This window comes from Ipomoea nil, unplaced genomic scaffold (genome assembly GCF_001879475.1).
Source record: "Ipomoea nil cultivar Tokyo-kokei standard unplaced genomic scaffold, Asagao_1.1 scaffold3056, whole genome shotgun sequence".
Lineage (NCBI taxonomy): Eukaryota > Viridiplantae > Streptophyta > Magnoliopsida > Solanales > Convolvulaceae > Ipomoea > Ipomoea nil.
The window spans coordinates 2,340,082-2,412,170 of record NW_017619484.1 but is presented as its reverse complement, the minus strand read 5'-3'; the positions used below and the strand labels follow the sequence as shown (position 1 = coordinate 2,412,170).

Genomic DNA, 72,089 nt, shown 5'->3' with positions numbered 1-72,089 from the left:
TTGTTGCTGACTTTCTTCTCATTTACCAATGCATGCCATCCACACATTTAGATATCATATGGTCCAAAATAGAATTAATTCTAACAACTCTAATTAATTCTAATAACAACACTAATTAATTCTAATAACACACTACTAAATAAAATAGCCAATAAGGTTTAACGTGTAGAATAATTTTACACTTACAATCTCCCCCTTTGGCATTTTATTTGGTAAAACTCAAGTATCAGATACCTTGGCTAAAAGATTGAGAATCAATTTAATTTTTATTAATAGCCCTTAGTATAAGTACTGAACATGACAAGATAAAGCAAAAAATAGACTTAATTTTTTTGGACCATCTGTGAATAGTGTACCTGATTAAACAGAACTTCAAGCCGTGGATTGCACACAGTGGGATCGAATTCACCAAGCTTCCAATATGGGATAAAAACTTCCAATAATATATCACTTCATAATGATCTAAAATATACCACTCCATAATAATCCCAATTATTTCTAAAAATAATCCCAAAGATAACACGAAACTTCCAAAGGAACCATTAACAAAAAATTCGAATATACTCCCCCTTACTCCAAAAACTCCCCCTTTTTGCCAAATAAATGACAAAGGAAGGTGAACATCATAATAGTGGATTAAATTTACCGTGCAGACGGGGTACCCGAGTCTGAAGCATCATCAGTTTCATTTGGAGTAGTGCCAGTATCAGCCCTCATATTTACTTGCTTGTTTACACCCATGTATACTTTTTTTTTTCATATCCAATCTTGCATCATATTGATCAGAATCGAATATCAAACACCAAGAAGATAAAGCCTTGTAAGCAATCCTATCCAAAATAATCTCATCAAGTAGATAATCCAAGAATAATCCAAATAAGGTGATGATTATAAAATGAGACCCCAGAGTTTATGATGAGCCAAATAAAACTACAACCAAACGAGATAATCCAAAATCTGAGAAATTCCAGTAAGAGAATCCAATGCATCATATAGCCAAATAAAGGCTTTATATTTGGCGAGAGATTAATAACCATAAACTTCATAATCGGAGACTGATATAAAAGCAAGAGATTTACCAAAAGAAGATTACCATAAGAGTAGTAGTACCAAAAAGAATACCATATGCAGCAGTCATAGTCAAGCCAATACCTAAACCATATTAACTACTACTCCCCCTTTCTTACTTACCCCTTTATTCCAACAAAAGCAACCAGAACATACCAAACAAAAATTCTAACAATTAGCTCAAAGCAATTTTAACAAATAACATATACGCACAAGTCAAGTTGGAGCAGATTAAGTAGATAAAACATACCAGGTAACAAACGTATTCAAGCACAAATTCGTAACAAATAACACAAAAAGCACATAATTGGGTCACTCAAAATGACAGATTGGTAAATAAGACAGTAAGCACATTCAGGTAAAGCACATTTACGCACAGATTCATATAAAGCAAAGTCAAGCACAAATTCATACCAGATAGCACGGTAAAACACACAAACAAAACAAGCACGGTTATGAAAAGCATATTCAACCAGGGATTCAAATAGATCAAAATCAGGCACAGATTCATATAAATCAACTTCAGGCAAGAATTCATAACAGTTAGCACAATTAAGTACACAAGAAAACACAGATACGGTCATGACCGGACCAACAAAACATGTTGACTCAAAGTGTTTTGTCAAAGTTATGTGCAAAAGGAATTCCAAATCTATAAAGGAATACCAAGCCTAAGAGGAGTAGTTATTGAAGAGTACTAGTTCTAAAGGGAATTGTTATTGAAGTTTTAGTTCTAGTCTGATTAGGAATAGCTTTATTATTCACGAATCTGTTAGGAATAGCTACTATAAATAGGGGTTGTCCTTTCTTGTAGAATTCAAGCATTCAACATTAATCTTGTGAGGTACAAGAGTCTTTGAGAATAGGATACTAAATTTCCCTAGAAAGTAGTACATGTGTTTAGGTTTCAATAGTTTGATAGGAAAGATCATTCTATTGTGTAATCTCAGGTTCCAAACAGTGTACTTTAAATATTGAGCTTTTAGTGGATTTAGGCAAGTTCTCAAATTGAGAAGTGCCTCGCAGATTAGGGTTGTTTGCCCGAACTGCGTTACATATCGTTTGTGTTACAACGTCAGTTTCAACATCACTGTGTGCTGCGCTTCTACAAATTTTCAATTGGTATCAGAGCCAAACTGCTTAAGTTATTAGCAGGATCCTAATGGAGTTTCCCAGAGAAGGACTGTCAAGCACTAGGCCACCTGCCCTCATTGGCACGAATTTTTCCTACTGGAAAGCCAGAATGCAAATATACATCTTGGCATAAGGAGAAGGTGTCTGGAATGCTATAGAAAACGAATGGAAAACTCCAGTTGATGATAAAGGAAACATAAAACCTAAAATTGACTGGAGTGAAGAAGAAAAAACAGAATATAACTTCAACTCGAAGGCAATGAATGCAATCTATGGAGCTGTGAGCGAAGATACCTTCAAACTGATTGCCTCCACTCGCATAGCCAAAACTGCGTGAGTATATTATGTGATCATCATGAAGGGAACACGTCTGTAAGACAATCCAAATTACAGATGATACAGACAGAGTTTGAAAACTTGAAAATGGAAGAAGAAGAAAATATCACACAATTTAGTGCCAGAGTTTTAAGCATCTCTGGAGATGCGTTTAACCTAGGCGAACCTATTCCTGAACCTAGGCTTGTCAAAAAGGTCTTACGTTCCCTACCTGAGAGATTTATGATAAAGGTTACAACCATCCAAGAAAACAAAGATCTAAACACCTACAAACTGAGTGATCTAATGGGAAATCTTCAAATATATGAGCTTGAGATACTGCAAAAAGGGAAAAATAATGACAAAGGAATTGCTTTCCAATCAAAGCAGAAAGGAACTCCAGAAATTGATACTGAAACCATGGAACAATCAATTGCTCTCCTAACAAAGAATTTCAACAGAGTTCTCAAATAATTCAACAAATTTAGAAACAAAAGTTCTTCAATCAATCAAGGGGACTTCCCAACTGGACAAAATCAATCTATTTCAAAAAGAAGAGACAGTTCAAATACAGAAGGAATACAGTGCTATGAATGCAAAGGTTTTGGACACATCCAATCAGAATGTGCCACATACTTGAAAAGGAAAAATAAAACATATATATCAACCCTAAGCGATGACTCAGATAGTGAAGAAGATGACAGCAGCGCAAATTTCGTAGCCTTCACCGCTAGCCATGAAAGCAACAATAGCGATGACATACAAGAGTTACTAGAGGCATACACTCAACTAAATGCCAAGTGGGAGCAAATCATCAAGGTAAATTTAGAACTCATGGAAGATAATCATTATTTAAAAAATGAAAAAGAACGAGTAGAAAAACAATACAAAGAAGCTCAAAACGAACCATTAGACTTCAAAAACAGAGAAGCTAAACTACTACAAGAAATCAAGGAGCTTACCGAAAGACCCAGGACTCCAAGCACAGACACCAGTGAGAATCACCAAACCGAGATACAGGAAGTGTCACAACAACACTTCCGACACCGAAGAAGAATAAGGTGCTACTATTGCCACAAACTGGGACACATCAAAGCACACTGTTACAAGAGACAGAATGATCTTTACTACAGACAAACAACAGAGTGTGGCCAACACAGAACAGAAATAATAGTAAGAAAATCTGGGTAAGAAAAGACCAAAATGTTGCATATACCTCCAAAACAAACAAAGAACAAGATATATGGTACTTTGACAGCGGATGTTCAAGACATATGACTGGAAATTCAGAAAATCTTGAGAACATCCAGTACAAAAATGAAGGGCATGTCACTTTTGGAGACGGTGGAAAAGGACAAATTATTGCAAATAGTACCTTGAATGTCCATGGGCTGCCTAAGTTGCCAAAAGTTCTTTTAGTACAAAGCCTAAAAGCAAATCTAATCAGCATAAGTCAGCTTTGTAAAGATGAACTCAAAGTAGAGTTCTCTAGAGACAGTTGCAATGTGTTTAATCAAAATCACGAGTGTGTCATGGTGGGAAAAAGATCCACAAACAAATGCTACACATGGGATAGTGATCTATCCTGTTTACAGACAACCATCAGTCAAACACAATTATGGCACCAACGTATGGGACACATAAATTTTCATGACCAAGGAGCATCCCCAGGCTATTCATCAAACAGTGTGATCATTGATGATGTAACTCCAGCAATAAACACTCATGATGACGAAAGTTCAAGAGTTGTTGAAAAAACTGTTCCAACACCTCTGACTAATGATATGCAGAATTGCAGAACAGAAACAGAGCCAAATGAAGAAAATGATAAAAGTCATTATACTGTCTTAAAAAATCAGAAAAATCATCCTTTGGAAAATAGCATGGGAGATCTCAATCAAGGAATAAAGACTAAAGGAAAGAAACAAGATTACTGCAAAATATAAGAAGGATACTACTACTACACCTCCAAGTTTGAACCCAAATTTTCAATTGAAGCTCTACAGATATACAAGATTGGGATCTAAATTTGGGCTATGGCATATGTGAACAAAATATGAAGTTTGGGCTGCACTTACAATGACTAAAAAAAAGAAGACCAAAGCCCGGCCCCAAAACCTTGGCCATAACCACGATCAAAATCAAAAAGAAAGGGATCTCGATCGTCTTCCTCAAGAACTCGCTCATCTATTATTGCTGCACTCTCTAACATCTCAAAAAGGGCATCAATGGTGAAAACATGACAATAGTTGAATTCAAAATTACCTCGTAGGGGGACATCCCAGCACAACGGCTTAGGGATTTTCTCAAACCCAGTCCGCATCAACGATGGCGACCCAATAACAATCATCATGAATCCGGCTCCCGTGTCTCTGGTCCCGTTTCACGATGTTCAAGAAAACAGAGTCTCCTCTCCAGCGTTCACCCTAAACCATGGATGGGCTCCCGACCATCACCAGACATTTCTGAGCAAGAACCCCAAAAATCTCATAAAAGGAAAAAGAAGCAAAAAACAAAAAAAAAAAAAAAAAAACACAGGAATCACACAAAACTGGGATATTAGTGAAAAATTGGATGGTGTAAGACGAAGAGCCCGTGCCAAGAATCGCACCAAGAATAAAAAAAAAAAAGGAAATTTTTTTTAAAAACAAAATACTTAAATTCTAAGATGTGATTTCAAAATCTGACTGCACTAGATTCCGGGGAAGTTGTATTCTCAAGTAACGATTCTTCAACTTCGACTGGACCATTTAATGGAGGAGGGTTGTTTCTGGAAGATTCAGTTCCGACATTGTTCGTATCGTCTATCACTAATCTGCAATATTCCGCGTCATCCTTGAATATTGTTTGGTGTGCTGCTCGGAATGATCGATACAGTTCTTCTTTTTGTAGTTGTCAAGAAAAGAAGCAGTGTGCTCTTTGTTTATGTAACTTGAATAAATGATATTCAATGTTATATGGCAGTCAACACATTTAGCTCATGAACAGTGATGAAGTCACAAACAGAAATGCAAGACAGCACTCATCAGATGAAAGAGATACATGGAATCAATTAAGGGGGAGAAGAATAGGAAATCAAGCCACTATGAGATCAAGGTTTTTGCCAAAAATTTGACAAAGGGGGAGATTGTTGACTCAAAGTGTTTTGTCAAAGTTATGTGCAAAAGGAATTCCAAATCTATAAAGGAATACCAAGTCTAAGAGGAGTAGTTATTGAAGAGTACTAGTTCTAAAGGGAATTGTTATTGAAGTTTTAGTTCTAGTCTGATTAGGAATAGCTTTATTATTCACGAATCTGTTAGGAATAGCTACTATAAATAGGGGTTGTCCTTTCTTGTAGAATTCAAGCATTCAACATTAATCTTGTGAGGTACGAGAGTCTTTGAGAATAGGATACTAAATTCCCCTAGAAAGTAGTACATGTGTTTAGGTTTCAATAGTTTGATAGGAAAGATCATTCTATTGTGTAATCTCAGGTTCCAAACAGTGTACTTTAAATATTGAGCTTTTAGTGGATTTAGACAAGTTCTCAAATTGAGAAGTGCCTCGCGGATTAGGGTTGTTTGCCCGAACTGCGTTACAGATTGTTTGTGTTACAACGTCAGTTTCAACATCACTGTGTGCTGCGCTTCTACAAATTTTCAAAACACATTCACATATTGTGCAAATATTAAACAAAATGCATCAAATTTTCATTCAAATAACCATAGAGAATTCAAAAGATGCAACACAAGAAACACCAATAAAGTAATCTCAGTAAAAATAGGTTTAAAATCACTCACAACAACACAAGTAGAACATTTAGTAACACATAGAAAATAGTCAAGAACAAAACGAAAAGAATCAATCTGCAATTTTGAGTAGTAGGTAATGAAAAGAACTACTAATTGCAAGAAAATTAAAAAAGATAAAATATAAGGAAAATCAATCATAGACACACTCCAAATAAAACATATATGCAGTGTGAGAGCATGTAGGAACTGAACCATTAATTCAAAAGGTAAATTCTCTTATCCTGAAACAGATTCTATCACAGATGCAGAATATTACACTGGCAAAGATGAAGAATTTCAAGATTTTGATGAATGCAAGGATATTGAAGTAGAGGGCACCAAATTAGATAAAAGAACACATAAAAACTCAGCTTTAGATATAGGAAAATTTGCAGGTAATTCACAAGACACATTAGACAAAGACACCCTAAAAACATTCAAGGAATTAACAAAAGGAATTAGAGAGTGATCAACCTGTAAACTTTATCAGCAACGATGATGGCAAAATTAATTTTGAAGATGGGTGATCTATTGTGGATGCGTGTTGGAATGTCAATGTCATCTCGATCGCTGTCTGATTCTGACTTTGGTTCAGGTTCTGGTTGATTATATATGGGCGATGAGGTAGATGACTCAGGAACTGGTTCCGGAGTACCAGCGTCAGGGGATTTAGGGCGGTTAGCTTCAGGATCTGCCACTGAGTCAGGTTGAGTAACTTCGATAATCTCATGTGGTTGATCATCGATTTCGACATTTGTGGACACCATGATGGTTTTGATCACCTTATTGTATACTCTGTAGGCTCTGCTATTTGTTGAATAGCCGAAAAGATTCCTTCGTCGCTTTTTGGTTCAAATTTTGAGACTGGATTACTATCTTTCAATATAAAACATAGTGAGCCGAAAATGTGAAAATATGAAATGTTCGGCTTCTTACCTTTCCATAATTCGTATGGTGTTTGTGTTGTGCCTGGACGAAGGTAGACTCGGTTGATGATGTGACATGCTGTGTTTACAGCCTCTGCCCAGAACTTCTGTGGTAATCCTTTGGCGTTTAATAAAAACCTTCCCATTTGCTGAGGAGTCTTTGGAGCTGAATACTCATGAGTGATTCCTGATTGGTTATAGAAGTCATCGAACAACTTGTTTTCGAAATCTCTGCCGTGATCACTTCGGATTCGAACAATGGATTCATTCCTTTCTTTTTGGAGTTTTAATCCCAGTGTTTTGAATGCTTCAGGTGCTTCGGATTTTTCCCTGAGAAAGATTACCCACGAAAAACGTGAAAAGTCATCGACACATACCAGTATGTATTTCTTACCTTCGAAGCTTTCTGTTTGAGTTGGACTAACGAGATCCATGTGGATCAATTCTAGGCACCGACTTGTGTTTATGGTATGTTAGGCTGGATGAGATTATTTGGTTTGCTTCCCAGCTTGACAGGCACCGCAGATAGTTGACTCGACTTTCATCTTGGGTAAACCACGAACACCTTCTACTTTTACAAGTTTATCAAGGAGTCTATAACTTAGATGACCCTTTTTTTTCTTTTTTCTTTTTTTTTTTTAATTTATTTATTATTATTATTATTTTTTTTTTGATGCCATAGCTCGGCTTCATTCATGTTGGTCCTGCAACAGAAGATATGTTAGTTAGAATATAGCAATTGTCAGTTAACCTTTTACCTTCCATAACGCATTGATTTGTTTTGTCCATCACACTACAGCTATTTTTAGCGAAGCATACGTTCCAGTTTTGGTCGCATAATTGACTTATGCTGATAAGATTAGCATGAAGACCACGGACAAGCAACACTTTGTCCAGTTTTGGCAAACCAGCTACATTCAGAGTGCCTACGCCAGTCATCTGACCTTTGACACCGTCACCAAAGGTAACTTCACCTTTACTGGTATTTACGTTGTTAAGGAATTTGACATTTCCTGTCATGTGACGGGAACATCCGCTGTCAAAGTACCATTTCTCTTCTCTTCCTGCACTTTTAGAGTGAAACGAAACAAACGAAATATAATAAGTCTTTTTAACCCAAATTTGTTTTGTGAACGGTTGTATGTTCTTGTGCCTGAACTTCTCGATCCTTTGATCCTTGTAGAAATAGTAGCATTCAAGTCTGGTATGACCGCGTAACTTGCAATAGTGGCAAACGGGATTATATAGTTTATAATGTATCTTATTTGCGCTTACTGTACCATTGGAGCGTTTCATTGTGCTGGACTCAGGGATGTCTTCTGGATCAGGTCCAGATGCTTTGACAAATACTGTCTTATCTTTGGAGTTACTTCCAGTGAAGCCCAAACCAAATTTTGCAGAAGATTTCCTGCCGGAATCAAGAATCTTATCAAGTGTTGAAGTGGTATCCATCATTTGGATTTGTCGTTTGTAGGTGCTGAGCTCCTGTTTCAATGTCTGTACTTCTTGCTGGAGTTTTTCTTCTCGGTCGGCTGCCTCCTTCAGTAATACATTGCCAGTTTGTACTTTGTTTTGTAGTTTTTCTTCTCGATCAGCTGCTTCTTTAAGTAAGACATTCCTATCAGCTACTTGAGTTTGATATACTTTATTGGCATTGGTTACAATCTCTATCCCACTAGCTAGTTTGCAGTTCATTTTTCGTAAGGCTTCCCATTTGGGATACAACTTATTAAACTCAGCTTCAAAAGATAAAGTATTTAGTTCCACATCTTCTGCAGAGACATATTCACCACCTTCTGAGTCTTCAATGGGTTCTGAACAGCCAGTGACTCGTGCCGTAAATGCAACAAAGTTACCCGAGATTTCTTCGACATCCGATCCAGTTGTATCAACGTCGGGCTCGTCATCACTCCAGATAATGGCTGACATAGATTTTTTGCGTCGAAGATAGGTAGCACACTCAGCTTGTACATGTCCAAAGCCCTCGAACTCATAACACTGGATTTCTTTATTGTTGGGTCTTTCTTTGGACTGTCCTGGACGTGAGACAGACTGTTTGAAGTTTGATGCCCCTGTCCTAGGCGCAGTTTTGGACGACGTTGCTCCCCTTTGTGAATTTCTGTTGTGTGTGTTCTTGGATACCTGTTTCAAAATTTTGGAAAACTGTTTAGTCAGGAATACAACTGTATCATCACTAGTTTCATCTGAATCGGATACAATATTATTTTCTTCAGCGGCAAATGCAACATTTTTTTGTTTTTTCGTATGATCAGTTAAGATTTTCATTTCATATGTTTTAAGATTTTCCATTAACTGAGTGACCGATTTATTCTCCCAGCCATCATGCTCTTGGATGGCTGTGACTTTCATTCGAAACCTGGGAGGTAGAGATCTCAGTATTTTCTTAACAATCTTTGCTTGCGAGAATGGTTCACCAAGGACCATTGCACGATTCGCCAGATCCTGTACGCGTGTGTGAAAGTCGATGATTGACTCATCCTCATTCATGTGAAGCTCTTCGAATTCTGACTGGACCAGTTGCAGTTTTGACTGTTTTACCGATGTCGTTCCTACGTAAGTAGACTCAAGAGCCTCCCAAGCACCTTTAGCTTAAGGAATACCTGCAACAATTGAGAATTGGCTTTCATGCATAAGAGAATAAATTGTGTCTAAAGCCTTATCATTGTTTCCAACGTTGGTTATTTCTGTTTGGGTCCACTCAGTCTCAGGCTTAGCTATTTCTGTTTCGTCGGTGCTGGAACTGGGTTTGGTGGGATGTGTCCAACCTGCCACCACAAACCGTCACACGGCTTCACCTTGAGCTTTTAGATGCGTACGGGTGTGAGCCTTCCAATATGCGTAGTTGTCGTCGGTCAACTGGGGAATGACTTTAGTACGATCCATTCTGTAACACTTAACACCCCGTGAGATCAAACAAATAAGCAATAAAAAGATAAATAAAAATAGCCGCTGAAGAAATGAGTTCAAGATGCACGGATTCGCCATATCGATAGACTAATAGATTAAGTCTACAGGCTCTGATACCAATTGAAATTGCACCGTGACACTTGAAAAATAAAAGCAATGTGTTTTTACTCGTTAATTAAGTTATTCACCAGTTTCGTTAATCAATTAGACTCGTTTATGCAAGTGTAAATAATGAAAGCAGAAAGCATAAAAGAATGTAAAAACACAAAGGAATTGTTACGCAGTTCGTAGCTCCTTCTCCTACGTCTGCGGGGCAACCCACGTCTGCCCAATCCACTATAGATGTTCACCAAAAGGAGTATTACAAGAGGTAAATACAGATGGCCTCCAGCCTTTACCACTACCACTCTTTCTAACACCTATCCAGGATTGACACACGAATACCCGAACAATCTTCACCAGATGCTTCAGCAGTACCACGTACTGATCATGTAGTACAGATTAAATATTCTTAAGAATTAAATAATAAAACACATTAAAATGGGAAGCTTTGTAAATCAGATGTGAGCTCTTGAATTGTTAATCTCAAAGTTGGCAACTTTCCTCTTTGGTGTAGCTTCCTTTTTATAGCTAATATTCAAACCTCATTCTGATCCTTAATATTAGCTCCCTTTTATTCAAATAAATCTCATCCACATGCTTTTGTTTGAAAGCTTCTTGTTGTTGCTGACTTTCTTCTCATTTACCAATGCATGCCATCCACACATTTAGATATCACATGGTCCAAAATAGAATTAATTCTAACAACTCTAATTAATTCTAATAACAACACTAATTAATTCTAATAGCAACACTACTAAATAAAATAGCCAATAAGATTTAACATGTAGAATAATTTTACACTTTACACCCAATATCCGGTCGAAGATGATTTCGTAGTGGCTATTAGCCTCATCGCAAGCATATACACCAACAATGTTACACTACCTGACAACTTCTTGGCAATCTGGGACAAGCTGCGCTGCATCATGGTCAGATTTTGAGATTAATTTGTTGCCCAGAGAAAGTCTGGGTATGCTGGATACTGTATTTTTGAATTGGTGAGTCCATTGCCAATTGCTAATCCCTGTTGCAAAAACAGTTGAATGGAATCATGTTCCAAACCCTGCCAAATTCCAGAACTGTGACAGAAAATCAAAGGTTGTCATACCTTAAGATTTACGGGAATTCCTTCTTTCTTCTTGTTTCCTTGGTTGATTTTTCATCTTCATGTCTAGGCAAGCTACAACATTTTCTTTATCAGTGCTAATAGCATTTTCATCTTCATATCCAAGAAAGCTACAGCATTCTGGGTGAGCCTTGAAGAACTCCTGTATTTAATTAATTTCATTGCAACAATACACTGTTTAACTTCCCATTGCAGTTAAAAAAAAAAAAAAAAAAAAAAAAAAAAAAAAAAACCTTCCCATTACAAGTAATTATGGAGATGGCAAAGGGAAGAAAAATGAAATTTAGTTGAAGACCTGTAAGAAGCTATAGAGATCATTGTTGACACCATTTTCATCAAAACGGATGTCTTCTTCGATCACTAGAACTATAATTGAAACCCGTTTCAATTGGTTGGTCAACATATATAAGGTTACAAGCCTGTCAAATAAAATTGCCTCTGAATGCCAATTCAGAAATGTCAACAGTGCCATAATCTTTAAGATGGAAACTTCCTAGGACACGGTTAAAAGCTCTTACATTGTATAAAAATAGAGTTTTAAGATTATTACCTTGTTCTTCCAAACAAAAAAGATTATTACCTTGTCACAACCATAATCATTCCAAATGTGGGACTGGTTGTCAGCTAGATAGAGAACCATCAGTCAAAGAAAGAGAGATTACTGAATTGTTCATTTATTTAACACCAATTTGACGGAATAACAGACGGAGAACAAAATTGAACTGAAACACAAAAGTCTTGAATTACATTAGGTCACTAAAATTACGAAATTGAGAAATATCACTATAGTCGAGGACTATTTTGGGTATTAACTCTTTAAAGAATACAAGTAACACTATATCATCCAATCATTTAGGATTGGAGCACAGAGAAAACAGCAACTATGTATGTGCAATAAACTTCACTAAAAACACTCAAGTTTCTAACAAACTATATTAAGGAATGTGAAATTCACAGTGCAAATACTAGTAATAATATATTAATATTAGCAATAGAGAGTTAAAGAACAAGCTGAAAATATATCTACAATATGCATGAATTCCCCTAAGAAGGTTCTCCTTTAAACCCATGGCATCAAAACTGTCATGAACTTCATCATAAGAGGTGAAGAATTCTTGCCCTTCAACGGTAAGCCTGCACACACACAAATAATGCATAACAAATTGGAGAAAGAACCATCTAGTAGAAGCCGGCATTTTGGCATCATAATGACGAGCATCAAACTGCGACCACTCTGGTGCTGCACCTACCATAACTGAGAAAAGATTGAAAACATTACCAGGACAGAAAGATAAAGCCACACCAAAAACTGAGACAGAATAACTACTTTATGTATAAATGAAGCACTACAGCAAAATACATATTACCAAGGAATATACATTGGCATTTGGCAAACAAACAAGAAACACACAAGTGCCGGTACCCACAGGCGGTCTAGCCGGCAAATAAACAACAGATGAAATATTTGTAAGTTCAAACCTTATCAACCTATGAAGAACTTGAAGATTCTTGTAAATTCAAATTTGTCAGCTCCCAAGAAGGCGATTTATAAGCTCTTATTTGGTCTGTATCAAAGGGAACTTTAGGGTCCGTTTACCAACAGAAAACTGTTCTCTGTTTTCTGTTTTCTAATTTTTTAGTTTTCCATTCTCTGTTTTCTGTTTAGAAAACTTGTTTACTAACTGAAAACTGTTATTTGTTTTTTGTTTTCTAATTTTTCAGTTTTCATCTAAAATATAGTTTAGATAATATTAATAATTTTTGAGCTAATATTTAAAATATTTTTTTTGGATATATTCATTTGAATGATATGTATATGAATATATAACTTTTACTTTGAATTCTAATATATGTGAGATTTTAATATCCGATATCTGGACCGAACTTGTATTATGATGTAATATAATTAAAAATATCCGAACTAATAATCTATTGAGTTCAATCAAAATCTAACGCATTATATAGAGTTTAATTCTTAATTTTGATAATGTAAATAATGTCTAACTTTAAAGTGTAAGTAAATAAATTATGTTTAAATAAGTAAAGTAAGTAGAAAAGATAGAAGATAGTGATAAGTAAAATAAGATGATAATGAATGTAATCATAGTAATGTGATTATAGTGACATATAACTAAATAGATGATAGATGATTCTGTTTCCCATTTCGAAAACAGTTCTTAAGTGTGTTTCAGTTTTCCAGAAATTTCCAGAAATTATTTTCAGTTTTCAAAATGAAAACTGTGTTAGTAAACATGTTTTCTGTTTTCTATTTTTCAGTTTTCGGAAATTCACAGAAATTTCCAGTTAGTAAACAGCCCCCTAAATTCTACTAGTATATCTATCTATCTACTATACTAATAGGAGTCAATAAAATTAGATCTATAATGTGTATCTACTATACGTCTATACTAATAGGAGACAATAAAATTAAGCCTATAATGGATAGAAGAAAAAAAAAATGTCTGTCAAATTATTAAATTAAATGAATTGTTCAAATTATTTAGATTTTAATTTTTTCTTGAGATTTTCAAATTTATCCTTAATTATTAACTTACTCATTGATTTCAATAAAAAGGGTTTTAGGTTCCAATTTCATCCCAATCAAAGTTGACATAATTAAGTTTCTCACTCTATTTTACTCGTATTAAATTAAATAAATTAGTAGTTACAACAAAAAATTATACATATGCATTTCTTTAATTTAGAATTATGTGTTTACAATGTCTTTATTTAAAAAAGAATCATTCATTATCAATAAATTAAATAAGGAAAATAATTTCATTAGTTATATTGTCTTCATTTTTTCTAATGCAAAGATTCTTTACATTCAAATTCATCAATTGATATTCATTACATTGTCCATTATCATATTTTTACACTATCTTGTAATTAAATATCAAAGTTATAATACAAAATAATGTTATATATTTATTTACCAAGTATTTTATTAATACCATGAAAAGAAATAGTTTTAAACCAAGCATATTAACTACTTTGAAGATTTGTTGACAAAGAGAGTATTCAAATAACCCAACAAATGGAAGCGGGAAACTACCTCATAATATCTTTGGATCGGACTATATCATATTTAAAATTTTTAAATTTTTACTACTTTATATAATGATAATAATATGTAAATGTTAATTATATCATTATCTTACATAGCTACATTTAAAACTCATTATTAAAACTGTCAACGTAGGCCAATAGAACATCGTAACACACTTGATGCATTGAAAAGTTGCGAGACTACAACATTGCTGCAATCATTTGGCAAACCTAGAAAATGAAGAAATTTGAAAATAGCCACCGTTGATTCATTCATTTAGCTTGTATGCAAAATACTTATTGTCCATTCATTAAATATATTAGAACTAATATTACTTTACAATTCATTTCATCTTCTAGACTCAACATGCTTAGATTACAAGCAAAATCAACCTCAACCTTCACAACAAAAATAGTTGGTATATAGGATGTAGTCACTATTTAAAAAAAGTTTATGCACAAAGTGAAAACCAATTTAACTCGAAGGTTAATATCAGTTCCATTAAAAAAAATTAGAAAAAAAAAAAAGAAAGAAAACACACATACACACAATCAAGTACTACACGCATTTATACTAATTCTAAAAATATGAACTTGAAAATGAACATGTGAAAAATGGATGTGGAAATTATTGATGAAACTGGACACGTTGCAGTATTAATATCTGGACTACTTGCAGAGTTATCGTTGTTACTATCAAGTAAACAAGTTATGAAAATAGAACAAGATGTACAAATCATGAACCTTATACAAATGTAATAAATATTAATATTTCATTGCGTGAATTCCATTTTTGGTCCTACTATTATAGGGGTCATTTCAATTTTAGTCCACCATAATTATTTTGACCACATTGCGCCCACTATTATTGGAGGGGCGAACCAAGCTGTGAACCTCCAGGCGACCATTCAGCAAGCAGTGACGGCGGCACTAAATCAGGTAGCGGTGGGACAGCAAAGCCAAGTGGCCCCGCCGTGACCTCATGAAATAGAGGTAGAATCCCCGCGAAGGGTAGATGCCCAGGACGCAACCGGTGCAGCGAGGGACACAGGGCGTCGTACCACGACAGGGGGTCCAGGGGAGGGCGCCCAAAGAAGTGGACCGGCCAGACGGCAACCTCGACCCTCCCGCTCTGCCCTGGAACGGTTGGGACACGGGGCACCCGCTCGGCAAAGACCCGAGTTACTGGCAGAGGGGTCCTCCGCTAGAGGCCCTCGCCGGCACGAAGAAAGAGAAGCAGAAAGGTCAATCACAGAAAGGATGGGCGAGTCTCATGGGCCGGCACGGTGACGAGTCGGCCCTGCGTCGACACTCGACGAGCGACGCGTCGATGAACCGGCTCCGTGTCGGCACTCAACGGGCGAGCGACGCGCTGATGAGCGGGTTCCACACCGACACTTGGATGGACGAAACGTCGAGGAACCAGCTCCGCGTCGACACTCAGATGGACGGCAAGTCGAGGAACCAGCTCCACGCTGACACTTGGAGGAGCAACAGCTGGCCCCGCGTCAGCACCCTGACGAGTCGGCCCTGGTCGAGAGGCTGCAAAGAAGAATCGAGGAGTTAGCAAGAAGGGTAGAGGCACGGGAGCAGTCGTCGGAACCCGAGGTGCGGATGGCAGCACCATTCTCCCCAAGCATCATGGACTTACCTTTGCCGAGGGACTTTACGTTGCCTGCCATCAAGGCGTACACGGGGGCCACCGACCCACGTGTCCACATGATGAGATACAAGGCTGATATGGTAATGATCGGGGCAGGGGACGCCATCATGTGCCGAGCATTCTTGTCTACCTTGGATAGAGCGGCCCAGGACTGGTTCAACACCATCCCGGATGGGTCGATCCAAGACTTTGGGGAGTTGTCCAAGAGCTTCCTGACATACTTCTCCGGTAGCATACATTGTAAGAAACCCTTCTCTCACCTCTGTGTAGTAAAGCAAGATAGAGGCGAGAGCCTCAAAGACTTCCTGATCAAATGGAAAAAGGAAGTCAATAATGTCTACGACTTCGACTCCAAGGCGGCGATCCCGATATTTATCCATGCCTTAAGATCGGGATATTTTCACAAGCAGTTGAACGCCCACCACCCCCGTTCTTACAAAGATCTGATGAGGATAGCTAACCGCTATGCCGAAGCAGAGGACGTCGACAGAAAGAAGAAAGATGAAGAGGACGGCAGGAAAAGTGGGAAGCCTGCGAAAGCTGGTCCGCGCAGCCAGGCACCGCGCTCGAACCACCCGACCGCAGGGAAAGGCCGAAACCATGAACGGCCTCACCTGGTCCCCTTGCGTAACTTAACTCCCCTTACCCATCCCGTCAGTATCATTCTAAAACAGGCGGAGGAGATGGGAATAGTGGAGTTCCCACCAGAATGCATGAAGGTTTCCCCAAAAGGAGACCAAACAAAGTACTGCAGGTTCAATAGGCAACCCGGGCACGACACAGATGAATGTAACATGCTGAAGGGACAAATAGAAGAACTCATCCAGCAGGGCTATGATAAGTGCTTATTTGTCTATATTTTTCCCCCTTTCACTAAGCCATTATGCTTATAGATCATTCCAAATTTCATGAGATTATGATTAAATTGTGTTATTTTGCAAGGAGTTTTGTTTGGAAACAAAGATGAATATTTTTAGGCATTTTGGTGGATATTGGAGTCAAATGGAGCATTTTTGGATGCATTAGGAGTCCTTGGGAGCCAAGGAGAAGCTATGGAGATGGGAAAAACACTTCCAAAGAAGCCTAAGGGTGGTGCTTTGAATGGTCTTGGTCATTTGAGCAAACCAAAGCAAAAGAGAAGCAAAAGATCAATGCATTGCAATTCCCGACCTGCACGTCGACGTCATAGTATTTGGATCATATATCGAGCTAAAAATGTCCAATTGAAGTGATTCTTATGTCATGGGAAATATAACTTGAAGGGCTACAACTTTGATTCAAGCACCAAATTCTAATTCAAACGTTTCGAAGGTGAAAAATGACCTAGAAGACAAACTCAGTGCACAGGCAATGCACACTGCCTTGTGGCCACGGGTCTGGCCACGGCCGTGGCCACACCCGTGGCCACTGGGCAGTACACACTGCCTTTCTGGCCACCGGTGAAGCCACACTCGTGGCCACACCCGTGGCCAGGCCTCTGCAACTTTTCTCAGCTCGTTTTTGCTCATTTAAAAGGGGACTTTTGACCCCAAAAACACATCTTTCACTTCCTTTCATTTCCTTAGCTTAGATTAGTCTAGTATTTCATCTTTAACTCATCTACAAAGCTTGTAATCATGGATTGGAGTGGGATTCAACCACAAAATCTTCATCTTCAATAGAGAAATTTCTTACTCTTCTTTTTAAGCTTTTGTGCAATGTTTATGATACTTTCTTGTGCTTTGTTGTTATTTATGCTTATGAAGTGTGAGTAGTTCGTTTTTGGGCTTGGATTAGGGTGATATTGCCAACCTAGATGCTAAATAGGTGATTATTGCATAAGGGGGAAGAACCCTAACCTAGGGTTCATTTGTTTGAGTTGGTTTTATGTTGAATCTTGCTAATATTTGGTACGTAACTCTTATTAGCTTGCTTTTGGATAGTTCTTCTCCACAATGAAAGTTGGGTGAAGAGCTTAAGCCTCACCTTTATTTCTCAAATCCATTTTTTTCTATGAAAATAGGGAAGAATTGGGGGCCTAAATGCTTATGTGCTTTAAGAGCTAGGAATTGATACACCACGAAAGTGGGGCAAACGTTGCTGTAATCCTTGTTCTTTAGCTTATGAAAATGGCTTTAAGCTAGGATTTTTATGTGCTTTGCCCTTATGTTCTCTTAGTTGATGTTCTCCCCTAATACCTAAGTTGTTAAAGCATCTAGAAGGCAACATCCCCTAGTTTGAGCCCATCTTTTATCATTGTGTTTTTACTTGTGTTTAAATTGCATTGTCTTAACTAGATTTTTAGCCTTTAATTGTTGACTTTACCCAACCATGAATTTGAATTTGCTTGGATTCTTGTGGGCTCCAATACTTTGGTGCCTAGAATTTTAGTTGTCACTCAAGTACGTGTCATAGTCCCAATCCCTTGTGGAACGACAATTTACACCCGTTACTCACCATCTCTTTCCCGTACATCAACTTTTTGGCGCCGTTGCCGGGATTGATTTATTTGGTTGTATTGTGTGATTGCTTTTTCTTTCTAGCATTAGAGTTAGTGAACTCGAAGGAGATCAAGTTTTTATTTTCTTTTATTTTCTTTTGTTAATTTGTTTTAAATTGTGACTAAGTGCTTCTAAAGTTGTCTTTGCTTGAATTTAGTTGTAGGTACTTCTCTTAGTGCATGCAAACTAGGTCTAAAGGGAGCCAAGACCTTCACCCTTTCAACCAAGAACTCTCTAGGGAGCTAAAGAGACAAAGAAGAGACTTGCTCGGTTGGTTGAAGGAGTTTGGATCATTGGAGATAAACATGGAGACGGGTGACACTAGCAATCCCAGTCAAATCTCTCCCTATGATACAAGCACCCAACCTAGCCCGAGACAAGGGGAATTCAATGAAGCTCATGTTAATGTCTCTCAAGTGCCTATTGCTCCCGGTTCAAATACCGGCACAAAACTTCATGGCAAATCCTAATGTTAATCTTTATGTTGGAGGATGAATGGGGTTTCCACAAGCTCAATACCCATTTTATCCTAACATGAATCAAGGGGGCATTCCTCAAGGGTATGGGCAACCTCAACAACAACAAGGCCAAGGGGTTGGTATGCAAAATCTTCTTCACCAAATGAACCCCAACTTTGCCAATCCTATGTTCAACATGCCTCAAAACTTTCCACAAGGAGTTCCTCCTATTTTCTATCAAGGTGTTCCACAAAGGCAACCCATGGCGGCCCATCTAGCTCTGGAGTTTGAAGAAGAGGATTGCATTGTTTACCCGGGGGTGGATGCCAATAATTTTGAACTCAAGACTTCTCTTATCCAAATGGTTCAAGCTAATCAATTTGGAGGTTCAAGGGTTGAGGATCCTAAGGCTCATGTTGTCCACTTTGATCGGATTTGCCAAACAATCAAGATGAATGGGATTCCTAGTGATGCAATCAAGTTGAGGCTATTCCCTTTTTCATTGAGAGACCAAGCATTGAGTTGGCTCAATTCCTTTCCGGCCAACCACTTTACAACTTGGGAACAACTTTACAAGGCCTTCATGCAAGAGTATTGCCCTCCTTCCAAGGCCGCCAAATTGAAGAAACAAATTCAAAATTTCCAACAATTTGGAAATGAGAATTTGTATGAAGCTTGGAAAAGATTTAAGGAGTTGAGGAGACAATGTCCAAAGAATTTGCTAACTCCGGGGGATTTCATCTCATCCTTTTTATGAGGGATTGTTGGATAGCTCAAAAACCATTCTTCACACATCTTCATTTGGAGGCATTTTTATTGATATGGGTCCGGAGTATGATGAACAATTGATTGAGAGGATCACTTCCAACACGGCATATTGGCATAATGAAAGAAGTGACCCACCCAAGAAAGAAAAAACCGCCGGGATGTTTGAGGTTAAAGAAAAGATGGCCATGCAAGCTCAATTGGATTCAATTCAACACATGCTCAAGAATATGATGCAAGCTCCAAAGCAAAATGTGCAAGCGGTGACTCAAACTCCTCCTCAAGCATCCTACATGTCTACTCCTTATTCCTTGCCACAAGCTACTTACAATTCTCCCGGTTCTCAAAGTATAGCACTAGTAGCTTGTTGTGCCATATGTGGAGGAGCCCATGCTTCTCAAGCTTGTCAATTGTTAGATCCTAGTGGCCAAGGCTCTTTATCAAACATGGAGCAAGTGGATATGATTGGGTATTCTAGACCCCAAAACCAAGGGCAAGGATATGGAAATTATGGTCAACAAGGAAGGAATCAATTTGGGTCTTCTTAGAACAACCAAGGTGCGCAATGAAGGAATCCACCTCCGGGTTTTCAAGGAAATCAAGGAAATAGAGGTGGAAATCAATTGAATCAACAATGGAGAGGAAATCAAGGACATGGAAACAATCAAAATCAACAAGGATCCTCTCAACCTTCTCAAGATGTGGACATGAAGACATTAATGAACATGATGATGTCTCAAATGTCTCAAATTAGCAAGTTGCAATCTCAAGTGGAGAATCTACAAGCCCAAAATCAAGGAGGAGGCATTCAAGGGTCTACACAAGCCTCATCTTCTAGTGGTAGACTTCCGGCTAACACCGAAAATCCTAGAAATCATGTCAATGCCATCACCACTAGAAGTGGAAAATCTTTGAAAGATCCACATTTTCCTTCTAATGATCTTACACTTGAAGAAGATGTTGAGAAAGATGAAGATGAAGAAAGGCCAAATGAAGAGGAAATTGAAAAAATTCTTGAAAGTGAAAATGATGATGAGCCTTTAATTCAAAGAAACAAGTCAAAAGGGAAGGAGCCAATTCAAGAAGGAAACAACTCAAGTAAGAAGAATGTGAACAAGGGTAAGCAAATAGATGACTCGGTGATTCCTTGCAACTTGTTGCAATTTCCACAAAGGTTGTGGAAAACAAAAGAAACCGAGAGAGAAAACAAGTTTAAAACAATGCTTGATAAGTTGGAGATTTCTATGCCCTTTTTGGAAGCCATTACTCAAATACCTTCATACAAAAAATTCTTGAAGGATATTTTGAGTAACAAGAAGAGATTGGAGAAGAGTGCGGTAGTGGACCTTAGTGAGGGAGCTTTGACATGTGCCATTCTCCAAAAGAATTTGCCTCCTAAGTTGAAAGATCCGGGAAGTTTTCTATCCCTTGCATTGTTGGAGGATTTGTGGTGAGCCGTGCTTTGTGTGATCTTAGAGCTAGTGTGAGCCTTATGCCATACTCTCTATGCAAGAAGCTAAATCTTGGAGAGCCCAAACCCACTACCATGACACTCCAAATGGCGGACCGTTCCATCAAGCGCTCGGTGGGAGTTCTTGAAGATATCCCGGTCATGATTGATCAATACTACATCCCGGGAGATTTCGTGATTCTTGACATAGAGGAGGATGCCAAGGTTCCAATAATCCTTGGTAGGCCATTTCTAGCCACCGCCGGGGCATTCATAGATGTCAAAAGAGGGAAGCTTGTGATGGAGGTAGCCGGCCATAAAATTGAGTTTGACATCTTCAAGATGGCCAAACACCAACCTTCTTACATTGATGAGTGCAACATGGTGGAAGCCATAGAAGAATGTGTTGGAGAGGTGCTTGGGATTGGAGGAGATAACCAAGGAAACTTTCTTGTGAGAAATTTCTTTGAAAAGTTGGGAGAGTGCACCCAAATCAAGGTGGACCTTGGCATGCAAGAGTGGAGAAGCAACTTTGAAAACATGACGGGAGCTCTTGCCATTCTTGAACCCCTTGGAGAGGAGCATGCCCCAAAGGTAGAATTAAAACCTTTACCTCCAAATCTCCGGTATGCTTTTCTTGGCTAACTTTACTTACCCGGTGATTATTAATTCTTCTTTGCACAATGATGAAATTGATAAATTGCTTAATGTGCTTAGAAAACATAGGAGGGTAATTGGGTACACAATTGGGGATTTGATTGGCATTGATCCTAAGTATTGCATGCATAGAATCTATTTAGAGGACAATGCCAAGCCCATTGTGGAGCCCCTTAGGAGGTTGAATCCTAACTTGAAAGATGTGGTAAAGAAAGAGATTCTAAAGTTGCTTGAGGCCGACATTATATACCCTATTTCGGATAGCAAGTGGGTTAGTCCCATACATGTTGTCCCGAAAAAGGGCGGTATAACGGTCATTGAAAATGAGAATAATGAGTTGATTCCTACTAGACTTGTTACCGGGCACCGAATGTGCATTGATTATAGAAAATTGAACAAGTCTACTAGGAAGGATCACTACCCCCTCCCATTTATTGACCAATTGCTTGAAAGAATGTCCAAAAACGAATATTTTTGCTTCTTAGATGGATTTCAGGATATTTTCATATTTCTATCCACCCCGAGGACCAAGAGATGACCACGTTCACATGCCAATATGGCACCTTTACCTTCAAAAGGATGTCATTTGGTTTGTGTAACGCGCCGGCCACTTTTCAAAGATCCATGATGGCTATTTTCTCCGAGTTGGTGGAGGAGATCATGGAGGTGTTAATGGATGACTTCTCCGTTTATGGGAAGTCATTTGATGAATGTTTAATCAATCTTGACAAAGTTTTGTGTATGTGCCAAGAGGTGAATCTCGTGCTAAATTGGGAGAAGTGCCACTTCATGGCAACCGAAGGAATAGTTCTTGGGCACAAGGTCTCGGCAAGAGGAATTGAGGTGGACCCGGCAAAGAGAGAAGTCATATCAAAATTGCCACCGCCGACCACCGTGAAGGGAGTGAGAAGTTTTCTTGGGCATGCTGGGTTCTATAGAAGATTCATAAAAGATTTTTCCAAGCTTGCAAAGCCCCTTACTCATTTGCTTGCCAAAGATGTTGATTTTCATTTTGATGAGTCTTGCCTTGTAGCATTTGACAAGTTGAAGGAGGCCCTATGCCATGCTCCCATCATTCAACCCCCGATTGGAGTCTTCCGTTTGAGTTAATGTGTGATGCAAGCGACTATGCGGTTGGGGCGGTGTTGTGCCAAAAGAGGAACCGGAGCTATCATGTGATCCACTATGCAAGCCATACACTTGATGAAGCCCAAGTGAATTATGCAACAGCCGAGAAGGAGCTCCTAGCGGAGGTGTTTGCCATGGATAAATTTCGATCTTATCTCATGGGAAGCAAGGTGATAGTTCACACCGATCATGTGGCTTTGAAGTACTTGTTCCAAAAGAAAGATGCCAAGCCAAGGTTGATCCGTTGGGTTCTTCTTCTTCAAGAGTTTGATTTGGAAATAAGAGACAAAAAAGGCTCCGAGAATGTTGTGGCGGGCCACCTTTCAAGACTTGAAGGACACAAGGAAAATGAGTTGCCCATTGATGACTCATTCAAGGGAGAAACACTTTTTATTTTGAGTGAATTGGGAAGAAATTATGTGCCTTGGTTCGCGGACATTGTGAATTACCTTGTGAGCGGGTACATCCCAAAGGATTTCAATTTCAATTTCAACAAGAAAAAGAGATTTTTGCATGATGTGAGAGATTACTTTTGGGATGAGCCCCTATTGTTTAAGAGATGTGCCGATGGAATTGTGAGAAGGTGCATACCGGGGGAGGAATTTCTAAGTGTTTTGAGCCATTGTCACTCTTCACCATATGGAGGACACATGAGTGCTGACCGCACGGCTCTAAAAGTGCTACAATCCGGTTTATTTTGGCCTACTTTGTTTGCTACCGCTAGAGAGTTTGTGCGTAAGTGTGACAATTGCCAAAGGACCGGCAACATTGGAAGAAGACACGAGATGCCTCAAAATAAAGGGTATACTTGAAGTGGAGTTGTTTGATGTGTGGGGGATGGACTTCATGGGTCCATTTCCTCCTTTTGGGAATGAGTATATCCTTGTAGCGGTGGATTATGTGTCAAAGTGGGTAGAAGCAATTGCAACTCCGAGGAATGACTCAAAGACCGTGCTCAAGTTTGTCAAGAAGAACATATTCTCCCGGTTTGGCATGCCAAGAGCTTTCATAACCGACAATGGCACACATTTTTGCAACAAGCTTTTGGAGAAACTTCTTCTCAAATATGGTATTCATCACCGGCTCTCTACGCCCTACCATTCACAAACTTGTGGGCAAGTAGAGTTGGCCAATAGGGAAATCAAATCTATTCTTGAAAAGGTTGTGAGTCCAACAAGAAAGGATTGGTCTTTGAAGCTAGATGATGCATTATGGGCCCTAAGGACCGCATTCAAAACTCCTATTGGTGTTTCTCCGTTTAAACTTGTGTTCGGGAAGTCATGTCATTTGCCGGTTGAGTATGAACACAAGGCATATTGGGCAGTTTCAAGGTTGACTTTGGATGAGGACTCGGTAAGAAAGAAGAGGTTGTTACACTTGAATGAGCTTGAGGAGTTCCGGATGGATGCCTATGAGAATGCAAGGATCTACAAGGAAAGGACCAAGTACTTTCATGATAAGAGAATTTTGAGGAGGAACTTTGAACCGGGTGACCAAGTGTTACTCTATAATTCAAGACTCAAGTTGTTTCCCGGTAAACTCAAGTCGAGGTGGTCGGACCCTTTCCGAGTAGTGGAACATTACCCATCAGGCGCCGTTTCAATTGTGGCTAAGTCGGGAGATCCTTTTATGGTGAATGGGCAAAGGTTGAAGCTCTTCAATGAGCCGGAGTTCAAAGAAAAGGAGGCTAATGTGGTTTGGGATCTCTTCTATCCATCATACACTTGAACACCAAAGGTCAAGTCGAGCTAGCGACGTTAAACGTAGCGCTTCATGGGAGGCACACCATGTTATCTTTCATTTTATTGCACTTTACTTTCTTCTTTATTTTTCTTTACACTTTTATTTTTGATATATCATGCTCTCACTTGTGCTTATTGTGCTACTTTTTCCCCCTTGTGCTTTATTTTCTTTTACATCGAGGACGATGTAATTTCTAAGTGTGGGGGGTGGACAAAATATTAAAAAAAAATTGAAATTTTGAAACTTTTTGAAACTTTGCTTGGATGACTCGTTGTGCATAGTGTTTGGTAAATTACCTTTCCTTGCTTAAAGTTTTGATTACTCCCTCTTTGTTGGTTTGTGGTTTGTTTTGGTGGAACTTGTTGCAATTCAACTTGTGATTGATGAGCCAAGGGGTAACTCATGATCGATCTATTCTCTTGCCAATAACCTTGTTAACCACTTAAATAAATTCTTGATCTATTGTGTTGTGCATTGCTAGTGAAGGCTTATGTGAGATTCCGGTCATGGTTGTTTTGCTAGAACTTGCCTCATTGCTCTCCAAGTGAAGTCTAAGATTTGCATGTTTAGAAATGATTTAGGCCATTTTTGTTTAGCCCGAGCCTTTCAAGCCTACCCTTTACACATGTGTTTACCACAGTTGTCCCCGTTGAGCCTTTTGTGTTTGTTTAATAAGTGCTAAGCACTTCTCCCTTCATTGTGATTGTTTTTCCTTGTGTTAACCCTCATCATTTAACCATTAACCCCTAGCTAAAATATTTCCCTCCACCCTTGAGAGAATAGAGCATTTATTCTTTTTATTTGAAGAGATCTTTATTGGAGCTTGTTTTGTTAGCAATCCTCTTGATAATTTTGTCTAAGTGTGGGGGTATTGGTTCATTGAATAAGTTTGTTTATTGTTTTGAAATAAAGAAAAGAAAAAAAAAAAAGAATGATGAGAAAATTGAGAAAAAAGTCTTGAAAAAGAGATGAAATGAGAAAAATGAAAAGAAAAGGAAGAAGAATAAAATGTTGAAGATTGATTATAGTTTGTGTTGAAAGTTATACTCAACCCCCACCTCTTTAGAGTGTTGCTTTGTGTCAATTGTAAATTGTTCCTTTTGTCGATAGAAGTTATATCTCTTCTAGCTCCAATTGTGAATAAATGTGAAGTTCTCTCCTTTGTTTTATTCCTATACCCCTTCTTTGTTAACCTTTCACCCTTAGTCCCATTACAAGCCTAATAAAGACCTACTTGATCTTAGCATGCAATCTTGGAGTTGAACTAGTGGGAGATGAAGGGCAAGCCTATGGAATCTCATTCAAAGCCAAGTTTTGCATAATCTCAACTTAGCATTTGTGCACACTTGATCATCACGCACTTAAATAATTTTGGTGCTTGGTTATTGGCTTGAGAATTGAACTTGTGTGGAAGGCTAAAATGATTCTTGAAACAAGTTGTCTTGTAGCAAGTTGGTTTGTGGTTTGATAGGTTGTGCAAAGTGGGAGTATGATCAATTTCATAGCTAGGTTGGTGATTTATTTATTGTCTTTGCTTGAGGACAAGCAAATGTTTAAGTGTGGGGGAGTTGATAAGTGCTTATTTGTCTATATTTTTTCCCCTTTCACTAAGCCATTTTGCTTATAGATCATTCCAAATTTCATGAGATTATGATTAAATTGTGTTATTTTGCAAGGAGTTTTGTTTGGAAACAAAGATGAGTATTTTCAGGCATTTTGGTGGATATTGGAGTCAAATGGAGCATTTTGGATGCATTAGGAGTCCATGGGAGCCAAGGAGAAGCTATGGAGATGGGCAGAACACTTCCAAGGAAGCCTAAGGGTGGTGATTTTAATGGTCTTGGTCATTTGAGCAAACCAAAGCAAAAGAGAAGCAAAAGATCAATGCATTGCAATTCCCGACCTGCACGTTGACGTCATAGTATTTGGATCATATCTCGAGCTACAAATGTCCAATTGAAGTGATTCTTATATCATGGGAAAGATAACTTGAAGGGCTACAACTTTGATTCAAGCACCAAATGCTAATTCAAACGTTTCGAGGGTAAAAAAGTACCTAGAAGACAGTCGTAGCGCACAGGAAGGCCACTGCCTGGTGGCCACGGGTATGGACACGGCCGTGGCCACACCCATGGCTACTGGGCAGTACACACTGCCTTTCTGTCCACGGGTGAAGCCACACCCGTGGCCAGGCCTCTGCAACTTTTTTCAGTTCGTTTTTGCTCATTTAAAAGGGGATTTTTGACCCCAAAAACACATCTTTCACTTCCTTTCATTTCCTTAGCTTAGATTAGTCTAGTATTTCATCTCTAACTCATCTACAAAGCTTGTAATCATGGATTGGAGTGGGATTCAACCACAAAATCTTCATCTTCAATAGAGAAGTTTCTTACTCTTCTTTTTAAGCTTTTGTGCAATGTTTATGATACTTTCTTGTGCTTTGTTGTTATTTATGCTTATGAAGTGTGAGTAGTTCATTTTTGGGCTTGGATTAGGGTGATATTGCCAACCTAGATGCTAAATAGGTGATTATTGCATAAGGGGGAAGAACCCTAACCTAGGGTTCATTTGTTTGAGTTAGTTTTATGTTGAATCTTGCTAATATTTGGTACGTAACTCTTATTAGCTTGCTAGTGGATAGTTCTTCTCCACAATGAAAGTTGGGTGAAGAACTTAAGTCTCACCTTTCTCAAATCCCATTTTCTTTCTATGAAAATAGGGAAGAATTGAGGGCCTAAATGCTTATGTGCTTTAAGAGCTAGGAATTGATACACCACGAAAGTGGGGCAATCCTTGCTCTAATCCGTGTTCTTTAGCTTATGAAAATGGCTTTAAGCTAGGATTTTTATGTGCTTTGCCCTTATGTTCTCTTGGTTGATGTTCTCCCCTAATACCTAAGTTGTTAAAGCATCTAGAAGGCAACATCCCCTAATTTGAGCCCATCTTTTATCATTGTGTTTTTACTTGTGTTTAAATTGCATTGTCTTAACTAGATTTTTAGCCTTTAATTGTTGACTTTACCCAACCATGAATTTGAATTTGCTTGGATTCTTGTGGGCTCCAATACTTTGGTGCCTAGAATTTTAGTTGTCACTCAAGTACGTGCCATAGTCCCAATCCCTTGCAGAACGACAATTTACACCCGTTACTCACCATCTCTTTCCCGTACATCAGGCTACTTCCGATATTTTGTCAAGCGATCCAAACAGCAGCAACAGCCGCAACACGATCCATAAAAAAATCCACCAAAAAATGTCTGAAGGAAGGAGGATGGCGTCGAGCCGTCCACCTCAAACGCCAAGAAAAGAGGACACGGCCAAATATCTGAAGAGGATGATAGCGAGAAGGAAACCGAGGTGGCGCCCAGACGACAAAAGAAGCACACCATACACTTTATCTATGGTGGACCTGCGAGGGGAAACACACCCACAGAGAGGAAGAAGTGGAGCAGACAACTGTACGTGGGAGAAGTGGTAAGTGTTCCCAAAGGAAAGAAGCAAAGGCGGGAGGCCATCACTTTCTCTGACGAGGACCTCCCCGAGGGCCCCTTACCCCATCGCGATGCACTAGTAATTAAGATGGACATCAATGATATGATCGTACATCGCATCTTGGTCGACACGGGAAGCTCGGTCAACGTGATGTACTACGACGCCTTCACCAAGTTAGGGCTACATAGGAGCCAGCTCAAAGAGGTACGAACTCCACTCTCTGGGTTTACTGGGGATTCGGTGGAGACAGAAGGGTCGGTGATCCTACCCGTGGAGATAGGCACGAGCCCCAACATTCGTAAGCTGGACATGGAGTTCATTGTGGTAAGACTCACCTGCGCGCACAACATCATATTGGGGAGGCCGGCACTAGAGGACCTCAAGGCCATAGTGTCGGTGGAACACTTGTGTATGAAGTTCCCAACTCCGAATGGGATAGGAGTCGTCAGAGGAGACCGGCGAGCAGCCGGCAGTTGCTACGTAAAGGCATGTAAAAAGATTGGCAGCAAGGACCTACAGGTCCACATGATCGCGGAGAAAATTTTCAAAGAAGAAGAGGCCTGGCCCCGCGCCGAGTCCGTGTCAGAAACGGAAGATATAGTTCTGGATCCCCCCAGACCAGACCGAGTGGTGAAGATCGGCACAGGCTTAAGCCCGGAGCTAAGGGCCCAGATAGTGAATGTAATCCGCCGTTCCCACGCGGTGTTCGCATGGGGCCCAGAGGACATGCCGGGCATAGATCGAAGCATCATAACCCACAAGCTCACAGTCGACGCCAGTGGAAAACCGGTGCATCAGAGAAAAAGGTATATGTCGGCAGAACGAAGAGAGTTCGTGAAAAAGGAGGTGACCACGTTGCTTCACGTGGGGCACATCAAGGAGATTTATTACCCATAGTGGCTGAGCAACGTAGTCTTGGATCCCAAGGGATCAACGTGGAGGATGTGCGTGGACTACACGGACCTCAATAGGGCATGCCCTATGGACCGTTTTCCACTACCTAATATAGATCAATTGGTGGATGAGACGGCAGGATGTGAACTTATGAGCTTCATGGACGCCTTCCGTGGGTACCATCAGATATCCTTGCATGAAGAGGACGCCGAGAAGACCGCCTTCACTACTCCCGAGGGGATATTCTGCTACTTGGTTATGCTATTCGGATTGAAGAATGTCGGGGCCACATACACTCGCATGGTGGCAAAACTGTTCAAGACGGTATTGGGATGAAACATGGAAGCATACGTGGACGACATGATCGTCAAAAGTCGCAAGGCCACCTCCCATGTCGAGGATCTCAGCGAGCTACTTTCCATTATGAAGAAATTTAATTCGCGCTTAAACCCAAAAAAATGCACCTTCGCCGTTGATGGTGGCAAATTTCTAGGCTTCATGGTCACTAGGAACGGCATTGAGCCGAACCCAGAAAAGGTAAGGACTATCCTTGACATGGAGCCTCCGCCATCCATAAAGGAAGTCCAGAGACTCAACGGGCGTCTGGCGGCCTTAGGCCGTTTTCTATCTAAATCGACCGAACGATCCCTCCCCTTCTTCCAAATCTTGAAAAAGAACAAAGGGTTCGAGTGGACGCTAGATTGTCAAAAGGCCTCCAAGGAATTGAAAAACTATTTGTTGTCCCCGCCCCTGCTTGCAAAGCCAGAGGCAGGTGAAACCTTAATCTTGTACTTGGGCGTGTCACAGGGCGCGATCAGCTCCATACTGGTCAAAGAAGAAGGAGGAACTCAGCGTCCCATCTACTACGTAAGTAAAGCCCTACACGAAGCGGAGCTCCGGTACAGTGTGTTGGAGAAAACAGTATTTGCCATAGTTACTTCATCAAAAAGGTTGGCTCATTACTTCCAAGCTCACCCCATCCACGTGCTCTCACACCAACCGTTGGGGACCTTCCTCCGGAATACCAATAGCTCCGCCAGGATGGCACGGTAGGCCATGCACCTCAGTCAGTTTGACATAGATTTCAAACCGAGGCCCGCCATCAATGGCCAAGCTCTTGCAGACTTTATAGTGGAGTGCACAGCCCGGGAAGTGACGGACCAGGTAGAAACTGAAGATGGAGGGTGGTGGACCTCGTCCACAGATGGTTCTTCCAACAACAAAGGTTGCGGCGGCGGCGTAGTGCTCGTCACTCCGGAGGGATTCTACGCCTACTATGCTATCCGATTCCACTTCAAGTTATCTAACAATGAGGCAGAATACGATGCCCTCCTCAATGGGCTGCGGTTGGCGGCAGGACTACGAGCTGAAAAAGTCCGAATTCGATGCGATTCCAAGCTGGTAGTTAGCCAGGTGTCTGGGGAGTATGAAGCCAACGAAGGAAGCATGCAGAAATACAGAGACGCAGTGCTGAGAACCTTGCGTGAATTTGAGGGATATGAAATACACCAGGTACCAAGAGAGCATAACGCCGACGCCGACATGCTCTCAAAACTAAGTACCAGAGTCCCCAGCCACATCAGGAAGATCGCTCGGCTAGAAGACCTCGAGACTTCAAGTATCGATGTTTCATGGGTCTTCCCTGTGCAGACTAGGGTGCCATGTTGGATTGACCATATCGAGCGATACAAGGCAGATGGTGCCTTACCGCAAGACGTCGCAGACGCAAAGGTAACAAAGTTACGGGCACCCAGCTACATTATCTCGGGCGATAAGCTATACAAACGCTCCTACAACGGCACATTGCTGAGGTGTCTATACCCAGATGAAGCCAAGTTGGTGATGAAAGAAGTCCACGAGGGGGTATGCTCCGCGCACCAAGGGCGTACACCATTGCACGTCGCATCATGTTACAAGGGTATTTTTGGCCCAAAATGCTGAGGGACTGCGCCGAGTATACAAAGCGATGTCCCAAGTGCCAAGAATTCCAAGCACTACCAAGTCGACCTGCGACAAATTACACCCCGGTAAGCACCGCGATTCCTTTTCCAAGATGGGAAATTAACCTGGTTGGGGCCCTTCCCACGGGGACTGGAAGCAGGAAGTACGTCATTGTGGCCATCGACTATTTCACGAAGTGGGTGGAGGTCGTGCCCCTGGCGAGCATCACCGCAGCAAGGTGCAAAAGGTTTGTCGAGAAAAATATCCTGTATTGTTTCTGTATCCCTCTCCAGGTAATTACAGGCAATGGTCGTCAGTTCGAGGCACGAGAATTTTCAGAATTCCTAGCAGGATGGGGCATTAAGCATAGCCGAGTGGCGGTATCTTATCCTCAGGCGAACGTGCAAGTGGAGAATGCGAACAGGACCATACTCGACGGCCTAAAAAAAAATCTAGAAATAGCCGGCAGAGCCTGGGTGGAAGAACTTGACGGCATCCTCTGGGCCTACAGCACGACACCAAGAAGGGCCACCGGAGAAACCCCGTTTGCACTCGCTTATGGATTCGAAGCTCGGGCCCCGGTGGAAGTGATCATACCTAGTAGATGGGTGGAGGAGTTCGAGTCAGAACAAAATGAACTCCACCAAAGGGTGGATCTGAACTTCTTAGATGAAAAGAGAGAAGCGGCATTCTACAAAATGGAGAACTACAGTCGTCAGCTAAAGTCCTACCACGACGCAAAAGTCTGACCCCGATATTTCCAAGTCGGCGACCTCGTGTTGCGAAGAAGGGAAGCTAGCCAACCCCTGGAAGGGGGAAAATTCGCAAAGAAATGGGAGGGGCCTTACGTCGTGGAAGAGGTCGTTCACCCAGGAACATACAAGTAAAAAACAACAGGGGGAAGGATGATCGATCGGGTATGGAACTCGGCACATTTGATCAAATACTTTCCTTAAATATCCTGTAGTGGTAATCATTGGAACTAGTACTTGGTAATCGCGGTCCGTCCGCTCTACATGTTAAAGCAAGTTTGTTATCATCCTTTACGAAGCTTTCTGAAATAATATCTCGTGCTCATGGTCCTCCCATGTTGTTTATTCAAAAAAAAAAATAAAAAATAAAAAAAAAAAATAATAATAATAATAATAATAATAATAATAATAATAAAAGACCGAGTCACACGCATCGGCCACGGGTTGGCCGAGACGCGACTCAACTCTGATGGCCGAGGCACGACTCGGCCTAAGATTGGCCGAGGCCCCGCCTCGACCACAGTTTGGCCGAGGCGTGGTTTGGCCGAGGCACGCCTTGGCCAACGCCGAAGTCCGTCTCAGCAAAAAAAATAATAATAATAAAATAAAAGTAACGAGTTTATTCCGAAGTAATTGGTTTATTCCGAAATTCCAAAAAGTAACAAAGTTTTAGTTCAAACATAGAAAAACAAACTATTCGAATATATAGCTGGGAAGCAAGGGAAAAAAATCTCAAGTACGACTACAAACTACTTGTTGTCCGTGAGGTCCTCAATCACAATTTGATCGAGTGGAACATTGGGGACGTTGCTAGTTTCGATGCCGTGAAACTCGTCCACCAAAGAATCCTCACGAGCATCAGTAACATCATCAGTGGATTCATTCTGGATATCAGGGTCAGGATTCTTTTCTATGACAGGCAAGCTAAGTAAAACGGGGTCAAAATTTGGAACCTTCTCCCTCAGCACTGGAAAAATCTGTTGTTGTTTCGTGTACATCCCAATGTTAAAAGCCACCTGCGCCTCGGCCTCGACCGCCTCTTGGCCAGCTCCAGTTTTGAGGAATTCCCGGACAGCCTCAGGAGTGCTCATATAGTGCATCGCGTCCTCTTTAAACTCGGCTGAACTCTTGTAGACCTCTACAGCCCGGCCAAGGGCGTTAGCATGGTCAGCACGGGTCCTCTCATGGTCCTCCCGCTCCTTCCCTAGGGCAAGTGTAAGTGCTCCGTGCTCTTTCCTTAGAGCCTCAAGCTCGCCTTCCATTTTGCTCAGAGCCCCCTCCCGGGTCAACAGTGCTTGGTGCTCCTTCCTTAGCGCCCCAAGCTCACCTTCCATTTTGCTCAGAGCCCCCTCCCGGATCGACAGCAGGTCCTTCAGGATCTTGTTGTCCACATCCCTATTTTTCACATCCTCAATGAGAACGTCTGTCACCCGCCGCCGTTAGGCATGAATGATTTGTCCCTCTAGCAAGGCCTGAAAGTAACAGACAGAGTAAGATACGCCAGCGCAGGGAAAGAACATAAGTATGAGAAAACTGACCTAAAAAATGTGTCGAAGGTAACGCTCTTGCAGCATGTTGACATCCATGGCGACGAGGTGTTCCAAGTCCGCAGGAGGAGCAATACGAGCAGCATACTCAACTGCATCAAGACTTTTATTTATTATCGACGCTCCCGGTGGCACGTCCGCTCCCAGTCGAATCACGTTGGTCCGAACACGCGAGCCGGGCTCAATGGAAGTGTCTCCTTGCACCTCGGGGGGTTGAGGGGAAAAGCAACGGCCGTGGGTGTGCGAGTTGATGGAGGTTGCGTCACCCCCTTGGCGACCTTGGATGGAGTAGGCGTCCGTGCCGGCGGGGGCGGCTTGGCTCTTTTTACCTTTCTCTACCTTGCTCTTCTTGGAGGGGGGATCCTGCGATCGCGACAAGTATCAGTCGGATCTCGAAGATGAAGACATGGTACCTGCAACAAACGATGACAAGTTAGAGTTAGTGGTTGATGAATAAAGACTAAGTGGTAACAGAAGAATACCTGTGGGTACAAGAGCAGCAGGTTGAGTCTTCACGAAGCCTAAGCCCGCGAGTTTCCACTCGGTGGTGTAATCAACGGTCGATAAAAGGCCATCCCCTAGTAGGTCATCTACATCTCGGCGGAGGGAAGGACTCATGTCGAGGGTAGGAGGGCAACGTAGATGGGATACTCACATGACACGAAAGGGAGACGGGCGACCCACAAGTGTGACAAAAACGAATTTGGGTTTCCAATCCTTGTTAAAAGTAGGGCGGTCCTCAAAGAGTTTGAAACGCGGCCTACTCGAAACCATGACAAATCTCTTACCATCCTGGGAAGCCCTACCAACTATGAAAAGTGCCTGGAAAAGATCTAGCGTGGGTTCTATCCCTTTGTCCTGGCATATAGAAAGAAAGCCCGCAATCACCTGGTGGCCGTTGGGAACAAGCTGGCCGGGGGCTATCTCATAGTAGTTCATAAAATCTATCACAAACCTATGAAGGGGAAACCGCAGCCAAACCTGTAGCGACAGAAGGTGGACCCCAAAATACTTATCGAGGGGTGGGTCGGAGATATTACCCTGAGGTTTACGAGGGTAAGTCAGAACGTCAGGACTAAGGAGACCTCTAATATCCTCCCAATCATGTGACCCTAGTTGAGGCCGTATGGACAGGACGAGGGAGTTATCAAGAGCGGAATATGAGGCCTTGCGCTTTTTCTTCTTTTTCAGTTGGGGCCTAGGTGTGGGTGAGTCAACAACAAACGGAAGAAGGGGAAAATTTGCAAAAAGAGGGGAATCATGCTCGGGAAGGTACTCCTCATCATCACCATCAAAATCAAGTTCTCCGACATCAATCAAGGACGTGATATCCATTATAAGCGGAAAGACACTAACCTCACCTCGGTTACAGATAAGCTCGCAAGACTTGGGTACAAAATTACCTGTCAGGAAAGATTTCCTCCTCACCATTGATATTGGCTAAGCTGCATCTTCCTTCATCTTCTATTGGTAAGATTTCCTCTCTATTTCCATCCGTCCATCTTCAAGCTTCTTATTCCTTTCCTTATGGTGATTTCTTGGGTTTAAGATGATCAAGTGGAAGTGGATGAGCTAGGGTTAGCTTCTAGGAGGGTTTTGCTTTGGATTGCTAGCTGATAAGGTAAACTCAATGTCCATCAAAACCTAAGCAAAGAAAAGAGTGTCCGAATTTGTCGTGGTGACATTCTTGTCAACAGGAATCTAATGTCATCAATATTTTGTTTTTGGGAAACAGTTTTGGCCTTTTTGGGTTGTCTTTGAGCTAGTTTATCTTCTTTATTTTTATGCTTGGGTGCACTTGTAGGTTGTTTACCAGCATCTTGTTCACTGATTTCAGCAGGTGCCGTGAGTATTGTCGCTTGTGTATCTAGTATTACCTTTGTTTTCTGTTGTCGTGTGTTTTTCTCATTTTTTATACTTTTTCTGCAACAAGTATATTATTTATAAATAAAAATAAAAACAAAACAAAACAAAAACAAAAACAAAAAAAATGATCTTTATAACAACAATAAAGAATCACGGTTGAATAATCATAAAAATATCACAAGGAGTAGTGTTGAACATAATCAGTTTCATTCTATGCACTATGCAGTTTCATTTCACAAACACTATAGTATCATTTTAACTACATTACAGTTTCACTTGAAATTATACCTAACAATATTTGGCATCACATACTCTGATCTGTATCATTATATACACCATGCAGTTTCATTTGACAAACACTATAGTACCATTCTGACTACACTATAGTTTCATTTTACATTATACCCAACAACATGTGAGTATGTGACTCCATATACTCAGTTTCATTACACAAACACTATAATATCATTTTAACTACACTACAATTTCACTTGAAATTATACCTAACAATATTTGACACCACATACTCTGTATCATTATATACACCATGTAGTTTCATTTGACAAACACTACAGTATCATTTTAACTACTCCATGGTTTCATTTAACACTATACCCAACAACATGTGACAATACATAATAAGTTTCTTATATACATCCTAGAGTTTCATTTGACAGACACTACAGTATTATTCTGACTTCAGTACAGTTTCATTTTAACTTATACCCAACAACATATGAAACAACTTACTCAGTTAAACTGTCGTCGTTTCATCTTAATTAATGGAACGGCGGAATATTAGGACCATGGTCCACACTGCAGTGTGGACCATGGTCCACCGTATAACTATTGGTATTTACTATGACTATTCTAACGTTAAATTATTTGTTTGTAATTTAAATCAGGCCCGCTGGTTGCACTGACAATCATTATTGTGTGGACTGTGGTTAACACATTTAATTGTTTGGACCAAGGTTCAAAATTACATAAAATACATTTTTCTAACACATAAAGTACATTATTTTAACTCATAAAATATATTATTTTATTCCAGAAATTTCATTATTCTAAGACATAAAGTACATTATACATCACTCTGACTCATAAAATACATTATTTTAACACATCAAGTACATTATTCTAACTCATAAAATAGATTATCCTACTCTAGATTGGTCATTATTTTTTTTTCAGATTGTTCATTATTCTAACACGCGTGCAGAACAATATTTTTTTTTTTTTCAAAAAAACGTCGTTTTGAACCGTGGTCCACATAGCTATGTGTACCATTGTCTACACAATAATTTGCCTTGCAGCGAACCAGGTTCACAGGTTGAAGCGGCCAGGTCCGTTAGACCCACATTTTCGCAGTCCATATTTTTTGTGGCCTTTAACTCATCCCATAGCAAGGCAAGTGTGAGCCAGCTTATAGGTTTCGATCCATTTTGACATTCCTATCTTTTAAGTATTGAGCCTCTCTATGATGTTTATTAATAAACTTATTTAATGTTCTCCATATATATGTATTAATTGAATTATTATTTTTTTTTATTTTAAAGGATTGTAATAGTTAGGTGGAAGCAATATTAAATAGGATATTTAAGATCATCCATTTGAAATTTTACTTATGTAAAATATTTTTTAAAAACTTCATTAAAAAAAAAAAAAAAAAAAAAAAAAAAAAAAAAAAAAAAAACAACAACAACAACAACAAAACAGACTAGTGAGTCCCTTCTAGCATTGGGCCATGGTAGAGGCCGGGCCTGAACCTATAATCTAAAACGCAATATGAATTGGACTGGGATATCTATGCCTCACTCAAGTCTTCCTTATTAGTTTATTCCAATCATTATTGTGTGGACCATTGTTCACACAAGTTGTGTGGACCATATTTTGTTTATTATAAAATAATGTACATTCAGTACAAAAATAATGTATATTATATACAGGGGATATACATTATTTTTGTTCTGAGTGTACATTATATTGTATAATGTACATTCAGTACAAAAATAATGTACATTTAGTATATTAAAAATGTACTTTTTGTTATGCTCCACATAACATTATGTGGACCATGGTCCATACAATAATTGGCCAGTTTCTTCTAATGCAAATTAGGACTACATTATTTTCCATACACCCGATTGACCCGAACTAGATTACATTGCGCCTAAGGCCTGGCTCCGGTTCCTCATTCCATTAGTACTCTAGTCCAATATCATAATTATCCCAAGTCAATGAAAATCTTGCACTCAACTATAATCGCACTTGATTTAATATCACAAATGATCCTCTGACTATTGGACTAGTACTTTTTTTAATCATCAACTTTTAATTAAATCAAAACACGTATCTTAACTTTTATTTTTTACCACAAATAGTCTTCCGTTAAGATTTCTTTTAAATGAGTGTTAAATTTAGAGGTATTATTGTCAAATTAATTAATATGATTATGAATATCTCTTTTAATTTAATGTGTGTGTGAGTGTATTCGCGTTCATATGATATCACCCTCCCACATAGAAATTATGGACAAATTTGGATTCTCCATTTAGTGGATGTGTGTAGCTGTGATTTTTTTTTGTTTGTTTGTTTTTATTTTGTTAATAAAATGATTATTACAAAAATATGTTATGAAGATATTCTTTTTACTCCTCTATATTGTTAAAGTTTTATGGAACAAAACAGTTGTTCAACATTTAGTTCAATCATTGTATGAAGTAAGTCAGAATCTGAAGACTTAATTACCGAAATGGTCTCTTGACTATAGCGAAATTACCAATTTGGTCCCAAGTTAACGGTTGACTAACGGTCCTCCTTTTGTTTGACCGTTAGTCAACCGTTAACTTGGGACCAAATTGGTAATTTCGCTATAGTCAAGGGACTATTTTGGTAATTAACTTTAGGGGTGGGCAATTCGGTTTAGTTTTCTCGAACCGAACCGAACTAGTTTGGTTCGATAATATACCGAACAACCGAACGGTATTAAATTCTTGTATACCGAACGGTTCGATAAAAAATCGATTCGAATTGTTCGGTAAAAAATTGAACTGAACCGAATACAGTTTGATTTTTTAAAAACTATAATAATAATAATAATAATAATAATAATAATAATAATAATAATAATAATAATAATAAATAAATAAATAAATAAATAAATAAAAGTAAATCCAAGTCCCTTGTTGCTTGCTCTGCCGTTCAGCTCATATTCTCATGGGTATCTCTCGTAAATGTTTTATTTAATTTCTTTATGGTTTGTTATCAAAAGTTCTATATTATGTGTTATGGTGTTTACATAGTCCATATCCAAAGTCTAATATATAACAAAATAGCAATCCAAAGTTCAAACGGTATTCGGTTCGGTTCTATTTTTACCGAACAATTCAATTCGGTTCGAGTTTTTACCGAACCGTTCGGTATACAAGAATCTATTACCGTTTGGTTGTTCGGTATATTACCGAATCTAACTAGTTTGGTACGGTTCGTTTCAAGAAAACTGAACCGAATTGCCCACCCTTAAAGTTAATTACCAAAATGGTCCCTTGACTATAGCGAATTACCAATTTGGTCCCAAGTTAACGGTTGACTAACGGTCAAACAAATAGAGCACTAAATTGGTTAAGATTTTTAAAGTTGAGGGACTTAATTGATCAAAAAAATAGTCAAGGACCAAATTGGTAATTTCGCTAAAGTCAAGGGACCATTTCAGTAATTAACTTGAATATGAACTAGTGTTCGTAATAGTAGGAAGTAGATCACCTCTCTGCAAGAATGAAGATAGAACCAGTTCAAAGATTGTTCAAATACTAGTTCAAAGTAGTTACAGCTTCAGAGCAATTTACGGAGTTCAACTATATAAAGGCCATCTTATTCTCCTTCATTGATGGGTCGAGTATTTATACAGAGAGAAGCTTATACACTTAGAAATCTTTTCAAGCTAAAATGAGGACTTTCATTTTCATTGGAACTAATTAGAAATCATATCAAGTCAATTACATCAACCTTTATTGATCATGGGCGGATAATCCACACGGAATTGCCGGGAATCAAAGTAACCTGCAATTGAGGGGGATCCTGAATTATGAAGATCGGGAGATCGCAAGCTAGTTCACCAAACCGAGAACTCCTCAATCTAGCTAAGTCCTTAGCAGTTGTCAATTGAGTTCTTTTGCACTCTTCTTGTTGATTCGTTGAATCTCTTTTCTAAGTTTAATGGTGAATTGAGCAGTGATGCCCCCCCCCCCCCCCCCCCCCCCAAATCATGAATGTTCTTTACTGCTTTCTTTGATTACGTGCCTTTTAATTGTGCAAATTGTTATATTCTGATAGTTTTGGAACTAGTTCAGTGAGTGTTCATTTAGGAAACTTTAAGCGCTTCACCGAGTTCATTACTTAACGATTTAATTAATTCGTAGATCATTTTTAAGTAGTTAGAATCTTGGCAATAGGCCACGAATTTCATATTTTATTTTTTTATTTTAATATTTTTGGAGGGGTAATATGTGGTATTTACGCTTTGTTTTAAATATGTATATTATTTTATTTGGTTGTTATGTTTGATTTTGAGGAATGTATTTATGGTAAAATTAAATTTCCTTGATGATTCACTCTTCTTCATGTCGAGTTCTTTTTCAATCTTGCTTTGGATTTTTCTTCTTCTAGGTTTCCTTTATTAAGTCATGGACTCAAGTTTATTGTTGTGTTTTTTTAATTGTCTATTATTTGAGTATAATATTGTCTATATTTGTAATTGGTATATGTGTAGTTTTCAAGGGCAATGTACTGTGTTCACTCTGACCTTCGTAGGTGTGTATTTGCACTATCGTACTTGTTGTTGAGTTTTCGTCTTATGTATGCACCTCGTCATGGGCTAGTGCGCACTTTGTGTTCATGTGAAGTGATTGTGCATTGTAAAGTTGGCATTTGTGCACTATAGTACATATGTTTGTGCATTGTGGTTTGCATCTAATGATATGTTTATGCACTAGTCAGAAATGTGAATCAACTGAGATTTTTTATTCTTGTTGTCCTTGCTAGTGGTGGTGGTGGTGGTGGTGGTGCTGCTGTATGATGTGTATGTGTGCATTTCAACGTGAAACGTGTGCACAATGCAATTTCAAGGTGTGCATAATGTAATGTATAAATGTGCCGTGTGCGCACTATAGTACATATACGCGTGCATTTGTTTTTAGTGTTGTTTGCATCTAATGATGTATTTTTGCACTAGTCAGATATGTGAATCAACTGAATTTTTATCCGTTTTTTCCTTAATGCTAGTAGTGGTACGGTGCATGATGTGTATGTGTGCATTGTATAAGTGTACATAAGAAAATATAGAACTGTGCTCAGAATTTCGCGCGACATTCATCAGTGCATAAGATGTTGTGCATGAGTGCACACAGTCGCCCAGAGCACAACAAAACACCTCGTTCTGCTGTCTTCTGCTCCATGTGTTTAATTAAAGCACCAGACATTAACAAAACAATCAAATTTTCTTATATTTAATAATAAATAATAATATAAATACTTTACTATTTAAACGATAGGATTTAATACATATAAATTTTTATTTTATTGTTAACTTACCTATTTTGGTAGGAGTTTGAAATTTTATTTGGACAGATTTGCCCCTTAGTTACGTTGATATTATGAGGGATTTTAATTGCTTACTAGGCCCATAAATAAATAAATAAATTATATATATATATATATATATATATATATATATATATATATATATATATATATATATATGACGGTAAATATATAACCAGAGTATATTGGAAAAGAATTAGATCAATTGTATTGCCTATAGTTTCAGTATAGAATATTGAGCGTGTCTCCTCTTGTTACACGGGGTCAACCTTTATACTACAAATTAGTAACGGTTACAATAATTATCAACGGCCTCCTAATTAACTGAGGCGTCCTCATCCATAAGCGCGCTGGACATCCATAACTCCTTTATTTGATGAGGTTGTGCTTAGTGTGTGGCTTCTTGTAACTGTTCCACTTGACCGTTACTATCATTATTGCTTTCACGGGTTGGACCAAGTGCACCGGGTCCGATCCAATACCATGTCCTAATTATCCTGTCACCAGCTCCCCTACTCATGAGCTGAGGGAGTAACGGAGTCAGCTAGGGAGTAACAACAGTATATTTTCATTAAATATCTAGAAATCAGCCTTCTCTATTTATTTGAATTGGAAGTAGAGAGCTTAATCGAGAGAAGAAGTGGAATTTTGTTTTATTGATCTCATCAGGTGAGCAACTGAATTGAAGAAGATAACGAACAGAATGACAGCTAATGTTTATATACAAGGTGATGGGGGGAAAAGCGGTTATAACCGTCAAAGGAAACGTAATTACATTGCTGCCCTTTCTTCCTTTTGTTAGCTCCATGCGTGCTTCTGATATCAGCCAGATTAGCAGGTGGTGTGTTGCTCTCCATTACCCCCCCCCCCCCCCCCGTAAGCTGGAGCGTGAAGATTCTGAGTGCCCAGCTTAGAGACAAACATTTGAAAAACAGAGACAGGGAGAGCCTTCGTAAAACCATCCGCAACTTGGTTGGATGAGGAAACCGAGAGAAGTTTAATCAAGCCTTGGCTAACTTTCTCATGGACAATGTGGCAATCGATTTCTATGTGCTTCGTGCGCTCGTGGAAGACATAGTTTTCACCAATGGCGATGGCAGATTTATTGTCACAAAAGACAGCAGCAGGTCTAGACAAGAGAACCTGTAGATCATGAAGCAAGTTCGTGAGCCATTGTACCTCGCAGACAGTGGCAGCAAGAGCCCTGTACTCCGCCTCAGAGGACGAACGGGAAACGATGGGCTGGTTCTTAGTTCTCCAGGAGATGGGAGCATTGCCAAGGAATATGCAAAAACCGGTAACAGATTTTCGAGTTTCTGGACATGAAGCCCAATCGGAGTCCGAGAAAACGTTGAGCTGCATCTCACCATTTCTTGGATAAAAGACACCTTGGCCAGGAGCCTTTTTTATATATCTTAGAATCCGATGTGCTACAATCAAATGATCAGTTGTAGGCTTATCAACGAATTGGCTGAGCTGCTGTACTGCAAAAGTTATGTCCGGTCGTGTGGTTGTGAGATACAAAAGACGTCCAACAAGGCGTCTATATCCATCAACGTCCGGCAATGGTGTGCCTCCTTCCTTCTGTAGATGATGGCCTGGTGCCATTGGTGTGTTAACCGGCTTAGAAGATAGAAAACCAGTTTCAGTAAGTATGTCTATAGCATACTTTCTTTGACACAGATTTAGCCCCTCATTGCTTCTGTTAGCTTCGATTCCTAAGAAGTATCCCAAGCCACCTAGATCCTTGATCTTAAAAGTGCTGTCCAGGAAGTCTTTAAGATATTGGATCAAATTCTGATTGGGACTGGAAACAAGGATGTCGTCAACATATATTAATGTGGCAATAAAATGCATTCCTTGGCATTTAACAAACAGTGAGGGATCCGATTGAGATTGATGAAAGCCTCTGCTCAGTAAGGCATTGGTTAACCGGAAGTTCCATTGCCGGCTAGCTTGCTTTAAGTCGTAAAGGGAGCGAAGCAGTCGACAAGCTTGTCCTGGTTTTCCATTCTGAAACCCCGGTGGAAGAACCATATAGACTTCCTCATCTAGGCTTCCATGCAAGAAAGCCTTGTTTATGTCTAATTGGTGAACATCCCAGTCTCGTGAGGCAGCCACTGCTAGAAAGGTGCGTATGGTGGTGAGCCGTGCCACTGGAGAAAAAGTTTCGACATAATCAATTCCCAGCTGTTGGAAGAAACCCTTTGCAACTAGCCTCGCCTTGTGACGTTCTATAGAACCATCCGCTTTGAGTTTAACTTTGTAAACCCACTTGCATCCAATTGGGATTTTCCCGGAAGGCAAGTCAACAACCTCCCAAGTGTTATTCTCTTGCAAGGCTTTGATCTCAGCTGCCATTGCCTCTTTCCAACAGTCATGTTTCACAGCTTGGTTGTATGTTCTAGGCTCATCAACAGAGGTAACCGCCATGGAGAACATCATGTGAGGCAAGGTGAGACTATCATACGAAATGACTTTTGATAGGTGGTGTGGAGATGAGCTCTTCCCCATGATGGCATCACAATAATAATCTTGGAGCTTATTGGGAGCATGTCGAGTTCTGATAGGTCGTCGTGGCTCATTAGGCTCGGGTGGGACTCTGGCAATGACGAATTCCTGTGATTCATTAGTCTCACTGTTAGGCTGAGTGTGAGAACTGTGATGCTCAGAACTTGGTGGCTGGCCATCAAGGCTTGGTGAAGACTGATCAACAAGTCTTGGTGATGACTGGACAGCAGGACTTGGCTTAATGTCAAGATTGGAGCTCGACGAATGCTCGACAGATTGATGCTCAAAGTCACATTCCAGATTCGTAGAGGTTGGGATCAAAGGCAGAGATGGCTGTGACTTCTCAGCTTGCTGTGCGTTGTTGAAGGCAGACATGGGAAACTGCCTTTCATAAAATATGACATCTCTGGAGATAAACGTAGAACCATCCTCTAGATCATACAGCAGATAGCCTTTGGTGCCTGCTGGGATTCCCACAAAGATACATTTCATTCCCCTCGGAGCCATCTTGTGTCTGTTTGTGGACAAGGTGGCAGCGAAGCATAAACAACCAAAGACCCTTAGTTGTTCAATATTTGGCACTTTGTTGAATAGCCTTTGATATGGATTATTCCCTTCTATCACTGGAGAAGGTAATCGATTAATGAGAAAGGTTGCATACATAACGCATAGCCCCCAGAATTGAAGAGGGAGCTTGGCTTGAAAACTGATAGACCTTGCCACATTTAATATATGTTGATGCTTTCGTTCCACTACGGCATTTTGTTGGGGGGTATTAACACACGATCTCTGATGAATTATACCTTTCTCTGAATAGAATTCTTCCATGTTAAACTCATGTCCGTTGTCACTGCGAATCACTTTGATCATAGCACCAAACTGAGTACAAACGTAGGCATGGAAATGTCGAATAAACTGCCTTGTTTCTGATTTTGTTTTCATTAAGTGTAGCCATGTGTATCTTGAATAGTCATCAACAATGGTAAGAAAATATCTTTGTCCACCTAAGGAACAAATTGGGAAAGGGCCCCAAATATCAACATGTATGAGATCAAAGCAAGCATTAGAAGTACTGGTACTTAGAGGGAAAGAGGATCTCTTTTGTTTTGCTATGTAGCAAACATCACAAACAAAGTCATGACTGTTGGAAGTATCAATTTCAGAAAACAAATTGAGTTTATTGATAGGGAAATGTCCTACTCTTTGGTGCCAAATCTTTGCATCATTACATTGCATAACAAGGTTTCTATTTAACATGTCAGTTGCCTTCTTAAACACATAAAGCCCCCCTTCCTGCTTAGCTATACCAGCCATCAAACCATTCCTCTGAATCAGACACTGTCCATCCATAAATGTGAGTTCATAAGATGTATCTTGGATTAGTTTACTCACTGAAATAATATTAAATTTGAATGTGGGAATATGCAGAGCTTCCCTTAGCCATATGTCATCATTTAACTTGACATCTCCTATATGCTCAACATTAATGCATTGGCCGGTAGGCAGATTCACAACAGCTCCAATGGCTTTGTGATAGTTGACAAGGACATCAAGAGAGCATACAATGTGGTTTGTAGCTCCAGAATCTATGATCCAAGTGGATGTGCATAAGGCAAGAGAGTTAATGTGGGAAAGGGAGCACTTGCCTGCATTGGTGGCTTGGACCTCCTCAAATTTCGACCTCAGAGAAATAGCAGCAGTAGTGTCTGAGGTTGAAGCTGGTTTCTGAGACTTGATAGCAGAGATTATTCTCTGCAGTTGATCTGTTGTGACCCCTAGATCTCTCATATCATCATTAGCCACTGCATTAACTTGTTTCCCTTTGGATTTGTATCCGGGCACCCATCCGGGGGATAACCATGTTTTTTATAACATTTATCCACAATGTGACCTATCATCCCACAATATGTGCACTTAGGCTTCATGGCACTGTTCTTCCTTCCATTATAGGTGTTCGGAGTAGCTGCAACGATCTCTCCATTCACAGAACCTTGGTTGCTTTGCACTGCATTAGAAACATTAGGATCCAAATGTCCTAGACTCAAATTATTTAAACCAATCTGCCTTTCCAGTTTTTCTGCCATGACATAGACTGCATATACCTCAGGTAGAGGATCTAGTATGAGAATGTTAGACTTCAGACTTGCATAATCATCATTTAACCCTTGCAGGAAACGGATTACCTGGTCGACATCTCTCTCTTTTCGAACCTTATCGACGAGATTGCAAGCTCATCTCGGATTGCATTTGCAACATTTGCAAATGGGAAGTGGCCTCAATGTGTTCATCTCTTCCCATAGGGTTCTACTTTTGGTGTAGTAGTCACTGACAGACATGAGACCTTGCTTCACATTGTAGATCTCATTCTGCAATACTGATATGCGTTGTGCGTCGACATGAGAGAACCTCCTTCTCAGATCCTCCCAGATCTCTCTCCCTTCGTCGAGATGCATGATGCTCTGAGCAATTGAAGGATGCACAGCCTTGAATAGCCACGAACAGATCATCAGATTAGATCTCCTCCGCATCAAATACTGAGGATGATCCCTGCCAAGTGGTGCGACGCTTCCATCAACCAGGCACCACTTGTTCTTAACTTCCAACGCAATCCGCATACTGATACGCCAAGTTCCATAGTTGGCGCTTCCTAGAAGCGGTGGACTGACTAGTACAGCCGTGGTGGCTGTCATTAACGCTGAGAAGAAGAGGATTGTCTAGTTCCCCCATGCTGAAACTTCGCTGCTGACTCGCCTGATTCACCTGCGGAACAGTTTCTGGAGTCGCATGAGTTAGAGGTCCGGGAGACGGAGTCGTCTCTTGATTGCCGATGTTTGAACCACCGACGGCGGCGGCGTAGGTGTAGCGTCCCTGCTCCGACTACGAGTGTAGAGAAGTGATCCGACTAAGATTTTACTTATTTATTATTATGACAGTATAGAATTCATCAATTCGTAACTCTTTTATGTATTTCCCAGAAGTCATAAGCAAATAGCTAAAGATCAATTAGATCGATCCCAACATTCCCACAAGCATAATTATCTAGCCAAATTCCATAATCTGCTCAACAATGACTTTCTTTGAGGTGTATGTACTTGAAACCAAATAGGACAACTACGAGTTGCAGCATTTGGCTTTTAGTAATAATAATCCCTATTTCAGGGTTCCCACAACCATAACACTGAACATACTTCTTAATGTGGTTATCAAGAATACCAGCAAATTTGGCAGTGTCATGAGCTCCATTCACAAGTGAAGTTCTAGTCTTCTCATCAAATTTGGATTGAGCCCCAAGCTCACAACCAAAATACTTAGTAGTATAGGAAGCTGGTCTTGCCAAAGTCTTTGCAATATCAACCATGTTGACAACATTGGTCTTGATACCATTACCACGACCCTCTATCTTGGTAATCATTCTGGGCATCTTATACCTGTAGAAGGCATCATCACTATTGCCGGCACCAATGTTCTGCAAAGCCATCTTTAATTCCAAGCAAAACTCTCAAAGAATTACACAACAATCAAAGGGAAACAACGACTGGAATTCAATATGGAGTCTTCAAAGAGTTCCTCGGCAAAAAAAAAAAAAAGAAGAGTGTGTTGGCTGGTAAAGCAAAGTCTGTACCTACCTCGGCCATGGTAGAGGCTGCCACGATCGGCCGAGGCTGGCCGAGGCGCGCACCTTGGCCAGCCTAAGCCGAAGCCCGTCTCGGCCAGCATTAAAAGAAAAATCATATATGATTTGGAAAATAAAATCATATTATCTAGAATTCTATACAGTGTCAGAATGATTCAGTTTTACTCCCAAGCCAGCTCAAACACATCTGCTGACTCGGGAGTAGGGGGTTGATGACAGAGTAATGGTGCTAGCGCCCGACCAGGGTTATCAACAGGCACCTGACACGGCGCCGCGTGGAAACCCAGCGGGCAAAACTCCAACGGCTGAAGTCATTTACTACCCCGCTCATTCAAGACAAGGAGATAATGGCTCAGCTCCTCATTATGATAGCTGTTACGTACCGCCTCATCAAAGAGCAGTTATTGAGGGGACCTACACTTATGGAAGGGAGTCGTTGCACTTATTAGAAGGCCATTACTGCCTATTATTATAGTCGTTACCATTATACAGTATAAGTAGATGATTCTTAGATGAGGAGGGGTGACATGTTCAATACTCTGTACTAAGACACACGCTCAATATTTTGTACTAAACACTTAGCAATATAACAATTCATTATTCTCATATTATATTTCGGGTAACATACTTACCGTCAATATATATATATATATATATATATATATATATATATATATATATATATATATATATATAGTTGTTTTAATAGATGTAGATAACATATATTTGTTTATAAAAAAAATTATTTATGGTTGAATGGTTGAAGTAGGTTAGTTGGTAATAAATACTTTGTTATTTAGGTGGTCAAGGATCAAAACTTTTGGACTACACATTAATTATTGTGATTTTTTTCATTTTTATATTAATTGTGAGATTTATATTGTGTTATGTGTATTAAAAATTATTTAAAAATTTGATAAATTAATTGATGTGGAATATGATTTGCAATTCAATTATGAAAAATATTTTTTTATTTTTATATTAATTGTGAGATTTATATTGTGTTATGTGTAGAAATAATTATTTAAATTGATAAACTAATAGATGTGAAATACGTTTTATAATTTAATTAAGAAAAATATTTTAAAAGAAAATTTACTTTTTATGAACTATCTAATCAATGTAATCTAGAAGTTTAATTGTGCATCATTGTATTAAAATTAAATTAATATAATTAAAATACAAATATTTATGAATATCATATTAATATATATTTTAATTTATTAAACTCATTTTATATTTCATCATAAATATATATTTTTTCCTTTCAAAGTTTTTAAGTTTTCGCCCACACTTAACGATATTTTAGATACGCTCATGTTTGTACTCATGTATTGAATTTAAAATTTGGTGACGAAAATTTATGTTAACTCCGCATATGGTTTAAGAATTTTTTTTTTTTTTAATGCCCAAATCTATAAAATTAAAGGACTGGCCTTTTAAATAGTGATTAGTATTTTACTTTTTTTTTAGTTGACTAGTGAAACCTGCAATTATTATTCAAAAGTGTGCACTAGATAAATTCGATCTTATAATTCTAGTCGATAAAGAAACACAAAGAAGTAAATTAATCTAAGTTACTCATAACTTACTATGTCAAACCAAGAATATGCTAATGCAACATATTATGAATAATTTTTCAAAATTAAATAAGAATTTTTATTTTTAGTTTTACTATGTTAATAAAATAAAATATGTAATGAAATTTTGTTACATTTTACATAAGAATTAACTGTATTTATATTCTGAAATAGTAATTGAGAATTGTTTTCACACCCAACAAAATTTGTTACCTAAAAGTAAACTTATCATTATCCTTGGATAAAATGTGCTGCAAGTGAATGAGAAGTCATCAATCTTATCTTCAACTCAATGTGGTGCGTCAGTGCCAGCCCACATCCTGAGAATCAGTCCCTCGAATATTCACCCCCATCCCCCATCCCTCCCAAAAGAAAACAAAAAAATAAAAAAAAAAATTTAATTCATTTTTCTCCCTAAATTTATAAGTGATAGTTTATTTTTAATTATTTTTATTAGAATATTTTTATTTAGATTTAATACTCCATATTATTATGACATGAGTATTTTTATTTTACATTAATAAAATCGTTGAAATGTCGTTAAATTTAAGAACATTTCGATCTTTTTTATATAAAGTAAGTTGACTCGCTATATTCTTTTAAATTTATATTTAAAAAAAATTATAATTAAAGACTGAAATATCTTTATATTTAACCAAATTTAAACTGTTTTATTAATAGGGGAACAAAAATAATCATACCACAATAATATTAGGACCAAAAATAAATATTTAAAAAAAAAAATTACAATTCAACTATCACCTATAAATTTAAAATAAAAAAAAATTACTCAAAAAAGAAAAAAGAATTAACTAAAAAAAATTAAAAAAAAAAAAAAAGAAAAGAAAATTCATCATCACAAGATTCGTTTCGTACGCGACGCCCCGACCCCGCCCCATCGCCACCCACTTTCCATCTCTGCACTTTCTCTCTCTTTATATATGTATTTGGAAGAAATATCACTCTTCCTTCTTGATTCTCCATAGATCCCTTATTCCCATTTCCCATTCCGGATCTCTCTATGCAACCATCCCTCCCTTTTTAATCCCCTCCCCAAACTCCATTATCGCTACAGAAAACTCAAGACCCAGTGGACCCAACAACCTAAACCAAGCTTTAATCATCTATCCGCCATGTTAATCAATTACCCAGACAACAAAACCCAGAAATGCCGGGACTACATCCAAGCTTTGGAGGAAGAGCGCCGCAAGATTCAGGTCTTCCGCCGGGAACTCCCTCTTTGTCTCGACCTCGTCACCCAAGGTTAGCTCAGAAAACGAATTTTTTAAAGTTTAATTTGTTTTCTGGGGTGGGGTTTCGATCATTGTATTATATTTTTGTGTTGTTTGGAACAGCAATTGAGTCGTATAAGCAGCAGTTGTCGGGGACGACGACGGAGTATAACCTCAACGGCCAATCGGAGTGTTCGGAGCAGACCACTAGCGCCGCTCCGGTTTTGGAACAATTTATTCCGATGAAGAGCGCCCAGGAAGACGACGACGAAGATTACGAGGAACAATCTCGTAAATCCGATAACGATGATGATGATCATGATGATTGTGTTAACAAAAACAATGATAATAATAATTCGGAAAAATCGGACTGGCTTAGATCTGTTCAGCTTTGGAACCAATTCCCAGATCCAACTCCTAAAGAGGTAATTAATTTGTAGTTTAAATTTTTCTCAGAAATTCTTTTGTCACATATAATTTAATTGGATTTTGTTTGTTTATTGGGATTACAGGAATCGCCGGAGGAGGTGAAGAGAAACGGGAGTGGCGGAGCGTTCCAACCATTCAAGAAAGAAAAAAGCGGTGCTGCTGCGGCGGCGCAACCGCCAACGGCCGCCAGCTCAACCGCCGAGACGGGCAGAAGTAAGAAAGAAGATAAGGAGTCTCAAAGAAAGCAAAGGCGGTGCTGGTCGCCGGAATTGCATAAGCGGTTCTTGCAAGCCCTCCAACAGCTTGGCGGCTCACACGGTATATAATATAATAAATTTAATTTTATTATTTTAATTTAAAAAAAAAAAAAAGAGAAATAGATCAAATACACCCTAAACTTTACCCCAAAGGTCAATTAGATCCCTAAATTTTAAAAAAGTGCAATTAAACCCTCAATTGGGTCAATAAAACTCAAAAACCGGTAAATAATCTGTTATTACAGATCATTTCAATAACAGGTCATTTCAAACGGATTCCGGCCACCGGCGACAAATCCGGCCGTTCGATCGTCTTCTCTAGTGGAAGACGATCGGAAATTGTCGCCGGTGGCCGGAATTCGTCGCCGGAATTGAAATGACCTGTAATATATGGTCGTTTATCGGTTTTTGGACTTTATTGACCTAATTTGACATGTTTGATGGTTTAATTGCACTCTTTTAAAATTTAGAGGCCTAATTGACTTTTTGGTGTAAAGTTTAGGGACTTATTTAACTCTTTTCTCTTTAAAAAATATTTTTTATTTCTTCTTCTCTCAAAAGTTAAATTCCCAACCTAAGAGCACCTATCTGAAATGAGATAAATTAAGGTAACTCAGCAAACATGGTTAAATGTTTTTGCTGTTGAGTTTTGAACCTTAGTTATTGTCTATTAAATCACTAAGTTAAATTCGTGTAGATAATTTTTTATTTTTTATTTTTGATGAATTGCTAATCCTTTGATTTAATATAATGATTGTGCACGGCAGCGGCTACTCCTAAACAAATTAGAGAAATGATGAAGGTGGATGGACTTACAAATGATGAAGTTAAAAGCCATTTACAGGTGTGTTTGCAAAATTCTAGATTTCTCTTTTCATTTTGTTTGGTAGAAATCCTCACTCACCCACTAGATTATTGGATTATCTTGAATAGGAGGAATATCCGAATATGAGTACAATCTAGAAAGATTCTTTTTTACCAATAATTCATTACCAATTGGTCCATTTATATGTGTAGATGGAATATGAAAGTAGTCACGTACCAAATAAATTTCTTGAAAACATATACTGTAAGAGAATATTTCTCCAATTTTAATTAATATATTTCAAGAAATTCAATATTTTGGCTTATTGTGTTGTTACAGAAATATCGGTTGCATACAAGAAGGCCAAGTCCATCGAACCGCAATAATAGCATCCAACAACAAGCAGCCCCACAGTTCGTGGTGGTGGGTGGGATATGGGTGCCTCCGGCGGAATACGCCGCCATGGCTGCGGCGCCGGCACCGGCGGAATCAAAGGAAGCTACCACCTCTAACGGGATATATGCACCCGTGGCATCCTTACCACCCTCCTCCGCCTTCCAAGGTCCATCAGCGTTGAACAGAAGGGCGTGCGGCTTCCATGAAAGGGGCAGCCAAAGCAACGACGGCCGCGTGCACTCCAACTCTCCGGCCACCTCCTCCTCGACCCACACCACCACGGCGTCGCCACCATACTAACTCCGATCCAACCTTTTTCTTTCGAGTGATTCCCCTATAAGACTGTCTCACGAATCTTTATTCGTCAGATGGGTTGTGTCGAAATTGAAAAATATAATACTTATATTGAAAATTTAATACTAATTAGGAATAAAGTATCCCTTATTTAGGTACTTTATTTCTAGTATTTTTTAATATAAGTATTCTATTTTCATTTTGACCCGACCCGTATCACGGACAAGGATTCATGAGATGGTTGCATACAAGTTTTTAACTTTTGGTGTGTGAGATAGAAGGATAGATATTTTTGTAATCAAGTCGTATTGTATTAGTTGTAATATTTTTGTTCTTAGTATTATTATAGAAATTATAGAGGAAACTATGGGTGTGTTTGGTTTAAATATTGGAATCAGAATTGTGATGAGAATTAAATCTATACTTCTATACTATTAATAAAAACAAAAAATTTTATTTTAACTAATCGTTCAAAATAGTTTTATACTATTAAGGTTTGCGTAATATTGTAAAATAGTGTAATACAATTCGTATTTTAATATATTGTTTCCTACTATTCTATTCTAATATTGTGAAATTGTGTAATACAATTCCTAATAAAATATATCATTTCCTACTTGTCTATTCGTACTACAATTCTACATTAAAATTCCTATTCGTAATACAGTACAACAATATTATAATTGAAAAATTATAAAAATACTTCATATCATTTAACTATAGGGAAAAATTGTAAAAAATACCCTTCTATAATATGCCAACGCTCGACTGCATACTTCCTATGCCCTACGTCGTCTGCTCCGTACTTCTTTTTCAACAAATCGCATATTTCCTTCGCGTATATGTCTAATAACCCATCAGACATGTGATGCAGCAGAGTACCACAAACAGATTTGTTATCCCTTTCGTACTTGGTACGAACTTCTTGGGACTTGTCGGACGAATTGGATGACGGTGTTTTTGGATCTGGAGTGTCATCTAGGATCGTGACTTCGTTCTCAAGTTGAGAAGATCCAGTAGGCTTGGTTGGAGCAGGCTCATACAGTCATACATGACAATCGTTATGCTGTGCATCCGTATGCACCGTGCATGGTGCATACGGATGTAAAAACGACGTCGTTTTGACGTCTAACTTTAAAAAAAAAAATTAAAATTGCATAACTATACATCCATAATTTCATAACTATATATCCAGAATTACATAACTACACATCCATAATTTCATAACTATAAATCCAGAATTGCATAACTACACATCCATAACTTCAGAACTATATATCCAGAATTGCATAACTATAAAATCCAGAATTGCATAATTATAAAATCCAGAATTGCATAACTACACCATGCATAATTACACATCCATAATTTCATAACTATAAATCCAGAATTGCATACCTACACATCCATAATTTCATAACTAAAAATTCAGAATGAATGAACTAAAAAATGAACAACATAATGTTGTTGCTGGGAATCGAAACTGATTTTTTTTTTTTAAAGTAGGATGCGCGTTTTGATGCAAAACGACGTCGTTTTTGCATCCGTATGCACCATGCATGGTGCATACGGATGCACAGCATAATTTGCCATACAAGACCATAGGGCTGAGAGGGTCAACAACCAAAATGTACAGCTTCGAAGTAACTCATCATCTTGATGGACCACCGACGGTAATTGAAACCGTTAAGTGGTTCGAGTTTGGCAAGTTCAGATGCAGGTTTGGAGACAAAGGTCGACATTTTATGGATATATTGCTTTTAACTGTTGGAAATTTGAGTAGAAAATGTCGTAGTGCGTACTACTTTTTATGTAGGCTGGATTTATGGGAGGAAAGAAAGAGGAAATATGTGTCATGCAGTGTATAGAACACTACCTTAAAAGTGATTTTCGGAAAATGTGCGGTCTTTATATCTGGTACGCTTCTGACTGGTTGCACACATATATGCTACGACTAACCGAAACAATTAATCGTAGTCGAACTTGGCTGTAAGCTCAGACGAGAGAAGGGGATGCTAGGTATTTATAACTTCTGAAATACTCAACTCTTCTGTTTAGTGGCGAAAAAGTCGAGGAAAGATAACCTCACCACACCGCGCGTGCAACCCAAGTGGATATTATGGCAACACGTGCTTCTGGGTTCTCCTTTTCCTTCCTCTCCACAATACTTTAAGAAGAGTAAAAGTATTAGTATTTAAAAGGTGGAAAAAACACTCTAAGAAATGTGAAACAAGAAGTAAAGGCAACTCCACTTATTTGAATGCTATTTCCAACAGTCCCCAACTTGCAAACACAACCCATATATGTTCTATGGAGTTATGTTGATTTTTATTCGTTTTCTACACTCTGCCAATGGTATAGTTTTTCTTATGGGAGTTTTGAGAGTGACAGTGAGACTTGAAAAATGTTACTCACTTCATACCTTTCAATCAATGGGTCAAACTTTATTAAGATTTTAATTGTTTTTTTTTTTTTATAGTTAAAAATACTAATTGAATAGCATATTATCTAGTTATATGACTTGTAGTAATCTTAATAGCATATATTGAACTTAGAGTGCAAGGGTACGCCCTATGAGAAGAGACGTAGTGTATTGATAAATGATTAAATGATAAGTGAGATGCCAATAGGTCATTAATCCAATAATGTTGAGTTAATGTTCTAATAGGAGCATAAAATGTGTTGATGTAATATGTATATTATTGAACTTGTATATTTTGATTTTTCCTTATATATAATGATAAAATGTTTTTAAATTTAACATTTTTTCTTTTTAATTTTTTCATTTATGTACAAACTTTGATAACAAAATATTCCTTTAATTTATTATTATTCTTGACTTAACTTATTACAAAATATTTTTCAACTTTTAATAATAATAATAATAATAATAATAATAATAATAATAATAAATTAATAATAATAATGGGAATTTTATTTTTATATTATTATTATTATTATTATAACAATTAAATTAGTGTACACAAAAGGAATTCCTGATATTTCTTTTTTCTTTTTTTTTTTTTTTTTTTTTTTGTATATTCTTTTTGCAATTATTTTCTCATTTTGTGGTAAAAATTAAAATATAATAATATTCTTAATTTATTTGTTTCTTTTAATCATTAAAAATGTGAAAGATATTATTTTTTGAATCATCACCCTAACAAAATATGAATGTCATGCTAGAGGTGAGCATCCTAAGAATACATTAATTTCTTTTTACTCAAATCAAACATTATTCATTATAGCACATTTTTTCAAATTTTTTCACATAAAATATACATTTTATTACATGTTAATATATTATGTTTGGCCGAAAAAAATTTCTCTGCAGTTTAACAATTTAAATGAAAAATTTTCATTATATAATCAATCTTATAAAGAAAAAAAATTAATATTTCAAAATATCAATGAAAATTTGTAACAAGAAGAGTTCACATATAACGTAACAACAATTGATGTCTTAATAATATACAAAAAATATATATATAAATTTTTGCTTTATAACTTCATTGCATAACTCTTTAATTACTTATGGACAACATTAGTAAATCTATTATAAGCATGTCATCTTTCAATAAAAAAATAAGTTTAAGTTTTAGAAACTAATCAATGATTATTAAAATCACATTAAAATATTTAATTTATTTTAATATGAAAATTGTTAGGACATGATTTCAATTTTTGATCTTAACTATCTCTAACAATACTCATATTTACCACTACTTTCACCCGTGCGGTTGATGCACCTTAAGCATTAACCTGTCGCATCTTAAGTACACATGCAACCCACGCACCTTAAGCACACAAACAAAGCACCTTAAGAACACAATCACTCACCTTAAGTACACAAACTACGCACCTTAAGCACACAACAAAGCACCTTAAGAACACAAATCACGCTCCTAAGCTTTTAAAATGGTTCACCTTAAGTTTCACATAATTAACTGACGTACCTTAAACATACAAATCACGTACCTTAAGAAGGAAAACAACACAACTTAAGAAGAAAAACCACAATCCTTAAGTTTCAACGACTACTCACATTAAGCACAGAATCCACGCACCTTAAGCACAAAACTCACGCACCTTAATTTTCAACAACTACTCACATTAAGCACAACAACCCACGGCCCTTAAGCACAAAACCCACATACTTTAAGTACAAATCTCATGCACCTTAAGCACAAAACCCACGCACTTTAAGCACAAAACCCACACATCTTAAATTTGATCTAGATTCAAAAATTACCAAATTGCCACCACGATTTTTTTTTTTTTAATTTTGGTATTCTTGAATGTTGATTTAAGCAAGATCAATGACCCAGATTTAATCGCACAACTGCACCTAGGCGCACCAATCGCACCAGAACCTAATTCTATATTGAAAATAATCAATTTTAATTTATATTAATTAACTTTTATATTTAAAAGTTATATTAATTATTTACTTATTTTAATTTCCATATTGGGTATTAGTTTATAATTGAATAATATATTAATATAATTTTATTATATTTTTCTATCCTAAAATCACTATCAAAAAGATTGTCAAATCGCGAATTTCCATAATCATAGCTGACTGCCGCTTTAATTTATCGTTAATGTCACAAAACCTTATCCGTTCGTACATAGGTCTTTGATGGGAAGACAAATATAATACGGATCGGAGTAGCATTGTTGTTCAACAGTACAGCCATTCAAAAAATGTGTTTAAAACTTGCAGATAAATAAGAATACATCTGCACTACTTTTTACTATTAACTTTTTTTTTTTTTAACTCATAATTCTTTACAAAATAGTATATATTATATTCTTTATAAGTCAGTGAAATTTTATTTTATTTTTTTTCGTGTGGTTTGCTGCAATGTGCTCCATAGAGCATATTTGATAAGAAAATATTATGTAGACTCTTATATTTTTTTACTCTCATTTTCAAATTTTTTATATGAACACTTTTTTGGAGACTTACATGATGATAATAGCCTATATTTGTTTGTTACATTAGGGAATAAAATTTGAGAGTATATATAAATAAAACTCAAAATGTTTTTTTTTTTTTTTTGAATGCAATGACCAAATATGTTTACTTATATAAAAGTGGAAGTTTATTATGTACACACTCTGAGTAGTGTGTGATCTGCAAGTTTCCCTCACCACCAAAATAAAAGTTTTATTTTTTTTTCTTTTTTACTTTTAACGAAAGTATATGTTGATATATCAATTTAAAAAAAGTAAAATTAGAATTTTAAACTTTCAATTTCTTATAATTAGATTTTAATATTAACTTTAAAAAAAAAAAGATTTTAATATTAACATTTTTAGTGTAATTAAGTTTTAACTTACACATTACTGTAAGATTTTCCCTAATAATATATATTATATATTATATATTAGGGCCTTAATTAAGTGGTGCAAGTTGACTAGGCTTATTAAGTGGTCTGGTTGGACTTAATAACTAGTAGTTGTTAGTCAACCAAACTCTGTGCCTAATATAACCTGGATTGATGGGATACAGGATTATGGATTAGATAGCACATTCAGTTACGGTACTCAGACCGCTCAGTAGACACCAATACGCCATCTAGGGTTCTGAGTCAGGTCTGAGGCAAAACATGGCTGACGGTCTACCGTTAAGAGGCAACACAACAGGAACATCAACTATGGCTGGAGATCTACATGGCTACGCTTCCGCTGTCATACGAGGTCAGGTTTCTCGTATACTATTATTCATTATAGTTAGACTATTGTATATCTAACATTTGGTATTAGAGCCTTTTATAATCTCTGCCTGGTTGATTATTATGCCTAAAATCAACAATTAATTTGTTTTATATACATTGAGTTTTGGTATATATTCTGTATATATTAATTCTTCGAAATATGCATATATCTATTTGGTTTTTGATATAATAATTTGTGTATATTTCAGAAGAATTATGTAAGGGACGTTGAAATTGTTTTTCAACCTTAAGCATTAATTTTGTTTTGTTTTTTCAAAATTATTGAATCTAAAATTGCCTACTGCTTGCCTGAATTTTTGGATTTATTATCCGTTTTAAGTCTCCGATTTATTGTTTCTCCGGGGCTGCTACTGGGAAGTAATCGGCATCTACAGATAAAACAATATTAAGTTAATTTTCATATACATTCTATTTTGTATATGATTTTGGACGGTTGAAAATTATTTCCAGCATTAATAAACACGATTTTAATTTCTTTTGGGTTCTGAGATTATATGTCGTGAATTTTGGAAATTAACATTGCTAGATTTATTATTTTCTGTTTTTCACCAAGAGGCCGGAGAAAACGGAACAGAGCTAGAATATGATTGCAATCTTCTGGTACTCTTAATTTCCTATTCAAATGCAATTACCTTTATTTTACCATATATTAATATTTGCCTAATTTAATAATTATATATTTATATATATATATATATATATATATATATATATATATATATATATATATATATATATATATATATATATTAATTTTGGTAATGGTGATTATTTGGTTTAATATTGCCATATTAATATTATCTTAATTAATATTGTAAATTATTTTGGCAAATGGTAAATATATAGTAATTGCTTAATTTGAAATTTTAATGCCCTTTAGTTTTCATTTAATTTTGGCATTAGATTCATAATTAAATTATCATTCAATTTTGGGCAAATATTAAGTTTTAAATTTGCTATTTGAATTTTAATTTAATGTTGAGGTTTATATTAAATTGCCTTGAAGTATTGCAATTTACTTAGGATATATGGGTTAATAATACATTAATATGCAAATCCAAGCATGCTACGTATATTTATTAAATAATTATTTTATTATTATAATTATACATTTATAAAAGCATGCGTTAAGATTGGATATAGCATATTATTAATTCATAAATTCATTATTAAATATCATTCAATTTTGGATCCTTAGGTCAATTTTAGGTATTATGACCTACTAAAGCAGCTTGTTTGGTTTCTCCTTAATTTTGAGCACATTTTAGTTTATGTGTCTCAAAAACTTTAGAACCTATTTTGAACAAGCTATTTGGGACCTATCTTGTGTCATTAAAGTATGGATCCCACCATTTTGATTGATATTTTAATAATAATTATAGCTCCTTATAACATGTTTATTAAGTTTTAATTATTACTAACTACCATATTTTGGTATTAATCGTTGGTAATAATATTAAGTTTGGGTCTACTTCAGTACTAGACCATTTATCATTCATGTTATAATTCACTTAGGCCATTGAGGTTTATGAGCCTAATTTGAGTAATTAAGTGCTATAATTATTGTCTTGATCTATTTTGAGACATTAAGGATTAATGATTTAATTGTTATTTTGGCCATTAAGAATTACAAACTATTGTTTAAGTTGATTAATTTTTAATCTATCAATAGTTTTTCAGGGCCTTAATAATAATATTAAGTCTTTAATTTTATGGCAAAAGCAATATAGTTGGTATATTGTCTATATAATGGTAATTTGGTTATTACCTAACTTCAGTCTCCCTAAGTATCATAATAGTCATGGTTAATTATTATGTGGTAAATTGAGATTAGTATTTGGCATCCCTTAATTACAGTTTTGCCTTTATTGTAGTTATTATTAATTGGCATTATTAATTACTGTTATTAAATTTAGGGACTAATTTCATTTTATTACCTTCCATAATAATTATTATTTCATGGTAATCTGCTATATTTGGTACATTGGCATGATTACCACTTCATTTTACATGACTATTATATTAATGTTGGTAATTAAATCCTACCAATAAATTTTTAAATGTACCATTGGACGCTGCATCGAGGCTAGCGACACCGACAGTGAAGATGGGAGAATTCTGGATCGTTGTTAGCGCAATGGGCAGATGCGGTTTGCATCATTAAGGTTAGTCATTAATTATATTTTATGGTTATTATTGATAATTAGTGCTACAGTTATGGTTAATCGCTAATTTGGACTAGTCACATATTTTATCTTTAGAAAAATGGAAACATTTGAAGGCGCATTACCATAATTTAGTTTGTCGTTGTTGTTAATGTTAATAGTGATTATAATGTTATTTATTGCTATTAATAATTAGTTAATTAATGATGACATTAATATTGTTGTGGTATTCAGTTATGCACCTTGAACTGTTTCCAAATAAATTTATGTGACAATACTCCAGTTCAGAAAATAATTTTCTGGACATTAATATTTTTCGGACTTCAAATTTTATCCAGTTTTTAAAATTTTATACGAAAACGTTTATAAATGTTAGCGGTTTTAACCATTGTTTTTTCATATTTAGTCTCCTACTTAATGTGATAATATTATTATGGCTATTTATTGCTATTTTGATTATTTGCAATTTTGCCATTAATAATAATAATATTATTATTAACTGAGTTATGGAGAGTGATTTTGAATCAATTTAGTAATGTTGGAAAAACATATTTTCTAGGCATTTGACTTTTGCCATTAATTCCATAATTCATCTAGTTCTTTGAATTATGACTGTCCATATTTGGTTAAGTATGAATCAATGAATATTTTGTTTAAATTCATATTCTTTAGTTGGTTCATACTCCTTAGATTGTTTTATGCATTCGATCACATTAAGTGCATAATATTAAGTTTAATTATGCAATTAGGGTTTGTGAGATTTTGCTTTACAAATGATAGCATATCCTTTTGGTTTGATATTGTTTGAAATTGTAAATTCAGTTATTTCTCATGAATTTGATCTTTATGCATTAAAACATTTTCCCATGGGCTTACAGTTTAAAAATTTTTTAAAGTATATATTCAATACATTATTATTCAAAATGTTGGGTCTCTTTTGGTTTGGACTCATCGGTGTTTGAATATTAAGTTTATACTTTAAAATCTCATATTGTAAATTGCTTTAAGTTATGCAATTTCTTTGGAGTATATGAGTTTAATGTTTAATTTTATGCATATTTGTCCTAAGCATAATATTATGTTTTAAATTATGCAATTTTATTATGCCTTTAGCAATGCATACTTTGAGATGGAATTATATTAGTTCCTATTTAAGTTGGACTTATGCATAAACTTTAGTCGCGGTAGTGCCTGAATTTAAGCACGTTTAGTCCGCTAATTTAGTTCACCATTTAAGCTTTAATCATAGGTGAACCATACAGTTTTTTGGTGTATACCCTACAGTTTTAGGTTCATACCCCCAAACAGTTATACATTAAGTATATATGAATCGGGGATACATACTATTTTTAATGGCCATGACTTAAGAACGTCTTGTGCCACTAGTCTCCTTAAATTGATACTCTATTTAAGGAATTGGTTTTCAGTGAGACTTAGTCTCTAACCACCTTTCCTTGAGTATATTCAGTTTTTCCCATCACAATTTGGTATAATCTGTTTGTCAAATTTTTAAGTATTCATTGCCAATGTGATTTTATTTCGGTTTATTAAAGAATAGCCAAAGCATTTTTAATTTACTGAAATATCTTGAGTTTTCAATCTTGGTTAATTAAGGAAATGCTACAGCATATTCAGCTACCTAAGATTATTAAGTTTTAATCACATAAAGTTTAGGCAAGAATTTGATAATTGTCTAGTGATCTTATAATTTTAATTTGATTTTGGAGTAGCCACAACATCCTTAATCTGTTAAAATTATATATTAAGCGGTTTATTTTGATCACATAAAGTTTTGGACATATCATTTGTGATTAATTGTACGTAATATGATGGAATTTAGCCCACAGGCAATTTCGTTATATTTGTATAATTAATCAGGATGAAATACTGGACTACGGTCATAATTTAGCCCACAGGCAATTATGTATCGGAATGTAGTTTAGTAGTTTTATCAGTAACGATAGAAATAAATCAATTTATTTACTTTATGGTTATTTGTAAATAATTTCCAATTCTATCATGAAGTTTAATTTTATGATGTAAATTTAGGTCATATTTCTTAATTTGCCCACAGGGATTAAGAAAAGGAACATGATCTCTTAAGTTTTTTATCATAATGATAGCAATGAATCTTATTGAAATAAAACTTTAGCCTACAGGCAAGTTTTATGTCATTTGATTCTTCAGCTCATTTGATAATGGTTTAATTTCGTCATAAATAAATTTTTCAGTTGGATCTAATTGAGTAAAACTTTAGCCCACAGGCAAGTTTTATGTCACTAGATTCTTCTGGCTCTTTAGTAATTGTGAAAAATATTATCATAAGGGTTTCTTAATTGGATTTAATAGAATTAAAACTTTAGCCCACAGGCAAGTTTTATGTCAATAAATCCTTCGACCCATTAGATAATGATTTTATCACAATTTCTTAGAGTTATAAATTCAGTTCAATTATAATTCTAAGTTTCATGGTTTGCATTGGCAAAACATGTATTCAGTCACTTCCCAAAATTTAGCAACTTTTATTAATTGATCCACTGATCTTGCTCGGTTTTTCGGACTAACTGTAGTAAGTTACGTGATTTGACATACATCTTTTAGATTCCATTAATAATAAAATGTATCTTTTGGAAGTTTATTATGTACACACTCTGAGTAGTGTGTGATCTGCAAGTTTCCCTCACCACCAAAATAAAAGTTTTATTTTTTTTTCTTTTTTACTTTTAACGAAAGTATATTTTTTTTTTACAAAGGGAAGGGGAATACCCATACAATCTATGCCTACACTGAGGCTCAAAATCTAAACCTCCCACATAAAGAAGCAATCCGATACCAGTGAACCACAAGCCACTTGGTTTTAACGAAAGTATATGTTGATATATCAATTTAAAAAAGTAAAATTAGAATTTTAAACTTTCAATTTCTTATAATTAGATTTTAATATTAACTTTAAAAAAAAAAGATTTTAATATTAACATTTTTAGTGTAATTAAGTTTTAACTTACACATTACGACATTCTTTATTATTATTATTATTTTTTTTAAACTGACATATGTTTGTGTCAAGATTTAAAATTAATACTCTAGGTAGACGAGTGAGTGAACATGATTCTTATACTTTTAGATTATGAATTCAATGATTATCAACATTCTTTCAATTAACCTATAATACAGAATTTTACTAGTGCAGTTTACCTCACATGTGTCGTAATTTACAAATTATTACATTAGTTTATCAACTTACAAATATATAATCTTATTTTTCTATAAACCTATTAAGTTCTATACACCAAAAGAAAAAAATATATATAATAAAGTGTAGAAAGTGCTATTTGTACACGTAAAAAAAATTATCATATATTTTCCTAATGATGTGGCACACGATGTGCATCACAATTGTTTTGTACAAAATAGTTACGGAGTATGTGTGAAGTAATTGGCTTCATTATATATATATATATATATATATATATATATATATATATATTTTAAATACTATTGACTATATTAGAAGGTAATATATGTTTTATACTTTCTCAAAAGTACTGCAGTCCAAAGAATTAATATCCTATCACCGGGGTTTGATCATGTGACCTTTTATCAAGAGAACCACAGAGGTGTCATCTAAGCACAAGGTGCTTGGCAATTGGCTTCATTATATTGTGAATCAAGTATGTAAAGACATATTAATTAGACGATAAAAATGTTGATGAAAAAATCTTGGTTCACATTAATTAAGTTTTAACACATTCCATTTATTAGTAATTAAAACAAAGTTATGTGAAACAGATTTAAAATTGGGTTTGGGCTTTAAAAAATAAAAACATGTATAGTTTTCAAAAGTATAATCTTTTGAAATAAGAGTGATAAGTTTTAATTTAAAAGTATTACTTTTTGATTGATAAGTTTTTACTTTAAATGTATGTGTTGTTATTTGACAAGTGTATATTTTTTAATAAGTTTTTACTTTAAATGTATGTGTTTTATTTGATAAGTGTCTATTTTTTAAATAAAAAATAATAGTTTTTAGACATTTTGATTGGAAACTGATTATTTTTCATTTAAATTTGTTGTGTGATTCTTCTTGACAAGTATTTACTTTTGAATTAAAAAGAAATAGTAATAAGTTTTAAATTATTAGCTTTTTTGTTGATAAATAATAATTCTTACTTTAAATCTATTATATATATATATATATATATATATATATATATATATATATATATATATATATATATATATATATATATATATATAGGATTATTTTTAAATACAAACCCCCCTTAAAATACAAACCTCCCTTAAAATACAAACTGTGTGAATGTAAGTATGTTAATGTGTGCACGAGCTAATTCAGATATTGTTGACAGTGTGCCCAGTGTGCATATAAGTATGTTAATGTGTGCACGGACTTTGATAGATGATTGTGATATTTTTCCTCCTACGCGCTGTGCGCATGCAAGTATGTTAATGTGTGCACGAGCTTTGATGGATGATTGTGATTTTTCTTCCTGCACGCTGTGTGCATGTAAGTATGTTAATGTGTGCACGACCTAATCCCAAAATTTGTTGGCAGTGCGCCCTGTGTGCATGTAAGTATGTTAATGTGTGCACGAGTTCAAGTTTGTATTTTAAGGGAAGTTTGTATTTTAAGGGTGTTTGTATTTGAATGCAACCCTATATATATATATATATATATATATATATATATATATATATATATATATATATATATATATATATATATATATATATATATATATATATATATATACACTATTTTTTGCCAACTAATATATAGTGTATGTGATGACATCTCGGTTACCATTACAAATGAGTGGTCATATGTTTGAATTCCGGTGGTGGTGGGGTTTACATTCTTTGGACGGTAAATGTTTGAAACAGTATAGAACAAATCCTATAATGTAAAAAATTATGAGTATTTCAAAAAAATATATTATTTCTTGATAATAGTTTTTAATTAAAAAAAATATTAGTTATTACTTATCAATATTACTTTTAGTCAAATAGTACAGAGTAATAAATTTTGCAAAACCTGTTTTTGAGATTTGAGTCCTGCTCAAAATTTACAAGATGTGTTTCCACACACGGCGAATTGTTAAAAACAAATAAAAAAATTCAAATAATGAAAAGATAAGAAACTTTTGGAAATTGATACCAAAAACTACATATAAATTATTAGCAAAATAAGAGATAAATGTTAGGTAAGAAGTGTGTAATGTAAGTTTAGTTGGATGTGATAAACATTATTGTAAAGTCCACTGTTTTCTTCACAGAGAATTTCGTGTAAACTACTCTTTTTAGAGATTGAATTTGGCACCTGACGCCTTCTATGCCAAGGAAACAATATTGGGAATTTTTTATTTTTGTTTTTGGTGTCCAGATTCACACCCCGCCCCCTCAAAATTTCAGGGATCTTTGCATAACAATCTCGACTCTTCAGGAATTTCTTTTCATAGATACGCCTGCACTTGTACGCTACACGATAATATTTAATTCATTAGTTTATATATATATATATATATATATATATATATATATATATATATATATATATATATAGGGAAGGGATCAGGTGCATTTGTTGCTTCCCGTGCGGATGTGCGGTGGATTAATGTGCGTGAGGTTTATACTTAATGTGCGTGAGATTTGTACTCAATGTGCCTGAGATTTGTACTTAATGTGCGTCATGTTAATATACGTGAGTTTTGTACTTAATGTGCCTGAGTATTGTGTTTAATGTGCGTGAGATTTGTGCTTAATGTGCGTGCGTATTTCAGAATTACGAGCTCAGAAGGAAGCAGAACAGAAACTCACGTACATTAACGCCCAAGCTTCTTGTTACTTCTTCCTTCAATTTGGCCATGGATTCTGGGTTATCAGCTACCTTCAATGCAGTTGAATGTTTATATAAATAACGCACGCTCAGTAAAATTTTCACAGCAGCAAAGTGTGGATTTCTGTTGTATTATTCCCATAATTCTTAACCTCCATAGCTCGCCTCTGCATCATCATCATCAAGGAGGGGCAAATGGCTACTGGGGATGGGGAAGAAGCTGACATCAATATTTTCTGCTGCATTTTACACATTCACGCACATTAAGTACAAATCTCAGGCACATTAAGCACAACACTCACGCACATTGAGTACAAATCTCACGCACATTAATTCAACGCACATTCGCACGGGAACCTTTCACTATATATATATATATATATATATATATATATATATATATATATATATATATATATATATATGTGTGTGTGTGTGTGTGTGTGTGTGTGTGTGTGTGTGTGTGTGTGTGTGTGTGTGTGTGTATATATATATATATATATATATATATATATATATGGAAAGGTTCAGGGGCGGGTATAGTTTCTCGTGTGAGTTTTGCAATTAACTCAAAAATGCGCATCTTAAGAACACAAATCACGCACTTATAAAATTTTAAAATGGCGCCCATAAAGTTTGAACAATTGACGCACTTTAAGCATATAAATCATGCACCTTAAGAAGGAAAGCCACGCGCCTTAAGTTTCAACACTGACGCACTATAAGCACATAAACCACGCACCTTAAGAAGGAAAATCACACACCTAGCTTAAAAAGGAAAACCACGCACCTTAAATTTGACTTAAATGCAAAAATTACCAAATTGTCACTGCGTTATTTATTTATTTATTTATTTATTTTTTGTTAATCCTGGACGTTGATTTAGGCAAGATCAGTGGCTCAAATTTAACCACATGATAACACACCCTAGGAGAAAACTAAGAACAAATCTAAGCCTTACATCTGTAAAAATTTGATGGTTCTGATCATAATTAAAAAAAAATACAATGACATTTTTGTAATTATCATCAAATTTTCTATGCAAATTTAAATACGCAATCTTTAACAACTAAATATATACAGACTTGGTAAATTTTATAAAATCAATGAAAAAGTTAAATTTTAAATCTAAACAGTAAAGGCTAGATTTTAAGAAGTAAACATTGAACCACTAAATCAAATAAAACAAAAAACGCAATCATAAACTCTAAAATCGAAACCCTAATAAGTGCAATGTAATTTCGTATTTAAATTCATAATAATATAATTTTTTTTCGCGCATTACACGGGTAAAATACTAGTGTATGTAGTAAATGTTAATTGATTTATTTTATTACGTATTCAAATTTATTAATTTGTCTTATAATTAACGAGTCAATTATTCTATCAAAGCTAAATTATTTTCATAGATTTACATTCTAAAATTCATTCTTTGATGTGGATCTATTTGCATTGAGCATAATATATAAGAATAACAAATGTACAATTTTATTATTACTTTAGTTTTTTAGTTGAGATAAAACATTCAAATTTACATGTATTGATAGACCCATAAAAATAATAAATATGAATTTAAACTTTTAATTGAAATAAAATGCATTCGTCAATTATTTGATTTTTTTTTTTGTTATTTATGACTAAATAACTTTCTTTTAAATTTACAATAACAACGATGAATTTATAAATTATTAATGAATATAAAAATTGAAAATAAAAAAATTTCTGAAAAGAAAAATATAAATGATGGATGTTGGTACAAATCTATGGATGCCGCCCATAGTAATCTATTAATTGGCCATTGTATATGCTACAAAAGTAATAATTCCCTATTATTTCGCATAAAATATCAACCATAGTGGCATGCCGGGCTGTATGGGTGTAGCGTTTCTTTGCTTAAAGTGCCTTTTGAGCTTGCTAGCTATAGATTGGATAGAATCATAATTCAAGGAAAGAAATTAAAATTATCTACAAGTAGATTTCAATAGAAATATACTTTGCCGCACGGAATTTTTTCTCTCCCTCTCTAGGGTTTTTCTTTTCTTCCTCCCGCTAGGGTTTACTTGTTACGGATGACGGACGGTGCACGATCACCGGCTAAGAACATGGCGAGAGAAGCACAGTAGCACGACAACGGAAGGATGGATGACCTGACCGAACGATGGGGAGATATGGTGTTGGAGGATGAAGAAGGTGGCGTGGAGGCCGACGTACCGGAGCATGCTCCGGCCGAGATGGAGGCGCCCATGTATTGTGTTGTCAGGCGTTTCTTGACGCAGAAGCTAATCAAGGTTGAATATATGCGTCAGGTAATGGCTTCTGCATGGCAGCCTGTATTCGGGATGCGTGTGACAGAGTTGTATAATAGATTGTTTCTTTTTTGCTTTTTATCATGAAACGGATATGGTGCGAGTGTTGGAGAAGGGTCCGTGGTCCTTTGAGAACCATACACTGGTATGTAGGCGAGTATGTGATGGATACCTTCCGGGGGAGGTCAAACTTGATACTGTTGATATGTGGATACAAGTCTATGACCTACCTATGGGTTATACTTCTAATGCAGTTCTTGAGCAGGTTGGGAATTTTGTAGGGTCGTTTATTCGGTGTGATGATCGACAGGTGGGTGGCCCATGGAAGATGTTCTACAGAGTGCGTGTTTCGGTACCGGTGGACAAACCGCTAAAACGCCGAATGAAACTGATACGCCGGGATAAGTCCTGGGGTTGGGTGAATCTGAAGTATGAACGGTTACATAACTTCTATTTTTGTTGTGGCTTGCTAGGACATCTTGACAGCTTCTGTGCAAAGGCACGGGTTTCCAATATTATCAAACCGGAGTTTTACCCGTACGGGGCATGGATGAGAGCAGAACAGACCAGGGGTCCGAGACCGGTGGGGGAGTCTTGGTTGCTTCCACCGTTGGGAGCCGCTAATGAAGCCTTACGGCAGAATAGGACCCCGGTTCTGGCACCGGATAATGACGATAGGGCAGACGTGGTTATGGCATCTATGAGAGAGGGGGCGGAGGAGGATATCACGGCCTCTTCTAAAAGACGGAGGGCGGTGGTTGGGGGGATGAGTGAGTCGGCCCCGGCAGTGGATGGTGGAATGGAGGAAAACAGCGGTTCAAAAAACTTGCACATGGCGGGTCTTGGTTCCCAGACCCGCCCAATCCAATGAGTACCCTAAGCTGGAACTGTCGTGGTTTGGCCAACCCACGCACAGTTCGTGAGTTAGTGGACATGGTGTCCCGGAAAAAACCCGATTTTGTCTACCTCATGGAAACCAAGGTAGGTCGAGATCATGCGGAACGTGTACGTGTTAAGATTGGTTTTGAAGGCTTATTTTTTGTTGATAATGATGGCTTGAGTGGTGGACTGGCATTGTTATGGAGAAGGAATAATACGGCAAGGCTTATATGTGATTCCACTAATCACATTGACATAGAAGTTAGTATGACGGGCTTTCCAAAGTGGAGGCTCACCTGTTATTATGGATATCCCGAGCGTCACCGACGCATTGAAGCGTGGGATCTCATTAAGTCTCTTGCGCCCAAGTCTGACCTACCATGGGTTATGCTTGGTGATTTCAATGATCTTTTATATCAGCATGAGAAGAAAGGGGGAAATCCACACCCGAATAGGCTGTTACGGGGCTTTGGGGAAGCTATTGAGCACTGTGGGCTGTCCCAGTTGCCAATGGATGGATATCAGTATACATGGGAGAAGGGGAAGGGCACGGCTCGGTGGATAGAGGATAGGCTGGATAAGGTGTTGACCACGAGTACCTGGAGTAGTATTGTTCTAGGAGCAAGAGTTATTAATATTTTAACGCGAAAATCAGATCATTCAGCTTTGTTCCTTGGTATTCATGATCCAATGGGTACAAGGGAACCGTATAAGAAACGTTTTCGGTTTGAGATGGCCTGGTTATATGATCAGGGGTGCAGGTCTGTTGTGGAAAGTTCATGGAACGAAGGCATGGGTGGTGACTTACAGGAACGTATTATGCGATGTGGAGAAAGATTATCTCGTTGGTGGAGTGACCAGTATCATAAGTTTGGTGAGCGAATACTGCAATTAAAGAATGATCAATTGCGGTTAAGAGGCCGTACGGACTCAGCATTTTTGGCTGAATTTCAGCATTTAGAGGAAGAGTTACAATGCATTGAGAACCAGGAGGATGCATATTGGAGACAGAGATCTAAGCAGCACTGGCTGCGAGGTGCAGATGCCAATACAAAATACTACCACAGGTATGCCTCTCATCGTAAAAAGAAAAACTCTCTTTTAAGAATTTCCAATGATAATGGGGACTGGGGGGAAGGAGAGGCTATGAAAAATGTTATCCTGGATTATTTTGCTGATATTTTCTGCTCTAGTAATCCCCCTGATGGTCATAGTATTTTTCGAAATGTTATACCAAAAGTCTCACAAGCACAGAATGATTTTCTCCTTCAACCCTTTACTGTGGAGGAAGTCAAGCAGTCCCTTTTCTCTATGTTCCCTGATAAGGCACCTGGGCCTGATGGTATGAATTCGGGCTTTTATCAGCATTTCTGGATGTGGTAGGTCAGGATTTCTCGAGCTTTGTTATTGAATGTCTTGATACAGGAATAGTGCCACCTGCATTTGAAGAGACAAATGTGGTGTTAATCCCAAAGAAAAATACACCTGAGAAGGTAACAGATCTGAGACCCATAGCCCTAAGCAATGTCATTTATAGAGTGATGGTGAAGATGATGACACTAGGAATGAAACCTGTGATGGAGGGTGTCATTTCGGATTCACAGAGTGCGTTTATTCCAAATAGGCTTCTCACTGATAATATTTTGATATCAGCAGAAGTTCGACATTATCTGAACAGGAAGCAGTGCGGGGTTGTTGGCTGGGGGGCTCTCAAGTTGGATATGGCAAAAGCCTATAAACGTATGAAATGGCATTTCCTAGAAGGAATTCTTAAGGCTCTGGGTTTTAATGATAAGTGGGTGAATCTTATTATGATGTGTGTGACCACGGTGTCATATAAATTTTTTATAAATGGTATGAGTACCCAGCCAATCATACCTACCCGAGGTCTCAGACAAGGAGATCCTTTATCCCCATATCTGTTTATTATTTGTGCTGAAGGTCTGTCCTTGTTACTGCAACAAGCGCAAACTAATGGTCTGATTCATGCTTGCAGAGTAGCACGGGGTGCCCCACCAATATCCCATTTATTCTTTGCAGATGATAACTTGCTTTTCTTTAAGGCAAACCAACAGGAGGCAACTCAGATTAAGAATTGTTTATCTGTATATGAGAGTTTATCCGGACGAATGGTAAATTATCATAAGTCCAGTATCTGCTATAGCAGGAATACGGGTGAAGGGGACAGAGATGATGTGGCGCAGATTTTGGGAGTGGTCCAGGCACCTAATTTTGGAAAATATCTTGGCTTACCACTATTTGTGGGAAGAAATAAAAGGGCGCCCTTTGCCTATAAAGAGATATCCTCCACACTAAGAGCAATTTGATTATAAAGAGAGTAGAGGTGGACCCAATGTGTGCCATGTGTGGATTGCTCATGAAAATATTTTGCATTCATTAGTATCGTGTGATTATGCAAGAGCCATTTGGAGCCAATCTAGCCTCCCACTCCCCAGCATTGTGACAAATATTTTCCATGAATGGTTTAGTGCACTCTTAAATGTTCTAGACACTAATGGAATATTGTATGCAGCTTCTATTTTATATCATATATGGAGAGCAAGAAACAGAGCTGTTTGGGATGCCTGTCTACCGTTGCCAAAGAAGGTGCTTGTGGCAGCTATGGCCACTATGCAAGCGTGGAACACGCTCCACCACCGAACGCCCACACCAGCCGCACACACGGCCGATGGAGCCGGTCACGCCGCACAACAGGTTGGCCTCCAGCCGGTGGTCTGCGTTGTGGCCGAAAGCATACATCAACCGCCGCTGCCACGATCCGGCCACCTCGCGAGAACACCAGGACCCAGGAGATGCTACATGGATGCAAGCTATCACCAGGATACCAGCTCAGCAGCGGTGGGGGCGGTACTACTAGATGCCGACAATCACTACGTCTCGGCTTTCAGCGCCCCATTACTGAATTGTTTTTCCCCACTCATGGCTGAAGCATACGCATGTAAAGAGGTTTTATCATGGTTAAGAGGACGTGGTGAAGATTCAATACGGCTACATACTGACTGTCAGACGCTACAACGCTACCTATGCGCACCGAATACCCCATCCAGGTCATATGTTGGATATGCTATCGATAGTTGCAGGAATTTTATGTCTACTTTAAATTTTTACTCAGTCAATTTTGTT

The 72,089-nt window shown here is 37.3% G+C and overlaps 1 protein-coding gene and 2 long non-coding RNA genes across 3 annotated transcripts; 2 read left to right on the top strand and 1 right to left on the bottom strand.

Annotated features, from left to right (window-relative positions):
- Positions 1 to 37,123: 37,123 nt before the first annotated feature.
- On the top strand, positions 37,124 to 52,456 carry LOC109164157. The gene is made up of 3 exons (XR_002051395.1): positions 37,124 to 37,134; positions 48,136 to 48,142; positions 52,247 to 52,456. It is a non-coding gene; the product is annotated as an uncharacterized LOC109164157 (long non-coding RNA).
- LOC109164156 lies at positions 46,589 to 66,043 on the bottom strand. Its single transcript, XR_002051394.1, has 3 exons — positions 66,032 to 66,043; positions 56,753 to 56,758; positions 46,589 to 46,863 (listed from the first exon to the last, which is right to left on the bottom strand). It is a non-coding gene; the product is annotated as an uncharacterized LOC109164156 (long non-coding RNA).
- LOC109164155 (myb family transcription factor EFM-like) lies at positions 49,563 to 52,349 on the top strand. The gene is made up of 5 exons (XM_019312943.1): positions 49,563 to 49,844; positions 49,937 to 50,238; positions 50,326 to 50,560; positions 51,267 to 51,343; positions 51,644 to 52,349. The coding sequence occupies exons 1-5, from the start codon at positions 49,715 to 49,717 to the stop codon at positions 51,998 to 52,000; spliced, it is 1,101 nt and encodes a 366-aa protein (XP_019168488.1). The 5' UTR covers positions 49,563 to 49,714; the 3' UTR covers positions 52,001 to 52,349.
- Positions 66,044 to 72,089: the final 6,046 nt, after the last annotated feature.

Coding starts and splice junctions, on each gene's coding strand:
- LOC109164155 (XM_019312943.1), top strand. CDS start 49,715: ATGTTAATCAATTACCCAGACAACAAAACCCAGAAATGCCGGGACTAC. Junction 50,239..50,325: donor CAGATCCAACTCCTAAAGAG/GTAATTAATTTG, acceptor TTGGGATTACAG/GAATCGCCGGAGGAGGTGAA. Junction 50,561..51,266: donor ACAGCTTGGCGGCTCACACG/GTATATAATATA, acceptor TGTGCACGGCAG/CGGCTACTCCTAAACAAATT.